Here is a 72089-nt window from a genome sequence, read left to right as displayed (position 1 = left end):
AAACAATATAAAAATGCATAACACAATACAATACAGACACCATCCATGTCAAAGTTAAATAGGTTTACAGACAGTTGCAATTGTTATTTGGCTGTATTGTTGTACTATGTGTATTACACAATATATATTCATTAGGTATAACGGAGTCTAGGTCCTTAGTGACATGGGGAATTCAGTGTATTCTGTCTTGAGTCTGTATATCTACTACAATGAGAAATCTCTGTAACCATCTTGTATAGATCCCTCTGCAGCTGTAACGGTCTAGCTGCCTGACTTAGTGCCATAATTTGCCATAATTAGGGTAATATTTATGAAGATTGGTGTACTTGCCGATAGTGAAATAAATTTCACTGGAAGTTTTTGGAGTAACTACTACTTCTTGGACATAAGAAGCTTAGAATGAAATGTTACAATGATATTCTAGCCCTATAATTGTAGAAAGTGAAGCATGACGGCTAGGTGCCTACCAGTCTAAAGTGAAGTAAATACATAAATTAAGACCTATGCAGGCTAGGGATTTGGCAAATCATTGGTGTATTGATTGTGAAGAGGCTCACCTGATGAGGTGAATTTTCTAAGCCATACATCAGGGTGAGCAGCATGAACCAAAGGCGATGGAGTAACAAAGCTTGTCTTGACTGGGCGGCATGTGGAGCAGCGAGGACCAAGACAGTGGAGTTTGTAGGATGACAGATAGACATAAGAAGCAGGAAGTAAAAAATGAAGCTGAGCCAAATATGGGGATCTACATGGGTGCAGTAGATGTACAGACAATCTGGAACAAGCAGCAGGCAAATGGTTAATAGCAGGATAACAGTAATTTAATTGCAACTGATATGCACAACCAGAGGAGTGGTTACTCACAGGAGTAATAGGCAAATTGATAATCTGGTATCTTTCTTACAGAATTATGGTTTAGTAAAGAATAAAGCTGAACTAGATTTGAGAATACACAGTAGATGTATAAACAATCTGGAACAAGCAGCAGGCAAATGGCTAATAGCAGGATAGTAGTAATTAGTGTTGAGCATTCCGATACCGCAATTATCGGGTATCGGCCGATACTTGCTGTATCGGAATTCCGATACCGACTTCCGATATTTTTTCAATATCGGAATTCGGCATCGGAATCGGAAGTTCAAAGTTGATTGACAGCCTGACGTCATCATGATGCGCGGTGTGTGCGCATCATGATGCGCCGTCATTTCGGGCCTTCCGGGGGTCTCTGCTGGCCTGCCGGGGGCTGTGTGGACTGCCCGGGGTCTGTACCGGCCTGCCGGGGGGCTGTGCCGGCCTGCCAGTGGTCTGTGCACCCTGTGGGGGTCTGTACCGGCCTGCCGGGGGGCTGTGCCGGCCTGCCGGTGGTCTGTGCACCCTGTGGGGGTCTGTACCGGCCTGCCGGGGGGCTGTGCCGGCCTGCCGGGGGGCTGTGCTGATGTCCGGGGGTCTGTGCAAGCATCGTCCGATGGGACTACAAGTCCCATCTGGCGATGCCTGCTACCATGACAGTGATTGACACATTAGCCAATGATGGGACAGTAGTAGTCCCATCATCCGGCTAATGTGTTAAATGTTAAAAAAAAAAAAAAAAAAAAAAAAAAATACTACATACATACTACATACATACTACATGCATGCTACATACATACTACATGCTACATACATACTACATATATACTACATGCATGCTACATACATACTACATGCTACATACATACTACATATATACTACATGCATGCTACATACATACTACATGCTACATACATACTACATGCTACATACATACTACATGCTACATACATACTACATATATACTACATACATACTACATACATACTACATACATGCTACATACATGCTACATACTGCATGCTACATACATACTACATACATACTACATGCATACTACATACATACTACATGCATGCTACATGCATGCTACATGCTACATACATAACACATATATACTACATGCATGCTACATACATACTACATGCTACATACATACCACATACATACTACATGCATGCTACATACATACTACATGCATGCTACATACATACTACATGCTACATACTACATATATACTACATGCATGCTACATACATACTACATGCTACATACATACTACATATATACTACATGCATGCTACATACATACTACATGCTACATACATACTACATATATACTACATGCATGCTACATACATACTACATGCTACATACATACTACATATATACTACATGCATGCTACATACATACTACATGCTACATACATACTACATATATACTACATGCATGCTACATACATACTACATGCTACATACATACTACATATATACTACATGCATGCTACATACATACTACATGCTACATACATACTACATATATACTACATGCATGCTACATACTACATGCTACATACATACTACATATATACTACATGCATGCTACATACATACTACATACATACTACATGCATGCTACATACATACTACATGCTACATACATACCACATACATACTACATATATACTACATGCATGCTACATACATACTGCATGCTACATGCATGCTACATACATACTACATACATACTACATGCTACATACATACCACATATATACTACATACATACAATACATTCATACAATACATACATAGACATACAGTACATATAACATAGAGTAACATACTTACCAATACTTGTCATATTGTTCCCCGAAGCCATTGTCTTTTCCGGAATAAATATTAACATAACAAACCACAAAAATACTCACCCACGATCCGAAGCAGTCCACGAGTGTGTCCCACGACGATCTTGGGTAGAGAACTGCAGCATCAGCTGATGCTGCCTTCTCTACGGGCTGTAGGAATCCAATGACGGAAGGTAGGTATCCTTCCGCACTGTATTCCTCCGCCACTTAAAAAAAAAAAAAGTCCCTAGTCTCACTTTATGCCATTGCTGTGTGGGAATTTCCCACGCAGCAATGGCATAAAGTGAGACTAGGGACTTTTTTTTTTTTAAGTGGCGGAGGAATACAGTGCGGAAGGATACCTACCTTCCGTCATTGGATTCCTGCAGCCCGTAGAGAACGGCAGCATCATCTGATGCTGCAGTTCTCTACCCAAGATCGTCGTGGGACACACTCGTGGACTGCTTCGGATCGTGGGTGAGTATTTTTGTGGTTTGTTATGTTAATATTTATTCCGGAAAAGACAATGGCTTCGGGGAACAATGTGACAAGTATTGGTAAGTATGTTACTCTATGTTATATGTACTGTATGTCTATGTATGTATTGTATGAATGTATTGTATGTATGTAGTATATATGTGGTATGTATGTAGCATGTAGTATGTATGTAGTATGTATGTAGCATGCATGTAGCATGCAGTATGTATGTAGCATGCATGTAGTATATATGTAGTATGTATGTGGTATGTATGTAGCATGTAGTATGTATGTAGCATGCATGTAGTATGTATGTAGTATGTATGTAGCATGCATGTAGTATATATGTAGTATGTATGTAGCATGTAGTATGTAGCATGCATGTAGTATATATGTAGTATGTATGTAGCATGTAGTATGTATGTAGCATGCATGTAGTATATATGTAGTATGTATGTAGCATGTAGTATGTATGTAGCATGCATGTAGTATATATGTAGTATGTATGTAGCATGTAGTATGTATGTAGCATGCATGTAGTATATATGTAGTATGTATGTAGCATGTAGTATGTATGTAGCATGCATGTAGTATATATGTAGTATGTATGTAGCATGTAGTATGTATGTAGCATGCATGTAGTATATATGTAGTATGTATGTAGCATGTAGTATGTATGTAGCATGCATGTAGTATATATGTAGTATGTAGCATGTAGTATGTATGTAGCATGCATGTAGTATGTATGTAGCATGCATGTAGTATGTATGTGGTATGTATGTAGCATGTAGTATGTATGTAGCATGCATGTAGTATATATGTGTTATGTATGTAGCATGTAGCATGCATGTAGCATGCATGTAGTATGTATGTAGTATGTATGTAGTATGTATGTGGTATGTATGTAGCATGCATGTAGTATGTATGTAGTATATATGTAGTATGTATGTTGCATATAGTATTTATGTAGTATGAATGTAGCATGTATGTAGTATGTAGTATGAATGTAGCATGTATGTAGTATGCATGTTGTATGTATGTAGCATGTAATTTTTTTTTTTTTTTTTTACATTCAACACATTAGCCGGATGATGGGACTACTACTGTCCCATCATTGGCTAATGTGTCAATCACTGTCATGGTAGCAGGCATCGCCCGATGGGACTTGTAGTCCCATCGGACGATGCCTGCACAGACCCCCGAAGCCTGCACAGACCACCGGCAGGCCGGCACAGCCCCCCGGCAGGCCGGCACAGCCACCCGGAGCCTGCACAGACCACCGGCAGGCCGGCACAGCCCCCCGGCAGGCCGGCACAGCCCCCCGGAGCCTGCACAGCCCCCCGGCAGGCCGGCACAGCCCCCCGGCAGGCCGGCACAGCCCACCGGAGCCTGCACAGACCACCGGCAGGCCGGCACAGCCCCCCGGCAGGCCGGCACAGACCACCGGAGCCTGCACAGACCCCCTGGCAGGCCGGCACAGCCCCCCGAAAGGCCCGTACAGACCCCAGAGAGGCTGTACAAGGCAAAAACAGGGTTTTTCTTATTCCGATACCGGAAGTCCCATAGACTTGAATGGGACTTCCGGTATCGGAATCGGCGATACCGATACTTTTTTTAAAGATCGGCCGATCCATTCCGATCCGATACTTTGAAGTATCGGACGGTATCGCTCAACTCTAGTGGTAATGTAATGGCAACTGATTTCTGCATCTAGAGTAGTGGTTACACACAGATGTAATAGACCCTCTTGTACCTTGGTTGCAGAGTTATGATTTGGAAAAGAGAAAAGCAAGAGCAAATACAGTGATCAAGAAAAGGGTTACAATATTTTAAACTTTTGACTTTCAGGCTCCATATCTCACCATCCACTACTGCTTCAAATGTGAGACTATCATCATTTTATAGACAATCATCTTGACTATCTCTTGCATAAATTTGGCTTGCAACTATTTAGCATGTAATTAGTTATGCGGTTCATGTCATGTCACTGCATGGTTACCGTTTTGCTCCTGATGGTGGCAAATATTTTTCTTTCTGTAAAGGTCACTAGTTCAAATTGAGGAGCAGCCAAGAAGAGAGAAACAGCATCATCCAGCTCATCGATAACTTTCTCTTGGCCAAGAAAATTATTAAGCTGCATTATGTGAGTGTCATGACAGTTGGAAGAATACAAAATTAAGTCAGTCCATCCATTCAAAAGCCAAAAGGTGGAAGTCCAGGCAGAAAATCGGAGTCAGCAAGTTGGATCATTACAAAATCTATCAATTTTGGTGAGCCAAACACGGCAGTGAAAGTGGCTTGTATGCTTTGTAATAGTGAGATCACAGATGTCCATGCAAGCACCGTGCGACACACTTTACACAAGTATGGAATGATGGCTCAAAAAATAAGAAACATTGGCTTGAGTTTGTAAAAATGTACAAAAATTGGACAGTTGAAGATTAGAAACAGGTTGCTTGGAGCGATGAGAAAAGTCAATAGGCTAGGCTCTGATGGGTGTAAATGGGTTTTAAAGAAACAGGGGAAAAAGGGGCTAATGGGTTGAGAAATTGAAGGGACTGTCAAGTTTGGTGGAGGAAGCTGTATATTAGATACATGTGGTTTTTCCTGAAGAAGACATTATATACTTCGAAATGCATTGAAATAAACCACCACCTTACTGTGATATATGTCTCCATTCTGTCGGCAGCGTGGAAAATTGTCCACTAACTCCCGTTAGAGTCTGATGGTCACTAACTGATCTGTGGATCTGCTGCGGCTGATTTTCAACATTATATGTGTCTTTAACAGACTGAACACGTGAGTTTAATCTGAGTGCTAAAATAACTGTATTTCTCGGATAAGACCCTATTTTCTCTGTTCTTTCCTACAGTTACTTGGCTATAGTCACTTTTATAAAAGACTCCTGTCCACAGACTCAATTAATCAGTCAGACTCTAACCTCTACAACATGGCCAAGACCAAAGAGGATGTCAGGCACAAGATCATTGTTAGGAACGGCGGAACACACTAAATAAAAATATAAATAAAGTGCGTTCGCCGCTCGGGGTCCACCGTGCAGTAGGTGAAATAACCGCTGCTAAGTGGTGGCAGGAGCAATATGGCGGAATTGCACACAGGGTTAAACTCCACCCAGGTGCGCAGAGCAATCTCAGTTAAACTCACGGAGATGCCAAAAGTACAAACACAAGTAACTGAGCCTGTTGTAGTCACAGCACTCAGTAAGAAACACACACACGGTATATGGTCACAGGAGTAGCTCAAGACGGTGGCACTACGTCCGTCTAGACCTACCGTGTGCGCGGCGTTGCAACTGCGAATGCAAAGGAGGCTGCTACTGCAGCGCGGCTTGGACACTGCAGCCAAACGACAAAGGCAAGGCGCAAGCGCAATGTCGGACGCTAGCTGCTGTGCAAGTTGAAGCAGAGGAGTGCTGGCGCTGAAACTAACTCAGTCCCTATTCACATGCGTAATATCAGAGGGAAGGGGTTTCAAATGAGTCAGTCACCAGCATCATACATCCGTCCTCATACACACAGCAGCAAGTATGACTATACTAGCGCATGGTGGAACAGCCATGCGTGCCTTTTATAGCAGCCGGGACCTTTTGCACGCTTCCAGATCTCTGAGATGGACCAATGAGAACTGGAGCGGGACCTGAGCACATGACTCCCGAACTCCAATGGGAGATCGTCCCATGAGCATGCCCAGTAAGAGGACAGAAGGACTTAGCCTCAGGAGAGATTTGCTGCAAGGCAATCTCCTCTGCAGTGGAAAAATAGGAGGAGAGTGCAGAATGTTAGGATCTGGATCCCTGCTGAGTAAACGCAGGAATACGACTCCTAACATTACACCCCTCCTAGGGCCCCCCTCCCTTAGCCTTATGATCCACCAACTTGTGCCCATAAGAGGTATAAGCCTCAGACTCGTCCACAGGCAAGTCTGATGTCCCGGTAGATGACAGAGAGACCCGAGAAACGTGGAAGGCCTCAGGGGTGGCAAGATCACCAGGTCTGAGAAGGGACCCGTGGGAGACAGCGGGAGCAGAAGTTAAAGTAGAACGCCACCATGTGTCGGCGGGCGTCTCCGCTCTTCGCTTAAGGAGGCTATTCCGAGCACAAAAGGCGCAGGCCCAAATATATTTTTTAACATCCCGAGTCCTGTGCGGCCACCAATAAGACCCTGCCAGGAGTTTGTGGTCTGCATATAGCCGCAGTGACCACCCCTCCTGGACGTGTGTGCCCAGGCAAGAAAGGTGGGAAGGAACAAGGGTCTTACCCGGCGGTACAGAATTTGGCCGTTGCGGGGCACTGTTGCTCTGAGACCCCGCGTGTTGACAAATAAGGCCGCGACTGGAGTCTTGTGCGGGACATGCCTGGAGAACGGCGCGAGACACCTCCATGGGCTCTGGGGGTGAAACCTCTGGCTCGGGTAGTTCCAGAGGCTCAAACAAATTGGGAGCCGGAGTAACCTTTCGTTTGGATTGAGCACGCTTCATACTGCGCTCTGAAAAACGGAGGTCAATGCGGGTGGAAATGGCAATCAGCTCTTTCAAACTAGCAGGAACCTCTCTGGTGGAGAGAGCATCTTTGACGTGCTCCACCAAACCCCTCCAAAACACAGGGATGAGGGCTTTATCGGACCACTCCAACTCGGAAGCCAGTGTCCGAAAACGGACGGCATACTGACTAACCGAGAGAGCACCCTGAGTCAAAGCTAGAAGCTGAAGAGAGGTATCGTGCGTGACCAGTGGACCGAGGAAGACCTGCTTAATAGCTGTTAGAAAGTGAGCATCGGTCCGGACCTCTGGGTCACCACGCTCCCATAGTGGCATAGCCCACTCCAACGCTTTGCCCGACAGCAGGGAAACAATAAACCCCACCTTGGCCCGTTCTGTAGGGAATCATTCAACCAGTAATTCCAGCTGAATGGAGCACTGGCTGATGAAACCCCTACAGGAGGCGCCATCGCCAGAAAATTTATCGGGCAACGGGAGGCGGGTAACTGTCGGCGCGGTGGAAGACGTGGACATACGGGAAACCACGTCTGAGATTGCCTTTACAGCAGCTTCGGTGGATTGTGCAGCTGAGAGAGCCCACTCAAGAGTGGCCAGCCGGCCCTCAAGCTGCCGAAAACACTGTAAGAGTTGCTGCTTTTCTGCCATCACTAGCCACACCCTGGCGCTAGTATAATGTTAGGAACGGCTGAACACACTAAATAAAAATATAAATAAAGTGCGTTCGCCGCTCGGGGTCCACCGTGCAGTAGGTGAAATAACTGCTGCTAAGTGGTGGCAGGAGCAATATGGCGGAATTGCACACAGGGTTAAACTCCACCCAGGTGCGCAGAGCAATCTCAGTTAAACTCACGGAGATGCCAAAAGTACAAACACAAGTAACCGAGCCTGTTGTAGTCACAGCACTCAGTAAGAAATGCACACACGGTATGTGGTCACAGGAGTAGCCCAAGACGGCGGCACTACGTCTGTCTAGACCTACCGTGTGCGCGGCGTTGCAACTGCGAACGCAAAGGAGGCTGTTACTGTGAGTCAATGTCGGACGCTAGCAGCTGTGCAAGTTGAAGCAGAGGAGCGCTGGCGCTGAAACTAACTCAGTCCCTATTCACATGCGAAATATCATGCATCCATCCTCATACACACAGCAGCAAGTATGACTATACTAGCGCATGGCGGAACAGCAGCCCGGACCTTCTGCACGCTTCCAGATCTCTGAGATGGACCAATGAGATCTGGAGCGGGACCTGAGCACATGACTCCCGATCTCCAATGGGAGATCGTCCTATGAGCATGCCTAGTAAGAGGACAGAAGGACTTAGCCTCAGGAGAGATTTGCTGCAAGGCAATCTCCTCTGCAATCTCCTCTGCAGTGGAAAAATAGGAGGAGAGTGCAGAATGTGAGGATCTGGATCCCTGCTGAGTAAACGCAGGAATCCGACTCCTAACAATCATAAACCTGCTCAAAGCAAGAATGGGCTACAAAACCATAAGTAAGATGATGAGTGAGAAGGAGACAACTGTTGTTACAATAGTAAGAAAATAAGTAGTGAAAAGGGTATAGTGTATGGTCTCCAATAAATTTTACTTAGCATAGAAAAAAAACCTAAAAATTACTATTTATTCAATATACATTAAAAGGATGATTCACATCCAAAAGCAGACATACATACAAATAAAAATTAATATGAACAGAGTTACTACCCACACCTTAACCTATTCCCTCTCCTGTTGCCTGCCTACCAGTGAAGGTTGGCACCCTAGGGGGATACGATAGTGGTGCCCCCGCTCCTTGGTGGCTGTCCCTATTCGCCCTAGATGACCGTAGGTATATAAAGGGACATATAACATGTAGACCCAGGCAAAAATAACCAACACTAAGACATTCCCTGGACAGAAACTTTAGTAGTTTGCTAATAATGTGTCCAAGGACATAAAAGAAGGTAAAAAAATGTATATCTCTCTGGGACCAATCGAAAGAGTTGCAAGGAATAGCTGATAATGATGACAGGTGTTTTACTCAATGATGTCAGAACCCTATAATGTGTTAAGAGCTATTTCTGCCCTGCATGAATCCTTCTCTGTTGCCTGCCTACCAGTGGTAGGTTACATGGTTGCACATGTCTTTTTTTCTATGCTATGTACAATAGTAAGAAAATGGAGGAAATACAAAATGACTGTCAATCGACATTGATGTGGGGCACCATGCAAAATCTCACCTCGTGGTATATCCTTGATCTTGAGGAAGGTGAGAGATCAGCCTAAAATGACATGGGGGATACTTGTAAATGATCTCAAGGCAGCTGGGACCACATTCACAAAGAAAACCATTGGTAACACATTATGCCGTAAAGTTTAACATCCTGCAGTGCCCGCAAGGTCCCCCTGCTCAAGAAGGCACATGTGCAGGCCCATCTGAAGTTTGCCAATGAACACCTGGATGATTCTGTGAGTGATTGGGAGAAGGTGTTGTGGTCAGATGAGACAAAAATTGAGGTCTTTGGCATTAACTCAACTTGCCATTTTTAGAGGAAGAGAAATGCTGCTTCTAACCCAAAGAACACCATCCCCACTGTCAAGCATGTAGGTGGAAACTTTATATTTTGGGGGTGTTTCTATGCTAAGGGCACAGGACTACTTCACCACATCAATGGGAGAAAGGATGGAGCCATGTACAGTAAAATCCTGAGTGACAACCTCCTTCCCACCGCCAGGACATTAAAAATGGGTCATGGCTGCGTCTTCCAGCAAGACAATGACCCAAAACATACAGCCAAGGCAACAAAGGAGTGGTTCAAAAAGAAGCACATTAAGGTCATGGAGTGGCCTAGCCAGTCTCCAGAAATTAATCCCATAGAAAACTTATGAGAGAGTTGAAGCTCCGAGTTGCCAAACGACAGCCTCAAAATCTTAATGCTTTAGAGATGATCTGCAAAGAGGAGTGGACCAAAATTCCTCCTGACATGTGCACAAACCTCATCATCAACTACAAAAAACATCTGACTGCTGTACTTGCCAACAAGGGTTTTGCCACCAAGTATCTGTCTTGTTTGACAGAGGGATCAAATACTTATTTCTCATTGCAAAATGCAAATGAATTTATATACTGTAATTTATACAATGTGATTTTCTGGACTTTATTTTTGATATTATATCTCTTAATGTTAAAACTAACCTACCCTTAAAATTATAGACTATAGATTATAGATTAGATTCATGTCTTTGTCAGTGGGCAAACTCACAAAATCAGCAAGGGATCAAATACTTACTTCCCCCACTGAATATTGGGGGGTTGTTGTGGAAATCATACCATATGGGCAGCTGTGGTGACCATCACACTGTGTAAGGGGACAGAGTGAGGAGTGGTTATAGTTTGAAGAGGGCAGTGTGGTAGGTAGTATAGGGGGTATAGCGTGAAGAGGGGGCACAGAATGGTTATTTAGAGGGGACAGTGTGAGGAGGCACAATATGGAGAGGGGTTAGCATGGTGTGGGGACAATGTGGAGATATATAAAATTAGAGAGGGGACAGCCATAGTATAGGCCGAGGTTAATAAGGGTGGATGGTATGGCGGTTATAGCTGATAATAATAGACAGTTTGTAGGTCATATACTATAGCAGACTTATTTAGGTTATAATATGAAAATATATTTTTATGCAGAGGGCATTTTAATGACATTTGCTTTTAAAGGCACTGTGTCGGGATGTGCTGCAGAAGACCGAAAAAGAGGGAGATCTGCAGAGAACAGCTGTGGTTGTGAGAAGTCATCATGGCAAAATGAAGATGAATAGAAAGAGACGACTCTAGAGAAGATATCATATATAAAGTATCTGGATGTAAATGTTTATTTGTGATACTGAGTAATTCTCATCATTCCTGTGGTTCCGGTATGGTCCGCAGTCTGAATATGGCTATTAATAACAACTCCCAGTATCGCCTTACCATTCTTAAGGACAAACTGGGATTATAGTCATGTATTCATGTACTTATGGTGGTTCTATTGATGTATTCATGTACTGATGGAGATTCTGGTGACGTATTAATTTACTGATGATGGTTCTGGTGATGTAATCAAGTACTGATGGTGGGTCTGTTGATGTAATCATGTACTGATAATTGATCTAGTGATGCATTCATGTACTCATGGTGGTTCTGGTGACGTATTCATGTACTCATGGTGTCTCTGGTGATGAGTTTATTCACTGATGATGTTTCCAGTGCCATATTCATGTACTATTGATGGCTCTGGTGCTCTACTTATGTACTGATGATGATTTTTGGCTTTGCATTCATGCACTGATGCTTGTTCTAGTGAATATATCACCAGAATCATCATCACTACATGAATACAGCACCAGCACAACCGTCACTACATGAATATATCACCAGAACCACCTTCAGTTGTGTGCAAGTTGTATTTGTCTCATGACGAACGCAAAAAACGTCAGATGTATCCCTTTATTTATATTGAGGGGTCTGTTTATTTTTCCTTTAGGGTATGCTATTTGCCTAATGCTGGACACCTTAATTGAGACCAAACAGCCCCGATTATAGTTACACTTTATTCGTTTCCATGACTGTCCTTGGGTTCTGCATTTAAAATGTAGGCCGTCAGGGCTGAATATCACTATTTTTTTCCCATATATTGTGTAAATGGTCAAAAAAAAGATTGACTCTATATCTAACTTTATAATTGCATTCCTGTTAAGTGGCATCCCTAAAGTACACCACTTTTTATACATTTGATGATTTTCTTTTGTGAAAAAGGTAACAATTCTAGTGGACATGGTCATCAGAGTTTGCTACCTAACCCGTGGCAGGGGAAGGGGGGATGTGCATTAGGGGTCCTGTTACCTTAGTCTCTAAGCCATTCCTTTGCTTTGGGGTGGGGGACACCATTGACTTCGTCTGCCTAGGGCACCACTTTGTCTTGGCCCTGGATTGTAGTGCCAAGATAGACTATCATACTTGGTTTTATTTAGTTTAGAAAAAAAGAGATCTTATGAGTGATCTAATCTCTAGGGTCATTTTCTCTGATTAGCAGAAAGAAGGGATGTTAATCCAGAAATGTACTATGATTGTCATATTTTAGGAAGAATGTTCTGCACCAAAAATGAAAAAAGTGCCAACTACCCGATTTAGGTTTTACCTTTCTCTGCATCAATATTGCAGATTGTACATGATAGACTCCTGCCATTTTTAACCTTACCACCTATATCTTTTTGTGACAATGAATGCAGAGATACAAACAAACTTAAAAAACGATTATCCTGAGTTAATTTGATTTACAAACCTTGTTTTACCTTCTGATGTTGTTGCGATCGCTTATCTTTAGGAACGCTAAAGGGGTTTTACACATAGCGATATACCTAGCAATATCGCTAAAGCATCACCGATTTTGTGACGCAGCAGCGATATTGCTAGCGATATCGCTATGTGTGATACTTACCTCCGACCGGCTTCCCCGCTGTCTATCGCTGGTCGCGCGAGATCGTGCAGCTCCATTTCTCGTTGGGCGCTTCCTGCTGGGCTTCCTGTGGCGCCGACGAGCGACGTGTGGAGGCGGGCGGGAGGACGTCAGGATCACCGCGTCTGACAGGTAAGTATCGTCCGCTGTATCGCTGCTGCATCGCTGTGAGATCTGCCTGTGTGGCAACTCACTAGCGATCATTTAGCGATGCACCAGCGATCCTGACCGGGTCGTATCGTGGTCGGGATCGCTGGTACATCGCTAAATGTAAAAGGGCCATAAGGGTCCCGTCAAACATAGCGATTCACCAGCGATCCCGACAATGATATCAACGTGTCAGCATCGCTGGTGAGTCGCTACATGATCGCTGGTGAGCTGTCAAACAGACAGCTTCACCAGCGATCAGCACAGCGACGCCGAGCGCGCTGCATCGCTGTGTACTTTAGTTACCAGCGCGCTGATGCAGGGCGCTGGTAACTAAGGTACACATTGGGTTTCTAAGGGGCGTGCATCACTTAGAAACCCGATGTGTACCTTGGTTACCAGCTCCCTGCATCAGCACGCTGGTAACTAAGGTACACATCGGGTTTCTAGGCACAGCGCGCCCCCTTAGAAACCCGATGTGTACCTTAGTTACCAGCTCCTGGTCGCTGGTCTCCCGCCTGTCACACGCAGCGATGCGTGCTGGCCAGCGGGAGACCAGCGACCCCAAAAATATCCAGAGGTTTCCACAGCGATCAGCGATACCCTGCAGGGGGGCCGATCGCTGATAGCTCTCACACACAGCGATCTCGCTGGTGAGATCGCTGTTGCATCAGAAAACTAGTGACTCAGCAGCGATCTCGTAAGCGAGATGAGATCGCTGTGTGTGACGGGGGCTTTAGTGTTGACAACCTTGTGATGGCCATATTAGTTGTCAGGTGAATCAGCGAGCTTTCCTGCAGATCAGGACTCAACTCAGAGATTTATATTGAATAATTATTATTGCTTTTTTTAAGCACTTTCTAAGCAAAGTATAGGAATAAATAGAATTATATTATATTTGTGGACATAAACAATCTTTATATTCATATATAATGCAAATAATATATTATTTTATTATTTTTCAAATTTTTTTTAAAATAGCAAATTTATTTTCTATAGAATTGTTCCAGTTTACCTGGTTTCTCTATGACATTCAGGGTATTTAATAGGAAACAGAGCAGGCCTTGTGTCCTGTGCATGTACTGAAAGATTTTAATAGCATCTTCACATCTGAGAGCCGAGCACAAGCTGTTTCTGTGATCAATTAGAAAATTAGATATTTAAAGCAGATAATTACAGAGCATGTTTACACTCCCTTTTAGCCACTGATTCAACAAACCTTGCGGCAGCTCAGTGCTTGGACTGCCACCTACTGGTCACTGGATGCTGCTTTTACTGATGCACACTCTGTGGACACTGAGGTTTCTAACCGCTGAAGTCTGATTCTTTTTCAACTAATTTGATTATCCTTTGCGTTTTATGTTTAGTCGACCTTGAATCCCTTTTGCATATCAAGTATTTACACCAAACATTTTAATTCACGTGCAACCTGTGCATAGGGTAAAACACCAAAAAAATAGCTGGCCAAAAAAAAGATTTAGAAAAAAAGTCTATCATTGTATATGTTAGCTAGTTTTCCTTTATTAGCAACTTTCTGAAAATTACTCTAAAAAAATAATGAAATATACCGGCAGGCACGCATTTCAGTGCACTTACCAAAATGGTTAACTTTGTACTTTTGGACAAGTATGTTTTTAACTTTATGTTAAACAAACTATTGAATATAAAAATACCGTAATTAAGAAAAAGTTTTTATAAAAGCAAAGCCTCCTCTGTATCTATTTAGCACAGTGACAATTTGTTAGTTTAGTAGACAACCCATGTTAGTTAATTTGTCCCTCGTGATCAGACTTGATTTGCAGGGCCAGCTCAAAAATATATTGGCACTTTGCATAAAACAGAAAAGGGGAAACAGTTGAATACTCATAGAGCCACATAAGGACTTGTTCATGAGTCCAATTTTCTCTTGCAAGTGCTATCCGTGGTTTTCACGGATAGCACTTGTACCTATGATATTCTGTGTGTCTGTGCACGTGTCTGCGGAAAATATTGGACACATGTCTGATTTGGATCTGAGCATCAGATCAGAATCGGCAATGCAAGTCTATGGGTCTGTGAAAAAAATGGACTGCACTCGGATGACATTGGACTGTCAGAAAGGAGAAGGTGTAGAAACTTTTTTTCTCTCTCCACGTACGAGAAAAAACAATAACACTCTGATCAACGTCTGATCAGAATAATCGGTCCATTTTTCTTGTACGTAGAAAAATATTAATATGATTAAGAGCTAGTGTAGCCCAAAGCACGTCGACCATTATTATATTTTTAAAATTTTTCCATTTCATGTTTTAATCCACTAATAAATGTGATGTTTCACGACTTTTGCGGTGGATGGATCTTCCCATTTTTTTTCACGAAAAATATTAACGTCTGTATGAGCCCAATTCCCATCTCTGTCAATGTTATTAATCCAATTTTTTTTAATAATATAGTAATCAAGAATGATAAGCGACAATTTACTACTAATATTTGAATGAATTGTTCCACATCAACCGCTGGACTACTTTTTATTGAAATTATCTTAACTGGACAATGCAATGTTTTATGTCAGGAAAAATAGCAAAGAGTCAAAAGTCAAGAAATAAAACATATTCTACTGTTTGCCTCCATTGTCTGCAGTGCCAAATACAATGCTAATCAAATCAAATTTCCAATAACAAAATTGCATTTTACTTTTTTTGTATTTAGTTTTTAGGTGATATATTTATACTTCTTTTGTGTCATCATTACTGATTATGCGTCTTTATGTGGTATGTGTTATTTTTATGGCTTCTTCCTTTGCCTATACTCCATGGGCGGACATGCCATTGGTGCAACCTGTCCAGTTGCAAAGCTGCCCAATAGATTATATTAACCCCTGTGGTCTTAAGAGCAGTTTCTTACTATGAATGTGAATGCATATAAGGGCAGGGGCTAATAAACTTCATAACTCACAATTACTGGTGGTTATTGGAGAGAAATGTCTAAGATAAGAAAATGCGATAAGAAAAAAGACAGAATGGCGTTCTACTAAGGTAGCAAGCTGCTAAAGAGTGATATGTAGAAATAAAGCGCTCAAATAGCGAGGGTCTCATCTTGAATGGTGGTGGTACGACAGGCACAATATTTGCTTTTCAGAAAACAAGATGGAGGAAATTTCCATCGACATAGACCGATGTTTGGAAGCGCCAATCCATAGATGAAAAAGTGTTACTTTTTCCTGCATCGCGTCCACTCTCTTGTCTGTATCCACGACTGCTTAAGGCCTCTTTCACACATCAGGTTTTCGCCGTCAGGCGCGATCCGGCCCTTTTGACAGAAACCGGATCCGGCGAAATGCAATGCCGGATCCGGTTTCCCCCCCATTGACTTGCATTTGCGCCGGATCGCGCCGGATGGCCATGCGTTTCATCCGGTTTTCGCCGGATCCGGCAATGTGTCGCAATGTGTCGCGATCCGGCGTCTGGAAAAAACGTCTACTGTAACGTTTTTTGTCTCCGGCGAAAAAGCCGGACACGCCGGATCCGGTGCGCCCGGCTTTTTCACACAATGAAAGCCTATGAGCGCTGCAATGCGCCGGATCCGGCGAAAGCCGGATCCGGTGGCCGGATCCGTTTTTTTTGGTCTGAGCATGCTCAGTAGCTCTGCCCACAGGAGATATATAAAAGCAAGACAATGGGACCCTCAGCCACACCCAACATGCCACCCAAGACAGCAACCAGGCGCAGGAGAAGGCAGCAGATATCTGCAGCAGCAGCACCATCAGCAACACCCCAAATGGAGCAGCATGCTGAACGGGAGGGGAGTCCAGAAGCAGATGAGAGACGGTAATTATCAAATCCCCCATTCCTCCAAACTAGGGCCATGGAATATCAAGATATTCATTGGCCCTTTGTTTCTCTTTATTCAACAGCCGCCAAAGAGATGCAGCAGCAGCACCATCAGCAACACCCCAAATGGAGCAGCATGCTGAACGGGAGGGGAGTCCAGAAGCAGATGAGAGACGGTAATTATCAAATCCCCCATTCCTCCAAACTAGGGCCATGGAATATCAAGATATTCATTGGCCCTTTGTTTCTCTTTATTCAACAGCCGCCAAAGAGATGCAGCAGCAGCAGCAGAAATGGCATCACTGGCAGCAGCAATACCCACAGCCATGGAGTCTGGCCATCAACAGGACAGCACATCTTCTTCTGGGAGCCCTCCCTCGCATCGTCAGCGTTTGACGGTAAGTTTTTATTTCCAAAATCCATCATCTCTGTAATATATGTCTATTCATTGCCTTTTATTTCAAAACAGGAATCACAAGATGAAGAGGAGCTCCCAGAAGAAGAAGGAAGGGGTGGACAGACGCTTGGAGTGGGCTCACAATTCGTAAGTTTTTTGCATCAAACGCAGAAACACAACATCACACTACACACAACACATAGAAAACAATGTTCTGCAGACCACACACAGCAAACAAATGCCTACATCCAAACTCATAACATTTTTTGTTTTCTTCTCTAGTCTTCCCAATCTGGTGCTCGGCCAAGAGGTCCTCGCAGTGCCTCCCAGGGTCGTCGGCGACAGCAACGCGGCGGTCACCAGCGTGTAAGTATAAATATTTTTGCTTTGTTTTTTGGCACTTTTTATTTCATTTCTTTTGTGGAGGCTAATTATGTTATTTTTGTCTTTTTCTTTAACAGCCTTCACAGCGTGCTCCCGACTCTGACGGTGAGGATGGAGGGATTGATGTCGACCGCCTCATCGATCTCGTCAGAGAAAGGGAGCCGCTCTGGAATATGGCTGACCGCCGCCACGCTGACCTGATCATTACCCGACGACTCTGGGAGGAAATCTGTTCTCTCCTTGTGGGCCGCTGGGAGGACCTCGAAGCTCGGGACCAGATTAAAGAGCGTAAGTATATACAGTAACGGTTGCTTGATGTAAACCAGTGTTTCCCGAACTCCAGTCCTCGTGGTCCCCACGGATCATGTGTTCAGGATTTCTATTTACTATTGAAATCCTGAAAACATGACCCCTGGGGACCATGAGGACTGGAGTTTGTGAAACACTGATGTTGTATACTAACCACTCCTTTCTCGTTTCAGGGAACAGAATTGTGAATCGGTGGCGGTCTGTGAGGGATCGTTTCAAGAAGGAGTTCAATAAAGAGATGCGGGCCCCGAGTGGATCTGGAGGACGCAGGAGCAAGTACAAGTACGCACAAGCCCTGTCGTTCCTCCGGGAAACAATGCTCACCAGAAGGTAAATATTACACACCGCATGTGAAAAAGATGTAACTTTTTTTTTTCAGCCAGGGCCATACCATGTCAGTATTTTAATTGTTTTTTTTTCTCTTTATTCCACAGCACGGTGAGCAGCACTCGGGAGCCTGCACGATTGGACCCTTCTGAGGCGATCCCTGAGGAGACCGGCACCGAGGGACACTTCGACCGCCCCGGTACATCTGCACCTTCCCAGCCTTCCCACCTTCCCACATTCGACCCATCTGTCCCATCCACCAGCACAGGAGCATCGTGGCCGCCTACATTACATGAAGCTGCTGGTGAGGAGATCGCTTTCCCTTTACCCCACCCTTCTGCCCCTGCCGCCTCTAGTACACCTGCGGGTACTGGGCGGCAGCGGCAGAGGGGTCAGGAAAAGAGTTATGCGCAAGAGTTATTGCATCTGAATGCATCTTTCCAGAACTGTCTCAAAGTCTTGTCAGAGCAAATCTCCGCAGGCTTTCAGCAGATCAACTCCAGCATTCTGGAGGTGAAGACACTTCTGCAAACCATGCATTCAGAAGCAAGATCTTCGCCAAACCACACCTTTTTCAGGTCTGTTGTGGAGCGCATGGAAACGCTCTCTCCTGCCCAGCAGATGCATGTAATGCATTCGTGCCACGGTGCTCTACAGCAGGTTACCTCCCAACCTCCACCTCCCACCACTGTAGTTCCTCCACCTGCACCCCCTCCAGCCACTTTCCATCCTCCCCCTCCTATTACATCTGCACCCCCTCCAGCCACTTTTCATCCTCCCCCTCCTACTACATACCAGCAACCTGCCCAGTACCAGCAACCTCCCCAGTACCAGCAACCTCCCCAGTACCAGTCATCTCCCCACTTCCAGCAACCTGCCCTGTACCAAACTCCTTCCCCGTACCAAACTCCTTCCCCGTACCAAACTCCTTCCCCGTACCAAACTCCTTCCCCATACAACTTTCCATCAACATCATCTGCTCCTACAGTCCCTGCCCAACCCTCCACTCCACCACCCACCACCTCTTCTACTTCCCACATGTCCACCCATTCTGTAGTTTTTTCCACACCGTCACCTCTAACTGTTCCTTCCCCACCACGATCCCAGTCCTCTCTCCACACACCCAGTGTCGAAGTGTCCCGCAGCCCCTCCAGCAGTATTTCCACCCCACAATACACAGATTTGTAATGTGTGTTTTTTAATAAAAATGCCCATTGGGTTTAAAACCTTTATTAAAAAAGTTTTTTGCACTTTAAAAACATTTTACAAAAAAAAAAAAATTTTAAATAAAAGTTAAATTATCGTTTCACAATGGTTGTCTGTCTTTTCTTTCTGCGGCGAACTATGTTTAAAAAAAAGGTTAAATACAGGGTATTTCAAAGGTAAAAAGGTATTCAAAACCAGGTATATAACTGTGTGTAAATTTTAGCTTTTTGCCACAGTTGTGTTCCTGGTTGTGTTTGAAGCAAAGTATTTCACCTAAAAAGTTGTGTTTATTGTTGGTGATTTCCTAACAATGTACACAACTTTTGTTAAAAGGTGAAATACTTTGCATAAAACACAACCAGGTACACACCTGTGGCCTAAAGCTAAAAATAGTAGACCATGACAAGATAGCCAACTTTGGTTGGCAAAGGTATATACTGTTGGTCCAGAAGGTACACAAGTTTGGTTAGGGCACAAATCTTTCACACTCTGTCATCCTGCCAGTGTACTCTGCCTTGAGGGGCCACAAGGGTCAATTTTAAAAACCGGATCCGGCGTAATCCGTCGAAAAAACGGATAGAAAAACGGATGAACCAGATGAGACGGATCCGGTTTTGTCTGTCAAGAACAAGACGGATCCGGCAGAAAACCGGATCCGGCACATCAGGTTTTACAAAACATTTGCCGGATCCGGCATTCCGGCACGACGCCGGATCGCGCCTGACGCCGAAAACCTGATGTGTGAAAGTAGCCTTACTAACATATCAACTGCAAAACTGAAGATAAATATGAAAGAAAAAAAAACAATTTTATGACCTTAGGGGTTGAATTCCTTGATCATAAAACAAAAGTAAAAAAAGTAAACCTGTCATCTTAGGTTTCCCTCCAGTTGACTCGTATGTCACTGTTGCTTTTTCCTTACTCTTTTACTTACAGATCAAACCCTTGAAATTTCTATTCTTTTTACAGTGGTTTCTTGTAAAGTGTGGGTGTATTCGATAATGCATCAACATTTAGTTAACCTCATCCTTATGGGCCGCGACCCTGGTTTATTTGGATATTCATTCATCCCAACTATACACAGGAGAGAACTTTTTTTTCTTGTTTCAATCTTTTTATTGAAATTGGTGTACAGTTCTTTACACGATTACCAATAATTAGTATCAAACAGGAGTTTCATGACTAGTTCCAAACTAAATACAAAAATTCAATGTATATTTTCAGGTTCAAATCGCTTTTGACATTCTATTGAAAATGTGTTAAAAAAAACCCAGTTGATTTAAAGTTTAACTTTAACATCCACTGTGAAAACTGGAGGGATATGTTCTTAAAGTGACCGTCCACTTTTTTTAACAGTAAGTTAAGGCAGATAGTTCATTTTTCTTATATATAGAGCTTCATATCCCTTGTCAAAGTTGTCATCCCACCACGTTGACAATGGACAAGAGTCTAATGTTAATAAAGTCAAAAGACTAATTTTTTTTACCAATTTTCCCCTAAGTAATTCACACATTTCCTACTATATTGCACTTATTGTCTTTTTGGGTGGGCAACAGCACCGCGCCACGTGACCTTCCAGATGAGCCTGGCTCAGACTAAGGACCGTATTCATCAAAAACACGTTGCCTGGGCAGGTTTGGGTTCTTTCTCTGCTATTACATTCATTTTTTGTATGTTGTTCTCAGCCACCTATGTGTTTAACATGAACTAATAATTAATTTTTTTTATGGAAGACAAGAAGTGGTTGCTCTTACGTGGATCCTTTATACTATTGAAGAATATTTCTGTGCACTGGATTGGTGAGCTGGTTTTGCTTCCGTCTCACTACTCAACATGTGATCACTGACCGGTCCCAACTTCTCCATACACATGAACTCTCCTCTCGGCTGAGTATTGGTATTTTCAATGGCGAGAGAGAAGAAAACTGCTTCTCTACAGCTTTGGCAATGGCTTATATCCCGGAGAACAAAAGGGTCTTCGTATTCACACTACCAAACTCTTACCCCAATACACAATAGATTGGTTATTCTTGCCGATGGAAGGTTGGGCTGAATTTAATCTAAATCCTGTTCTGTTTCAGGATCTCCCTTTCTTGTCAAAGTAGCAAAATCTAAGTACACATTCACCTCTTCTTCTTTGACAAGTAGAGAAAAAAGGATAGGTCATAAAATTTGTCTGGCATCACCAGGGCATATCAACATGATTGAGAAGAAAGCAGGGAAGCAGCTGTGAATGCCGGGCACAGCGCTGGGGTGAAGGACATTCACATGGGGCACAGCAGAAAAACAAGGGGGTGTCATCATTGTCACAAGTCATTTGCATTGCTAAAGTATCTTTATTATTAAATGCTCTTTAGGTTTGTATGCATTATATTTTATGGGTTAACACTTTTAGCTAATACATATCTGACAGCTTGTAGCCACCACTAGAAGGAGATTTCAGGGAACTCAATGCTAATAATCTAGTGTAGAGTAAGCTTTCCCTTCTAGTGTATCCAGGGCAATAGTGATTTTGTATATACAAAAGATGATAGAATAAAATAGTAAAAGTTTATTAATAAATTAATCAGCACAGAATTAAGTATCTATTTCCCTGGTTTCAGTATACCACCCTACTCGCGCCCTCCATTCTGCTGATGACCTGAGGTTAGCATCCTCAATAATCAAAACCTCCCACTCCTGTCTCCAAGACTATACACGTGCTGCGCCAATTCTTTGGAATGCACTTCCCATGTCAATACGATTAGTCCCCAATCCCCACAATTTTAAGCGTGCCCTGAAAATGCATTTATTCAGACTGGCCTACCGCCTCAACACATTAACCTAATCTATCCCTGTGTGGCACAGCCAAAAGTTTTACCATAACCAGGTTCCCCGCATCATGTTCCCACATGCTTTATGCATCCATTAGCCCTCTGTGTCTGTACTGTTACACACTTAACATTATGACTGATACAAACAATCAGGGCAATTGTTACCACCCACCTTTCGTGTCTACCTTTTTCCTCATAGATTGTAAGCTTGCGAGCAGGGCCCTCATTCCTCTTGGTATCTGTTATGAGCTATGTGATTATTGTTATGCTGTAATGTATATTGTCTGTACAAATCCCCTCTGAAATGTAAAGTGCTGTGGAATATGTCGTCACTATAGAAATAAAATTTATTATTATTATTATTATTATTAATAATTATCAAAGCTGTCCAGTTTACACTTAATATATACTTAGCATATTAATACACCTAGCCCTTACATTTGTACAGTATTTTCATGATCTGATTGTAAATTCAAATTCTAAATCAAGAATCTAAATGTCATGTCTATAGTAACATTAAAGGGGATGTCCAGTGAAAATAAGTTAGCACCCAGTTAGGAGTCCAACTGCTAGGACCCGCACCGATTGGCTGAATAGGGAATTTTATTTACTGATGTTGTACTTTTATCCCCATTATAAAATGGAGTGGCAGTTCAGACACCTGACCGCTGCTTCATTAATTCTCTATAGGGCTGCCAGAAAAAGTCGACTGCTACACTTGGCAGCTCCATAGGGAATGATTAGAGCGGCGGTTAAGCATGCCCACTGCCGCTCTATACTAAGGAGGATAGTATTTCCCCAATATATCAATTGGGTTGACCCCCACTGTTTAGCAAATTATCACTTATCCTATTGATAGGTGATAATTTGTTTTCACTGGACAAGCAATTTAAAGGGAATTTGTCACCAGGTATTGCTACCTTAACGGAGAGCAGGAAAATACAAAAAAAGAGACCTTGAGTCCAATGAAGTGTCACTTTGTTCTCTGGGTGCAGCAGTTGTGACACAATCAGAGTTTTTAGATGTAGAATGCAGCAGAGCTGAGAAAGCAAACCCCGCCCATACTAGGCTTTCAATGTACATAGTCTACTGAGAGTGAGCTGCTTATCACAGGAGGGGGTGTGTCCAGTCTAGCAGTCATGTGCTCTGTAATCCAAGCAGTGATAGTGTCATAGTGACATTCAAAGTAAGTAAACAACAGCACAAAGCCTAATAAGTGACACAACACTGAAATATCTGTTTCAGTTTTTATCTCCTGCTGTCTTCAGATTACATAGCAAAAACCTGATGATAGATTTCCTTTAAGGATTATACCTTCATCTACAGTGCAGTAATAATTATGACTAATCTTTCACAATAGATCTTTCTGTGGAAGCTTTTCCCTTGTACAACAACAACAACAACAGGAATTTCATTAAATTTACTATATTCAATTTACTGTGTTGTGTAATATATTATGCTAACTCCATATTTTCTTTTTTTTAAGTGGTTGTCCAGAATTTGCTGAATGATACCCTTTCAAGAATAAATTATCAATATGAGATCAGTGAAGGTCAAGCATCCAGCACCCCCGCAGGTAAGCTTCAACGCTCCCTAGTTGGAGTTGCACAGCTCTGTAAACTGTGTAGTGGTAATTGTGTGGGGAGGAGGACCCCCATATAGTGATTGGGCCGGAACCAAGGGGACCGCCATCAGGGTTCCTGAAGGAATCACACCAGGGGGATGACAAAGGGAGAGACACGACTAAAGGTGTCAGGGCAACAGGGGGCGGGGCTAGGATAAAAGGAGCAGGGGGCGCGCTCAGGTGTCAGTTGACAGAGAGCCAGACAACAGGCAGGAAGCTGTGTGAGACAGAGGGGACCGAGGGAGCAGATGGTGTGTTCTGGAGAGACCGACAGGGGTCTGTGAAAGGAAAGCTGCGCACTCACCGACAAGTGACACGTGAGAGATTTTCACCCGCGGCCGCTCCCCTCATACGGTCGCAGACAGCCGCCCCCGCTGTTTCCCTCCCTTCTGTGACAAGTCCGCGACCTCCAGTGCCCGCTGCGACTAAGGACCGTTCCGCTACAGCGGTCAGGACACTGCCCCCCTGCCTTCTCCCACAGTTGCGGCCATGTCATCACCGGGACCTGGGGACGCGATCTCGCTACAGGCGGCCATAGAGGCCCTGTCCGGTTTGCTGAGGGACCCTGAGCAGAGGTGGGTGAACGGTTATATTTAGAGACTGCATCATAACTCGGTGGTGAGATGAGAAGCCGCAAGGAGACGCCTGTTGCACCCATCGGCATAATTTCTTCAGGGCCTGTTGCGCCACACCGTCACCGTTTCTTCAGGGCCTGTTGCGCCCCACCGTCACCGTTTCTTCAGGGCCTGTTGCGCCCCACCGTCATCGTTTCTTCAGGGCCTGTTGCACCCCACCGTCACCGTTTCTTCAGGGCCTATTGCGCCCCACCGTCATTGTTTCTTCAGGGCCTGTTGTGCCCCACCGGCATCGTTTCTTCAGGGCCTGTTGCACCCCACCGTCACCGTTTCTTCAGGGCCTATTGCGCCCCACCGTCATTGTTTCTTCAGGGCCTGTTGTGCCCCACCGGCATCGTTTCTTCAGGGCCTGTTGCGCCCCACCGGCATAATTTCTTCAGGGCCTGTTGCGCCCCACTGGCACCGTTTCTTCAAGAGACTGTCAAGCCCAGCTCCATCCCGGAATATTGAGGCGTCAGGGCAGCCCCATCAGCGACCTCTACGCGGCCACGCCTGTGATCCTGACAGACCCCTGGAAGGATAAGTTGTCCATAGGAAATAAGGACCCTTAGTTCGGCCATACGTGGCCTGCAATACCCGGACTAGCCGGATTAGTCACATTTAACATAAGGAAAAGTGTTGTAAATGTTATTGAGTCCCTGTGAGGACAGTTTGTTGTTGCCTATTTCGTTTGTTCATCACAGCCCCAGCGGCACCAACTTATAAACGTTTATTTTACAAATTACACCCAGTCTCGTGTCTCGTCACTGCATCCTGAGAACCTGTCTGAACCCTACAATTGTCAAGTACTGCAGCTCAGTTCCCATTCGCTTCACTAGGAAGTGATCGCACTTCTATTGATCTGATATTGGAGATGTTTATATATACATATATATATATCCTAGACACCACTTTAATGCTCTGTACACTTTTGCAAGTAATCCTTTTTTTTTTTCTTATTGCCGCAATGTATCTAAAAATTTGCAGTCTTCTTCTTTATTCCAAAAATTCTTACATTGTTATGCATATGACTACTACGCAGCCACGTGTTACCTGTACTCCGATCATGCTGTCATGTTACCTGAGTTACCCTGGAGACATATGGGTCTGCGCATAGGCTCTACACTCAAATTTGGATATTTTTAAGATTTGCGATTTGTTTGATTTTAGACATGTTGAAAAAAATATAAAACATGGTTACAAATTTGGAGGCAAACTATAAAATGTTTTAAGAAGCAGCTAGAGAAGAAATATAATAGATTTTGAGTTACTAAAGATTGATCCTATCAGCATAGTCAGTATTAATGTGACCCAGTTCTTGTACCTTCCTGAAATGTGCATCAGTCGACTTTTAAAGAGAACATGAGTGTGTAGCCCTGTAAAAGATAAGCTGGTTGATCCCTTTATGACCTCAAAGCATTGCTCCAGTATTGAGAAATCATGTTTTGAAGTTCTATCTGGAAGTGCATTGGAACGTTTGGATGCACTTACAGTTTCTCAGCCTCAGACTGTATTTCCTCCCTACTAGCACCCTCTCATTGCTGACTGACATGTCATTTATTATGGTACACGGCAAATACCTGTCAATCAGCCAGGGGAGAGTGCTGCTAGGAAGGAAATACAGCGTGAGGCTGAGGAGCTGTAAGTGCACCTCCACGCCACAATGCACTTCCAGGCACAACTTCTCAATATTATTTCTCGCTGCTATAGCAGTGCTTTCGGGTCATAAAGGGATTGATTGACTTTTAAAGTGCTACACATTTAAATAAATTATTAGATTTTTTTGGGGGGGTGGTTAAAGTTTCTGACACATTCCCTTCAACCTACAGTGGGTATGGAAAGTATTCAGACCCATTTAAATGTTTCACTCTTTGTTTCATTGCAGCTATTTGGCAAATTCAAAAAAGTTCATTTTTTTCTTATTAACGTACTCTCTGCACCCCATCTTGACTGAAAAAAAGACAAATGTAGAAATTTTTGCATATTTATTAAAAAAGAAAAACTGAAATATCACATGGTCATAAGTATTCAAACCCTTTTCTCACTATTGAGTAGAAGCACCTTTTGAGCTAGTACAGCCAAGAGTCTTCTTGGCAATGATGCAACAAGTTTTTTACCCTTGGATCGGGGGATCCTCTGCCATTCTTCCTTGCAGATCCTCTCCAGTTCTGTCAGGTTGGATGGTGAACGTTGGTGGGCAGCCATTTTCAGGTCTCTCCAGAGATATTCAATTGGGTTTAGGTCAGGGCTCTGGCTTGGCCAGTCAAGAATAGTCACAGAGTTGTTCTGAAGTCACTCCTTTGCTATTTTAGCTCTGTGCTTAGGGTCATTGTCTTGTTGGAAGGTGAACCTTTGGCCAAGTCTGAGGACCAGAGCACTCTGGAAGAGGCTTTCATTCAGGATATCTCTGTACTTGGCTGCATTCATGTTTTCCTCAATTGCAACCAGTCGTCCTGTCCCTGCAGCAGAAAATCATCCCCAATAGCATGATGCCGCCACCACCATGTTTCACTATTGGGATTGTATTGGGCAGCTGATGAGCAGTGCCTGGTTTTCTCCACACACACATGCTTAGAATTATCACCAAAAAGTTCTATCTTCATCTCATCAGACCCAAGAATCTTATTTCTCATAGTCTGGGAGTCCTTCATGTGTTTTTTAGCAAACTCTATGCGGGCTTTCATATGTCTGGCACTGAGGAGAGGCTTCCGTTGGGTCACTCTGCCATAAAGGCTCGACTGGTGGAGGGCTGCAGTGATAGTTGACTTTGTGGAACTTTCTCCCATCTCCCTACTGCATCTGTGGAGCTCAGCCACAGTGATCTTGGAGTTCTTCTTTACCTCTCTCACCAAGGCTCTTCTCCCATGATTGCGCAGTTTGGCTGGATGGCCAGGTCTAGGAAGACTTCTGGTGATCCCAAACTTCTTCCATTTAAGGATTATTTTGTATCCTTGGCCAGATCTGTGCCTTGCCACAATTCTGTCTCTGAGCTCCTTGGCCAATTCCTTTGACCTCATGATTCTCATTTGGTCTGACATGCACTGTGAGCTGTGAGGTCTTGTATAGACAGGTGTGTGCCTTTACAAATCAAGTCCTATGAGTTTAATTAAGCACAGCTGGACTCCAATAAAGGAGTAGAACCATCTCAAGGAGGATCACAAGGAAATGGACAGCATGTGACTTAAATATGAGTGTCTGAGCAAAGGGTCTGAATACTTATGACCATGTGCAATTCTGTTTTTTTTCACTCAAAATGGGGTGCAGAGTGTATATTAAGAGAAAAAAAGAACTTTTTTGAATTTACCAAATGGCTGCAATGAAACAAAGAGTGAAAAATTTAAAGGAGTCTGAATACTTTCCGTACCCACTGTAATCATATTTTTTTAGGTAATACAATATTTCAACTTTCATATTTTTTTAACTTTGAGGGTCGTTCATTGGATCACATTGTGAATATGATCAGTTTACTTCTGCCAAAAGCTGTAATATGTAAAAGATGGAATGCATATTAAAAAGACTGATGAGTAACTGATGTACGTAAAAAATAGAGTAGAAAACAATCTAAAAAAACCTAAACTGTACATCTCTCCTGCCAAGGGACTCATAAAAACAACATTACTACATCTATATGAATGCCTTTGATGGTGGGTCGCCCTCCCAGGGCCGTGGGGTACTCGGTACCGGGCCAGTGTCAGTGGGATGTGTCACAGCAGAGGTGACCCAGACCATGGCCCTGGGCGCCCAAGTAATGGGGGAATGTAATGGTTTAAATGAACAGTTTGTGACGCCACCTGTGGTGTTCGGCAAGTAGGATGTTAGGCCGATGCTGCATGCAGATCCTCCAGGGCTGGTGGTGTATTGCAGCCTAGATTGTGTAGCTCCCCACAGCTGAAGCTGTAGCCCCAGGGCAGCGTGGATGCAATGCAAGAGGAGAGGTGCAGGCAGTGTGGAGGATGGTACCCAGCTGTAGCAGTGCTGAATGTGTTAGCGCACAAATGAATGGAGGACACCGGGGCTTTGAGTTCCAAAGCTTTACTCACAGTCCGTTGTACACACACAGGTGCCTGCCTCCGGGCCGTGTCCTCCAGGTCAGAGACTCAATCAACCTCCGGGCAAGTTAGGATTCTCCCCTCCAACACTCCGCCAACATGTACCTTTCTGAACGCCTCCTCTATAGCGCCTTAAAGTGTGAAGATCTCCTAGTACTGAGTTACACTGGAGTTCCTCCTGACTGATGTTCCCAAGAACGCTACTTGTACGGCAGACAGCTGTAGCCTGCTTCGGGTACTCCCTTCTCCTGAGTCCCGGCTCTCTGTCCAATTGCTGTTGTGCCCCAAGTCTTAGATGGGAGTAGTGCATTTACAGTCAACTACTCCACCGGTGTCTGCTGCAGAACCATAAGTGTCCATACAACCTCGGGGACCGGGCCTCAGCCTTGCGCTGAGAAGCGATAGGCTGGGTTCCTCTTCTAACCCACGTCCTCTCTGTTCTCTCTACTCCTTCATTCCGTACTTGTCTTTCTTCCTTATGGAAGCTTAGGTTTCAGTTCTACGTCTTTCTCCTTCTTTTCTTTTCCCGTGCCAGCTGGCTCAGATCACTGAGGCAGCTGCAGCACTCCTTCCTCCATCCCTTCTTCCAGGGATCCTCACTCCTCTCTGAGTGACTTCCTACCAGACTGACCTTCTGTCAGACTGACTCTGTCATCCTACACTTTCCCACTCTTTTATGTATCTTAACTCCACCCATCTCCCAGCACGTCCAGTGTTCCAAGCAGGGAACCACCAAAGGTGCTCTGCTACCCTCCGAGCAAGGAGCCACAATGTGGTTATGCAGAACTACCCTGTTGTGTGGGGTGCGAGTGTTGGAGTGTGGAAAGGAGTTCCCACCTTACCCGGATGGTGGGGCACTACACCTTAGGAGAAGGTGCAGTACCTCTGTGGCGACTGAGCCTCAGGGGCGCCATAATGGCTAAATGCAATGTTTATTTTTTTGCTGCGTACCAACTATGTGAGCACAATTATATTTTCTATGCATTATTGCAATAGTAGTGTGCTTCTCTAATAATTGCTATGTGCAGCAAATGTCCTGTAGGGTTACAGACATGAGTAGGTGACGCTCCCTGCGATGTACATACACTACAGTAATCCCCTTTATATTAACCTTATTGACCGCAGATTCCTATGAACATAAATAGCCCTTATCCTGTATGGAATACACTTCCTAAAATATTTCCTGACATCTATATCTCTCCGGCAGCTAAATAAAAAAAAGAATTCCAAATATGAAATATTAATTTTTCAACAGCTTCCAAATAAAAAAAACACAAACCAAAAACAAAATAAATGTTTCAAAAGGATATAATGTAATGATAGAACACACCATCATGGAGGATAAAATTAAAATGACCTTTTAAAAACATTTCCATTTATTGATTTCCGACGACTTTTTATCTTCCACAGAATGTTCAGATAGCTTGTGAAAATACCACCTTGTACTGGAACGCGAGTCCAAACAGTTTCTATTTGCCGGCGTGTCAACACAGAAAGATTGAATAAGCTTCACCTAAGTGAAAAAAAAAAGAGGTAGAATAAAAAAAATAAATAAAACCTCTTACCTGGTTTCCAAACACAGAGAAAGAAACAAGAGCTTCTTATTAAAGTGCATTTTAGGTACTTGACATGACGCATCTAGTCAGACGTAAATAATGACAGACGGAAACTATCATGAGAGCTCTGAAGCGTCAACGTGCTGCCATCATTTTGCTTCTAAGCTTGCATAGCTAGCAGGTTTCAGCCCCGTGGGCCGAGAGATCATTTAAAAAGCAAATTCTAATGATTCTACCCACTGTAACAGTCAGCTGAATTGGCATCGAGCTTGCAAGCATTGGGCGAGAAAGACAAAACAGTGGTTGCCTTCAGACATCGTAGATTTGCATGATACTTTTATGACTGTGTCTACATAGTATGCTTCATTGGGGAATAGCTAACATTTTTTTTTTATTTTGTTTTCAACATTTTATCTTAAAACATCAGTATGGCATTGATGGTGATGGGGTGATGGTATGACCCAGAGACACAAAAACTGGATTGGTTTCAAATAATCAGATTTACATTCCGGATCTAATGAATGTGGAATGACAGCACAATTTTGCCATTGCAGCTTGCAAATAACAAAAAAAAAAAAGAGGTTTTTTTTGCTGTTAAATAGATTCTGTTAGCCAGGCCCTGGATAAAAGCACTTACACGTTTATTTGTTAAGGCAGTGACTTTCTCGTATACTGCTGGGAACTGATGTGCAATAACATAATAGCATTATCACTTAGCAAATAAACCAGTAGCTTTTCTTGAGCTCAATTAAGGTACAAGGGCTCTCAGAAAGAAAGAGAACACAAAGAGAGGGCACTTGATCAAAAAGCTAAGTGTTCCATTTGTTAAAGGTCCATCCTATTGAACTGCCTGTTATTCATTGTGTTTCGCTTTGTTCTCTCTCCCTTACTCCATTTATCCTGATTTTTCCAATTGCTATCTAGGAAAAAAAAAAGTGCTTATGCAGGGGTATTTACCTGCCAACTACAAATATGCACAAACTCCGTCAACAAATCAATTACCTTTGATCGGTCATTTGGTGTTTGCCAATGAAACTGAACGTCTTAAAGGTCATTGAGATTTCTGTTATTTACCAGCACCATGAAGCACATCATCAGAATCCTAATACAGGAGGTATTTGCATGTCATCACTCTACAAGCAATTTCCAGAACTAAAAATTTTGGGATAACAAATATTTATGAAGCGGTTTGTGGCACAGGTTACAGCTTTAAAAAAGTACAGAAGTGACAGCCCTATCTGGGCATGAGAGCAGCCAAAAGTTTCTTTACAACATAAAAAAATATTATTTATGGCACCCCCTGATTAAGCTTATGAGCGAAATGCACGTCGGGGTACTGGGCAGTGTGGTTCTTCAAATGTTACTTTAATTGTGGTACTTTATTGATGGTGAGTCCTGGTGAGTCCTGGTACTAGTGCACTTTGCACTTTACTTTGAAACTCTGGGGTCTCTTTTGTGTATAAATTTCTTTATATCCTATTACATTAGTTTGGTCAGAGTTTCACTAGAGGGTCTTTGCATGACTTAATAGTTTTTTTACAGTAACTATAATGCAAATATGTTCATGGCTCCCTGATTAGAGCTGTGTCTGATTTGGTGCAAGTACTTTAAAACACTTCCTTATTTTTGTATCTGTTTATCATTGATATAATTATTTATTATTCTTGTTGCCATGTTATGAAAAGAACCATATGGACTTTTTTCTTTTTTTAACTTATTCTCATTCAAAGTAATAGAGTCATACACAGGAAGTTTAAAGGGGTTTTCCACTTTTTCTTTAATTTAAATACATGTATTTGTTATCTAATAATAATTTTTGCAAATGGGTTTCACTAAAAATATTGCACCATTTGCTGTCTATAGCCTTTGTATTGCATTGTCTATATCTGACTGCAGAATGGGTTAACTGAGAATCTATCAGTGAGCTCATTATGACTGCCTGATGCGAGAGTTTCTATCTCTTTTTAACTGTCTTTTTTCTCCTTGGGATTTATAACAATAGACCACATCAAAGCTGAATATGTAGGTGAAAAAAAGGCCTTGTAAAAGCCAAATGGTACATTTTTTTTAATGAAGCCCAGTTGTAAACATGATAGTTTTCCAAAAAAACACGTTTAATCCCAAAAGTGCATAACCTGTTTAATGATGATACGTGCAGACCTTGTAGATCTAGAGATTGGAGCCATAGGAGCTCCAGATGCATCCATCCGATACCGTCTCATAGCGGTATCTACATATATCTCTGTCCAATAGAGATATAGGGAAAAAAGATCCATAACATGGCACAAGATAGAAGATACCATATTTTTTCTGTGTTTGATTTAAAGGAATGCAATAGAAAAACTCTTTATGCAACTGACTAATGAAAGACATATGGTGTAGTGTAGGGGTTCCTTGTTGCAAACTTCTTAGGGGCACAAAGTTTTAAAAGAAAAAAAGAAAGTAGCAGTGGGGCCACTAGCATCAAAGATCCAATGTTGGTTCCTGTGGAAAAGCAGAGAGCCTCACCACTCTCCAACCTGTAGGCTGATGTCAGCTTACGATCCATAAGACATGAGCATCTTGGCACAGCTAATGCAATGATATCACTGCATTGCATCGCCTGTACCCACCCTCTCTGCTCTGTGTCCAGGGGAGAAGAATACTTGGTCACTCGGATTAAAGAAGCATTCCCATCAAAGTTTTTATCCTTTTAATATATTGCAGTTATGATATTATATGACACTGTGTACTTACAATTCAATTGCTTATTTTACCTTTCTACCCAGTTAATTCTCCTACATGTGTCATCATTAGAACTACAATTTAACATCACTGCAAAGTCCCTGGCAGCCCAACTCCACCACTTTTTCAACTTTGCAGTGATGTAAAATTGTAGTTATAATGATGACTCATGCAGAGAAAAATAGACTTCCTGTTTCTACATGGATCTTAGAAGGATTCAGCTAGTCTGCTTTCAATCATGTGATGTCATAGTCCTAATGGAAAAGAGAAGAATTAACAGGGTAGAAAGGCAAAATGAACTAATTAGCAAAGCCACTAAAGAATACTCAAAGTCTCCAAAAATTAAATTTAAGCAGCAGACAAAAAGGCAGCAACACTTACCTGCCCAGATTAGTAGTAGTAGTGCATTTGTTCCATGATCTGGACAGGTAAGTGTTGCTGCCTTTTTGTCTGCTGTTTAAAGTGAATTTTTGGAGACTTTGAGTCTTGTTTAGTGTCTTTGCTAATTAGTTTAGTGTAGGGTCTCATAAGCGTGGGGATCCTTGGCGCGGATTACGAGCTTATGTATTTTGGCCAAAATATCAGCTAATACCTCACTATTTTTGTATTTTTTGCACTATATTTTTCAGGGTGCAGCCAAGCCCAAACATGTCTGGTCTCGCATGAGGGGCGTTCACACTGTTATGCATTGAGACTGTGCAGGCCAGCCCGCTTATTCGAAAAGTAGGGGCGTGATTAATAGACTGTGAACCAGACACTATGCAGTACCCTTGTGTGAACAACGCCATATACAGGCCTTTATTGTGTGATAGTATACTGGGCAGTCACACCGTCCAGGAATGGGTAGGTGGAGAGTGGCTGTTGATCTGGTATTTTGCACCTGTGTTGCTAACATCTTGCTTTATGGGCTGGCTGCACCCTGCAGTGCATTTGTTCCTTGATCTGGGCAGGTAAGTGTTGCTGCCTTTTTGTCTGCTGTTTAAATAGAAAGGCAAAATGAGCAATTGTAAATACACAGTTCTATATAATATGATGACTGCAATATATTAAGAAGATAAAAACTTTGATGGGCGTGCTTCTTTAAGTGAACATACTTTTTTTTGGGAGTGATGACACAAACGTTACAATGTTATCTTTGGAGGGGGTAATCAGGGCTTATCCTTACTTTTTAACCCCTTCATGACCCAGCCTATTTTGACCTTAATGACCTGGCCATTTTTGGCAATATTGACCAGTGTCCCTTTATGAGGTAATAACTCAGGAACGCTTCAACGGATCCTAGCGATTCTGAGATTGTTTTTTCGTGACATATTGGGCTTCATGTCAGTGGTAAACTTAGGTCGATAATGTTTGCATTTATTTGTGAAAAAAAACGGAAATTTGGCAAAAATTTTGAAAATTTCGCAATTTTCACATTTTGAATTTTTATTCCGTTAAACCGGAGAGTTATGTGACACAAAATACTTAATAAATAACATTTCCCACATGTCTACTTTACATCAGCACAATTTTGGAAACAACATTTTTTTTTGTTGGGAAGTTATAAGGGTTAAAAGTTGACTAGCGATTTGTCATTTTTACAACAAAATTTACAAAACCATTTTTTTTAGGGACCACCTCACATTTGAAGTCACTTTGAGGGGTCTATATGGCAGAAAATACCCAAAAGTGACACCATTCTAAAAACTGCACCCCTCAAGCTACTCAAAACTACATTCAAGAAGATTATTAACCCTTCAGGTGCTTCACAGCAACTAAAGCAATGTGGAAGGAAAAAATGAACATTTTAATTTTTCCAACAAAAATTTTAGCATCAATTTTTTCATTTTCACATGGGCAACAGGATAAAGTGGATCCTAAAATTTGTTGGGCAATTTCTCCTGAGTACACCGATACCTCATATGTGGTCATAAACCACTGTTTGGGCGCACGGCAGGACTCAGAAGGGAAGGAGCGCCATTTGACTTTTTGAATGGAAAATATGCTGGAATATTTAGCGGTTGCCATGTCGCGTTTGGAGAGTCCCTGTGCGCCTAAACATTGGAGCTTCTTCACAAGTGACCCCATTTTGGAAACTAGACCCTCCAAGGAACTTACCTAGATGCATAGTGAGCACTTTGAACTGCCAGGTGCTTCACAAATTGATCCGTAAAAAAAAAAGAACTTTTTTTCACAAAAATGTTCTTTTAGCCTCAGTGTATTCATTTTCACATGGGCAATGGGATAAAATGGATCCTAAAATTTGTTGGGCAATTTCTCCTGAGTGCACCGATACCTCATATGTGGTCATAAACCACTGTTTGGGCACACGGCAGGGTCCCGAAGGGAAGGAGCACCATTTGACTTTTTGAATGGAAAATTAGCTCCAATCGTTCGTGGACACCATGTCGTGTTTGGAGAGACCCTGTGTACCTAAACATTTGAGCTCCCCCACAAATGACCCCATTTAGGAAACTAGACCACCCAAGGAACTTATCTAGATGTGTGGTGAGCACTTTGAACCCCTAAGTGCTTCACAGAAGTTTATGATGCAGAGCAGTGAAAATAAAAAGATAATTTTTTTCCCTCAAAAATGATTTTTTAGCCCACTATTTTTTATTTTCACAAGGCTAACAGGAGAAATTGGACCACAAAAGTTGTTGTGTAATTTGTCCTGAGTACACTGATACCCAATATGTCAGGGGAAACCACTGTTTGGGCGTATGGGAGAGCTCAGAAGGGAAGGAGCGCGATTTTGGAATGCAGACTGATGGGATGTTCTGCGGGCATTATGTTGCATTTGCAGAGCCCCTGATGTGCCTAAACAGTAGAAACCCCCCACAAGTGACCCCATTTTGGAAACTAGACCCCCCCAGGAGCTTATCTAGATGTGTAGTGAGCACTTTGAACCCCCAAGTGCTTCACAGAAGTTTATAAACGCAGAGCCATGAAAATAAAAAATCATTTTTTTTCCTCAAAAATGATTTTTTAGCCCGTTATTTTTTATTTTCACAAGGGTAACAGGATAAATTGGACCCCTAAAGTTGCTGTTCAGTTTGTCCTGAGTACGCTGGCACTCCATATGTGGGGGGAACCACTGTTTGGGCGCACGGCAGGGCTCAGAAGGGAAGGAGCGCTATTTGACATTTTGAATGGAAAATTAGCTCCAATCGTTAGCGGACACCATGTCGTGTTTGGAGAGCCCATGTGCCTACACTTTGGAGCTCCCCCACAAATCACCCCATTTTGGAAACTAGACCCCCTAAGGAAGTTATCTAGATGCATAGTGAGCACTTTGAACCCCCAGGTGCTTAACAGAAGTATATAACGCAGAGCTGTGAAAATAAAAATATTTGTTTTTCCTCAAAAAATGATTTTTTAGCCGGCTATTTTTTATTTTCACAATAGTAACAGGAGAAATTGGACCCCAAAAGTTGTTGTCCAGTTTGTCCTGAGTACGCTAGTACCCAATATGTGGGGAGGGACCACTGTTTGGGCACACGTCGGGGCTCGGAAGGGAAGTAGTGACGTTTTGAAATACCGACTTGATGGAATGGTCTGCGGGCGTCATGTTATGTTTGCAGAACCTCTGATATGCCTAAACAGTGGAAACCCCCCACAAGTGACCCCATTTTGGAAACTAGACCCCCAAGGAACTTATCTAGATGTGTGATGAGCACTTTGAACCCCCAAGTGCTTCACCGAAGTTTATAACTCAGAGCTGTGAAAATAAAAAAATCATTTTTTTCACAAAAATCATTATTTTAGCCCCCAATTTTTTATTTTCCCAAGGGTAACAGGAGAAATTAGACCCCCAAAGTCGTGTAATTTTTCCTGAGTACGCTGATACTCCATATGTGGGGGTAAACCACTGTTTAGGCACACGTCAGGGCTCGGAAAGCAGAGAGTGCTGTTTGACATTTTGAACGCAAAATTGGCTGGAATAAATCGTGGCGCCATGTCGCGTTCGGAGACCCCGTGGCGTGCCTAAACAGTGGAAACCCCTCAATTCTAACTCCAACTCTAACCCCAACACACCCCTAACCCAACCCTAATAATAACCCTAACCACAACCCTAACGCCAACACACCCCTAACCCTAATCCCAACTCTAACCCTAACTACAAGCCTAACCCTAATCCCAACCCAGCCCTAACCCTAATTCCAGCCCTAGCCCTAATTCCAACCCTAACCCTAATTCCACCCCTAACCCTAATTCCACCCCTAACCCTAATTTTAACCCTAACCCTAATTCCAACCCTAACCCTAATTCCAACCCTAACCCTAATTCTAGCCCTAACCCTATTTCTAACCCTAACCCTATCTATAACCCTAATTCCAACCCTAACCCTAGTTCGAACCCTAAATGGAAAAAAAATATTTTTTTTATTTTATTATTTGTGCCTGGCTATGGGGGTGATAAAAGGGGGGTGTATTTACTTTTTTTTCATTTTGATCACTGTAAGAGTGTATCACAGTGATCAAAATGAAAAATGAACGGGCAGCTGGCAAATTCATGGGCGCCGCCATCTTGGACAATGGCAGGCGCACTGCGCATGTGCCCGCCTTTTTCCAAGATGGCGGCGCCCATGATCCGGACGGCGGAATGCCGGGAGCCCCGTCCATCGGTGGCGGGGGCCGATCGGCCCCGCCAGTCGGTGTGGGAGGGTTGGGTGTCGGTGTCCAGCCATGTCCGATGCTATTGCAGCATCGGCCATGGCTGGATTGTAATATTTCACCAAATTTCATTGGTGAAATATTACAAATCGCTCTGATTGGCTGTTTCACTTTTAACAGCCAATCAGAGCGATCGTAGGCACGTGGGGGCTAAGCCACGCCCCCTGGGATTAACCTAGAGTGTCCTTTGTGTGCGGGTCAGGTGACCTTTCAGTGACCCCGGTCACCTGACCCGCAGGGGGGCTATTTATAGCATGACGCCTATGTAGGCGTCATAGGTCGTTTGGGCACGACTTTTCATGACGCCTACGTAGGCGTCATGGGTCGTGAAGGGGTTAAGGGGGTGAGTAGAGGGCATTAATACTTTTTTAAAGGGAATCTGTCACCCCATTTTTCGACTATCAGCTGCAGGCACCGCCATCAGGGGCTTATCTACAGCATTCTGTAATGCTGTAGATAAGCCCCCGATGTAACCAGTGAGAGAAGGAAAATGAGTTATACAGTTGTGGCCAAATGTACTGACACTCCTGCAATTTTGTCAGATAATACTCAGTTTCTTCCTGAAAATGATTGCAAACACAAATTCTTTGGTATTATTATCTTCATTTAATTTGTCTTAAATGAAAAAGCACAAAAGAGAATGAAGCAAAAAGCAAAACATTGATCATTTCACACAAAACTCCAAAACTGGGCCAGAGAAAAGTATTGGCACCCTCAGCCTAATACTTGGTTGCACAACCTTTAGCCAAAATAACTGCGACCAACCGCTTCCGGTAACCATCAATGAGTTTCTTACAATGCTCTGCTGGAATTTTAGACCATTCTTCTTTAGCAAACTGCTCCAGGGTGCCTTCTCCAAACTGCCATTTTTATATCTCTCCACAGGTGTTCTATGGGATTCAGGTCTGGACTCATTGCTGGCCACCTTAGAAGTCTCCAGTGCTTTCTCTCAAACCATTTTCTAGTGCTTTTTGAAGTGTGTTTTGGGTCATTGTCCTGCTGGAAGACCCATGACCTCTGAGGGAGACACAGCTTTCTCACACTGGGCCCTACATTATGCTGCAAAATTTGTTGGTAGTCGTCTGACTTCATAATGCCATGCACACGATCAAGCAGTCCAGTGCCAGAGGCAGCAAAGCAACCCCAAAACATCAGGGAACCTCTGCCATGTTTGACTGTAGGGACCGTGTTCTTTTCTTTGAATGCCTCTTTTTTTCTCCTGTAAACTCTATGTTGATGCCTTTGCCCAAAAAGCTCTACTTTTGTCTCATCTGACCAGAGAACATTCTTCCAAAACGTTTTAGGCTATTTCAGGTAAGTTTTGGCAAACTCCAGCCTGGCTTTTTTATGTCTCGGAGTAAGAAGTGGGGTCTTCCTGGGTCTCCTACCATACAGTCCTTTTTCATTCAGATGCCGACGGATAGTACGGGTTGACACTGTTGTACCCTCGGACTGCAGGGCAGCTTGAACTTGTTTGGATGTTAGTCGAGGTTCTTTATCCAACAGCCGCACAATCTTGCGTTGAAATCTCTTGTCAATTTTTCTTTTCCGTCCACATCTAGGGAGGTTAGCCACAGTGCCATGGGCTTTAAAATTCTTGATGACACTGCGCACGGTAGACACAGGAACATTCAGGTCTTTGGAGATGGACTTGTAGCCTTGAGATTGCTCATGCTTCCTCACAATTTGGTTTCTCAAGTCCTCAGACAGTTCTTTGGTCTTCTTTCTTTTCTCCATGCTCAATGTGGTACACACAAGGACACAGGACAGAGGTTAAGTCAACTTTAATCCATGTCAACTGGCTGCAAGTGTGATTTAGTTATTGCCAACACCTGTTAGGTGCCACAGGTAAGTTACAGGTGCTGTTAATTACACAAATTAGAGAAGCATCACATGATTTTTCGAACAGTGCAAATACTTTTATCCACCCTCTTTTTTATGTTTGGTGTGGAATTATATCCAATTTGGCTTTAGGACAATTCTTTTTGTGTTTTTTCACTTAAGACAAATTAAATGAAGATAATAATACCAAAGAATTTGTGTTTGCAATCATTTTCAGGAAGAAACTGAGTATTATCTGACAAAATTGCAGGGGTGTCAATACTTTTGGCCACAACTGTATTATACTCACCCAGGGGCGGTCCAGGTCCGGTTTGAGTCTGGAGGGTGTCGCGGTCCGGTCCGGCGCCTCCCATCTTGTAGCGGTGACGTCCTTTTCTTTGCTTCTCATCGCGGCGCAGGCGCACTGCTCTGTCCTGTTGAGGGCAGAGTACTGCAGTGCACAGGCGCCGGACCAAGTCAGAGAGGAGCCGTGACAGCAAACAAAGAAGAGGACGTCACTGCTACAAGATGGGAGGCACCGGACCGTGACACCCATCGGACCAAGACCGGACCGCCCCCCTGTGAGTATAATATAGCTCATTTTTCTTATCTTTCAGGTTACATCAGGGGCTTATCTACAGCATTACAGAATGCTGTAGATAAGACCCTGATGGCTGTGCTGGTAGCTGATAGTCCAAAAATGAGGTGACAGATTCCCTTTAAAGGGAACATTGAGATGGTCTATTATAAAGGTTAGGGAGTGCAACGTTTGCCTCGCTTTGGGCTCTGGCAATCCATGCTGCAAAACTGTACAATAAACGCCTATTGTGAACTTACCCTTAGGCTTCATAAACTTATTTGGGTAAGCTCTGTAAAACTCGGAGGTTGCACAAAGCTGTAATAAAGTATAGTCATGCGGATGAGGTCATGGATGTGCCGTAAACCACAGCAACTCACCAGTAACCACTATTGATTCCCATACGGCCCCATGAATGGCGAAACAAGCCAATATCTGATCTATGACTGTAGCAAGTTTTAAATACTTTCACCCTTCGATAGGAACCATAGACTTTGTTTCTCTGTTACTTTGTAAATTAATATTATTTTAGATTAGAAAATTCCTTATTAGATCAAAACCTTTAATTCAGGTACTGTAAGGTTGAGTTCCCCTCGGCATTAGTGAAAAATGTTCTATTTGATTTTAAATTTAAACTTAACAAATAGCTAATTTAAAATTGTGTTCTATATGCAAAGAAATAATCTCACGACATTCGCTTTAAAAGGTTCCATTTATTCTCGCGCGCTTAATTATTGCGGGGAAAACTGTGAGCAATTTGTTTTTTAACACTGTCTGATTTCTGAGAATGGTTATTAAATATTAAATGGATGCATAATTCAGGCAATTAAGAAAGTAATCACACAAAGTAATGTAATGGAAGTTAATTATTACTGCATAAGCAAATAGTTCATTAATGCTAGTAGTTGCTATGGCTGCATTCTTAATACATGCAGAGTTGAAACATAAATCCTTGGTGTATTGCAAGAGGTAGTGAAAGTATTGGAAAGCTTAGCAATGTAGCAAGACTGGAAAGCCTGATGTGAAAAAAAAAAGGCGATGCTGACCTCTGACTTGTGGAAATAAAGTGGGATCATTGTTACATGAGAATGAATTATAGCTGCTACATGAGGATCCTAGATGCCTATAATCTTTTCTGTTTGTAGTGCAAACCATGGCTTAATTCAAGCTAGGAGTAAGGGAATTGAGCTTGATAAATCAAAAATCAGCAATCCATCTTCTGCTTTATAAAGTCCAACAAGGCCGACTGTTTCTTTTAAAGGAGTGGCTGTAAAATGAGGTTCCTCATATAGCAACGTGTACAACACATATAGATGAATGCATAAATGCCTTCACATCAATTCTGTTAAATAACTGATTTCTGATGGGACTTGGCAAACCTCTTTACAAACTATGGCCATGGATGGCATGCCAGCTTTTACTCACCATTCATGTATCTACTTTGCTTTGGACTTCGCTGAATAATCGAGATGAGCTAATCAGGCAAAAATTGGAATTCGCCAGTTCGTGTAGATTTCACTGGGGAATTGGATTGCCGAGAAGAAATTCTCCTCAAATTTAATGTCCTGTCGTGGGTGTGTCAGAGGCTGCAGACAGTCATTCTGCATCTGGTTGCAGAAGGTCGCAGCGGGTTGGCCTTACAGATTAGTGACCACCTCCCCCGGCCTTAATGGTGTCACCTGGATCTAGGTGATTATAACTCCCAACTTCCTGTTGGGAGCTGAGGGTGTTATTTCCTATTTTCTAGAGCTCCAAGCTTCAACAGAAATGTGCAGTCTGCTAGTGTGCTCTTGGAGGGTGTTGACGTTTCTCTGCGTCTACTCAAGCTAAGTGTCCTCTTGATTTCCTTTATCCTTACTGTTTTTAGTGTTAGTGGGAATGACTAGCATTCATCCTGTCTTCCCCTGTGCAGGGCTTATCACCAGGTCACACAGGGATTAGGTATCCTGCCTGGTGATAGGTGCCGAACCTATATAGGGACGTTATGACAGACAGGGTGACCCTAGATCAGTCTATGGGTCTACACTTCCCCCTTCCCTAGTGTTTGGTTCTCCTCCCTAATCCCTTTGTGTTGCACTTAGTCTGTCCTATACTGTGCATGACATGTCCCTTATCATGCTCTGGAGTCTTTCTAAACCCAAGAACACAATAAACATAAGCTGAAATAACAATAATAACAAAAAGCTTAAACTCACCCTCTGCTTATCCTTTTGGCCACTCCCACTGCTCCCTGCTTGCATATGGTCCTCTGTTCCTTTGTTGAGCTGGATCTCCAGCCCAGCGTTCAATCTAGGCCTTGAGCAGGCCTCAGTTTACTACTTATGCAATGGGCCTGTGGGCAGAAGTTGAGGCCCGTTGTTCACTCTAGTCAAGGTCTTCTAGCCGCAAACAGGCCCTGAAAAATGCGTAGTAAACTCCAGGGCTTGCCAGTGGCTAGAAACCCCAGCTTAGAATGATCAGAGGACTAGCCTAAGATGTGACACAGGTGAGGAGAGTTGGACAGCGGGACGGCAGCAGCAGGGGCAACTGGAGAGGTGACTGGTGAGATGAGTATATACGAGGGATCAGCTTTGGAAGGACATTTTGTAAGGGTAAAACAGAATAGTTACATAAGTGAGGTAATGCAATATGCTAGTCTAGTGAAATACAGTTTTAGAGCACGCGTAAAACTATGGGTATTACAAATTAACCGAATTGTTCTGGGTAGTGCATTAAATAGAATTGTTGCAGCTCATGACAAATCTTGATGATGTTGATCTCCATGAGTTCATTCATCCTCATTTTTCACAGTCTTCTACTAGGCATTGCTCCTACTGGCCAGTTTCCTACTCCACACTGATGAGGGGCAATACCCCGAAACAGCTGTCTATGGATGGATACCATGTTTTGGCATAGGTGGTTGTTCCCTCCTGGGGAAAGACCTGGCTAGTCATTGCTTGCGTTGAGAAACATGTGATGGTGTCTCCGCAGCTTGTGTTTTGCATATATTTACATATTTCCCCTAAGGGTGCCCTAGAATCACTGCGTTGAGAAACATGTGATGGTGTCTCTGCAGTGTTGGATGTTGATCTCCATGAGTTCATTCATCCTCATTTTTCACATAACAAATCTTAGACATGGGATTTGGAGCTTCGGATTATTTAGAATCTTAGTCTTAGGTCATTAGCGAAATGGAGAATTGTGGACCCGCAAGTATATACAGTATATAAAGATAGATATGCTAAGCAATAAAGCAAAAAAATATTCAAACATATCAATATAATATTATAAGCCACTTGTTTGCATAGATTGCCTATTGTCATGCTATAAATGTCACAACAACCTGCTCTTTCTCATCATATTCCTATGCGTGTTTCGCTGCGAGCTTCTTCAGAGAGTGATGATATGGAAAGGGGTGGTTGCAATAATTAGCTCATAGTAGATGACTGTACCAATGTTTGTATTGATAAATTTAACTGCAGTTTTCCTTAAAGAATTAGTTTTTATATGTCATATACCACCTGGTCCACCATTCTCATGGGTTTTGATTGGCTCTGGATATTGATTCTATATCCACTAAGAAACAACTGAAATTGCTAAAAAGACATAAAATAATGCGACAATTTGCTATACAGAATACTAGAACCGGTTCATAATGATAAGTGGACAGAATTACACTCTACTTATTATAAATAAGGGTCCCTGCCCCGTACAGAAAACCCCAATGCATAAAGTAAATTGCAATCATATCATTTAACAAAATACAATAATATAATACAGAATATTTTGAGATCTGACATCAAGTAATAAAGTGTAATAGGGTAAGTAAGTAAGAAATATCATATAAGACCAGAACAACCCTAGTGGTTCTGTTGATTCTACACACATTGCAACATGCAACAGGTGGCTCAGGCCTCATTCAGAGGTCTGTTATTCAAGTATGAGTGCTATCCGGGATTTTCACAGATAGCCCTCATACCTCCAATTTTGATCAGAGTCAGATCAAAATTGTCAATACAAGTCTATTGGTCCATGAAAAAAATCAGTCTGTACTCTAATGTCATTAGAGATTTCCATGGACTGTCAGACAGGAGAAGGTGGAGAACCATTTTTTTTACTCCACGTACTTGTAAAACTGATGACGCTCAGAACACACTCTGATCAAACTCTGATCAAACGTCTGACCAAAATAATCTGTTAATTTTTCTCATGCATGAGAAAAACAGATGTCTCAATGAGCCAGAAATTACTTGAGTGTACTTCTCATGTCTTAAATAGCCGCAATGATTAAAAAGCATAACACCTGAATCAGGAGCGGATACAGACATCGGGGGTCCCTGTGCAAGAACAATACATGGGCCTTTTGAACATGAGCTCAATGCACAACTCCATCTTACCACTTGGCCCCTGTGAGGCTGTCCGGTCGCAACAATGGTATGAACGCCCCTAACCTGAATGAACATGGAGTATAAACTAACAGATCATTACCAAAATTGTCTAAAAAATACATTCCTAAAATTTTCAGGCTCCATGGCAGCTCATACCAGCTCTTTGGCTGCTGCCAAAATCCTACAGGGTGAACATGTCTGTCATAGATGTTACTGCTCAATATATAGTATGGATGCACAAAAATGTTACACGCAAAGGCAGTGCCTTCATCACAACACCTCATTAACCCGTAAGTATATATTGGAGCTTACTAAACTTTGTAGTTCCATCAAGAAACACCCTGTATGTGCTGAATACCATGTATACAGGATACTGCACTGCGAATAGTTAGGGTATGCGCGCACATTAAGTTTTTACTGCAGATATTTCTGCACCAAAAACGTGTCTCTTGACAAGAAAAACGCTGCATAAAATATGAGCATTTTTCAGTTTTTTTTTTCTAGGCACTAGAATGGCTGTAAAAGCTGCATAAACATTAAAAGAATTGACCTGCTGCAGATTACACCTGCTTCAAATCCGGAAGGCAGAAATATACATGGGATTTCAGGAATTTCATTCATTTTGCTGGTATAGTAAAATACTGCATTTTTCACAGTAAAGATGAATGGGGAAAAAATGCGGGAGAAACGAGGCAAAAATGCAACAGGTGCACATACCATTAGAGCGCTACTCTACTGTAAAGGCTAAGGTTATGTGCACACGCTGCGGATCCGCAGCGGATTTGGCCCTGCGGATCCGCAGCAGTTCCGCAGACAGTGTACAGTACCATGTAAGTCTATGGGATTTAAAATCCGAAGTGCACATGCTGCAGTTTTTTCACTGTGGAAAAGCTGCGGTTTTAAATTCGCAGAATGCTCCGATCCGAGTGCCGGCGGCAGTGCCGGGTATTGACGTGCGAGACTCGTCCGAGTTTCTCGCATGTGAGTATGAAACTTTACAATCAAAAATATCAAAGCTAAATATTAACAGCAGGAGAAAACTGGCAGATAACTACTTGATATCATTGGCCACTGAATCTACAGTATACCACACTGTTCATGTAAAGGACAAATTGTGCTATAATATGTATCTGTCTTATACTAAAGAGAAAATGGATATGAGAGACGTTGTTACAACATACTGTTCAGGTGTCAAACATTAGTGGATACACAGATCAAACTAATATGTTGAGCTAATCATGCCTCCATATTAATCCGATGGCGATACATCATTTAACTGTTACGATACTGATGTAGCACTGCTGGAATCCAGTGATCGGAAGTGCATGAGCAAGGTACAGCAAGCCGTACTAGAAGTCCTTGGAGATAGCCAAGGAGATGCAGGAGATAATCCAGAGATAAGTGAGAACAGTCTAGGTAAGATAGTTCAGGAGCTGGAGACTGCTACTTGACTAACAACTAGTCACAATACTCAAGCAATGAGTGAGAGCTCTATGTGTCTTTGACCCCTTCACCCCTCCAATTCTGTTTTCACCTTCCTGGCCAGGCCAAATTTTACAATTCTGACCAGTGTCACTTTATATGGTAATAACTCTGGAATGCTTCAACGGATCCCATATATTTTATTTCATGATATATTGTACTTCATGATAGTGGTAAAATTTGTTCGATATGGCTTGCGTTTATTTCTGACAACATCAGTCATTTGGCAAAAATGTAGAAAATGTAGCAATTTTCAAATTTTAATTCTTATTTCCTTAAACCAGAGAGTTATGTCACACAAAATTATTAATAAATAACATTTCCCACATGTCTACTTTATATCAGCACAATTTTTGAAACATACATTTTTTGTTAGGAAGCTTGAAGGGTTAAAAGTTGACCAGCAATATCTATTTTTTTTTCAAAAAAATTTAAATTAACAAAACCATTTTTTGTAGGGACAGCACATCAAATTTGAAGGGACTTTGAATTACCTATATGACAGAATATACTCAAAATTTACACCGTTCTAAAAACTGCACACCCCAAAGTACTCAAAACCACATTCAAGAAGTTTATTAACCTTCAGGTGCTTCACAGGAATTAATGGAATGTGGAAGTAAAAAAATTATCATTTCATAAAAATGTTACTTTAGACCCAATTTTTTAATTTTTTTCAAGGGGAAAAAGAGAAAATGGATCCCAAAATTTGTTGTGCAATTTCTCCCGAGTACGCCGATACCCCGTATGTGGAGGTAAAACTACTGTTTGGGAGCATGGCAGGGCTCAGAAGGGAGGGATCGCCATTGAACTTTTGGAGAGCAAAATTGGTTTGAATCATTAGTGGACACCATATCGTGTTTGAAGAGCCCTCAAAGTGCCTAAAGAGTGGAAACCCCCCACAAATGACCCCATTTTGGAAATTAGACCCCTCAAGGAATGTATCTAGATGTGTATTGAGCACTTTGAACCCTCTGATTCTTCACAGAAGTTTATAACAGAGCCGTGAAAATAAATATCAAATTTTTCCCCACAAAAATGTTTTTAGCCCCAATTTTTTATTTTCTCAAGGGTAACAGAAGAAAATAGATCCCATGAATTGTTGTGCAATTTCTCCTGAATACGCTGATATCCCATATGTGGGGGAAAACTACTGTTTGGCCGCACAACAGGGCTTGGAAAAAAGGAGCGTCATTGGACTTTTGGAGCACAAAATTGGCTGGAATCATTAGTGGACACCATGTTGTGTTTGGAGAGCCCCAAATGTGCCTAAATATTGGAAAAAACCCACAACTTCACCTATTTTGGAAACTAGACCCCCTAAAGGAATGTATCTAGATGTGTAGTGAACACCTTGAAACCCCAGATTCTTCACAGATGTTTCTAATGTAGAGCCGTGAAAATAAAAAAAATCACATTTTTACCTCAAAAGTGTTCTTTTAGCCCCAAATCTTTTAATTTTCACAAGGGTAGCAGGAGAACTTGGACCCCCAAAATTTGTTGTGCAATTTCTCCAAAGTACTATGATACCTCATATGTGTGGGAAAACTAATGTTTTGGTGCATGGCAGGACTTGAAAAGGAAGGAAATTGGCTGAAATCATTAGCAGACACCATGCCACATTTGGAGAGCCCTCAACAGTGGAAATCCCAAATGAATTCATCTAGAGGCTCAGGGATCATATTAAGACCACACTTGCCTCACAGAATTTTATACCATTGACATGTGAAGAAAGAATAATTAGATTTTTACCACTAGAATGTTATTGTAATTCAAAAGTTCCTAATTTTTCTAAGGGCTAATAGGAAAAAATGGACAGTTTGTTGTAAAAATTTATCCTGATGGTGCCAATACCCTACATATAATTAGGAAATACTTTTCAGGCACAGTGCAAAGCTCAGAAAGGAAGTAGCTCCATATAATGGTGCAGATTTACCTGTTATGGTTTGCGTGTGCCATGACCCACTGGGAGAGCTCTTGAGGTGCCAGAACAGCAGAACTCACCATAAGTGACCCATACTACATACAAACTACATATCTCAATTAATTAATCTAGGGAAGCAATGATCATATTGGCACCACAGGTGTGTCACAACATTTTATACCATTGAGCTTTGAATAAAAAATTACATTTTTTACCATCAAAATGTTGTTTGAGCCCCAGATTTAACATTTTGACAAGGGGAAATGGGTACAAATAATAACAAAATTTGTCCCACAATTTCTGATGAAAATAAAAATACTCCATATGTGGTTGTACAGTACTGCTTAGCCATATGGCGAGACTCGGGAGGGAAGGAGTGCTATTTGCGTCATGGAGCATAGATTTCCTAGAATAGTTTGCAGACTATTATACAGTAGAGCACAATACCCCCCTCAAGTGACCCCATTTTGGAAATATACCTCTCTGGGAATTTATCTACAGGTGTAGTGACAATTTTGACTCCATGGGTGTTTACCAGAAACAAGCATCAATGGTTGTTGCAGAGTGAAAATTGCAAACTGCCATTGTAGTGCCTAGCATGTTGTAGTGATCAATACATTGTAGTGTCCATCTTGTGCTTCTGGAGACATGCACCTGTAAATTAGGCTGGCTCTCATCGATTTTCTAATTTTTTTTCCTGATGTTTATTGAAGGGGTTAACTAGAGTGACAGTTTTATGGAGCAGGCCATTCCGGACGAGGTGATACCAAACGTGTTTTTATTTTGTTTATTTATTTTTACATAAAAATACAAATTTATCAGTATAATATATATATAGGTGCTTCTCACACAATTAGAATATCATCAAAAAGTTAATTTATTTCGGTTCTTCAATACAAAAAGTGAAAGTCATATATTATATATAGTCATTACAAACAGAGTGATCTATTTCAAGTGTTTATTTCTGTTGATGTTAATGATTATGGCTTGAAGAGGCCATATGAAAGCCTGCATACAGTTTGCTAAAAAACACATGAAGGACTCCCAGACTATGAGAAATAAGATTCTCGGGTCTGATGAGATGAAGATAGAACTTTTTGGTGATAATTCTAAGCAGTATGTGTGGAGAAAACCAGGCACTGCTCATCACCTGCCTGTCATGATCCATGCTGGATCATGTCAGATAAGAGCACTGGTAACCTTTTTATTTCTCTCTCTAAGCATTGTGCTTAGCGATAGTTTTGCCCCCGGTGGCCAGTATGGTCATTGCACTGGTGTGGTTAGAGATAGTTTTGCCCCCGGTGGCCAGTATAGTCATTGCACTGGTGTGCTTAGAGATAGTTTTGCCCCCAGTGGCCAGTATGGTCATTGCACTGGTGTTTTTAGAGATAGTTTTGCCCCCGGTGGTGGTTAGTGTAATTGCACGGGAATCACTAACAGGTGTGTTTACTCAATAAAGGTGTGTCAGTTGTGCTCACTGATGTTGGTGATACTATTGTTCGTCTTTTCCAACCAGCCTGGGTGAAGGATGGAGCTGGAGGAGAGTCCAGGACAGCTCAGTCAGAGTCCTGGAGTGGCAGCTATGGTATCAGCGAGGAGTTCGTGTAAAGCATGGTGGAGTGGCAGCTATGGTGTCAGTGAAGAATTCTTGCAAAGCTTGGTGGAGTGGCAGCTATGGTGTAGAGCTGCACTCAGTTTGCTGGACTCTGTTACTGGAAAGCTGCACTCAGGTGCTGGACTCGGTTGCTGGACAGCTGCACTCAGGTGCTGGACTCTGTTGCTCCAAGGTGGCACTCAGGTGCTGGACGCTGTTGCTGTAAAGCTGCACAAAGGTGTTGGACATGGTGGGAGGAAGATGCACTCAGGTGTTGGACTCTGTTGCCAGGAGCAAGTGCATCAGAGCAAAGCTAAGTGTTTCCCTGTTTGTCACTTTTCCTCATGGTGGTGTTAGTACAGCGGTGGGGCCAGTGCCTGCACCACCTAGCTCCCTAGTAAGGAATAGGTGTAGGGTGTGCTAGGGTGACAGGTATCCTGATCGGCGACAGGTGAGGAGCCTGTATAGGGAACGTTAGGAGTGTTAGGGACACTGACTCAGGGGAGTGCAGGAGTTCTCCACGTCCCCCGTTCCCTATCGCAGGGCCCACCATTGTAAATGTTTCCCTATCCCCCTTTGTCTTGTTGTATTAGTTACCGGCCTGCGGGCCGCGTCACACTGGACAATTACATGTGCCGTGTCCTGTTGTATTAGTTACTGGCCTGCTGGCCGTGTCACACAGGACAGGGCACAAGACACTGCCCAATACAATCCCAACAGTGAAGCATGGTGGTGGCAGCATCATGCTAAGGGGGTGTTTTCAGCTGCAGGAACAGGACGACTGGTTGCAATTGAAGGAAACATGAATGTGGCCAAGTACAGAGATATCCTGGATTAAAAACTTCTTCCAGAGTGCTCTGGACCTCAGACTTGGCCGAAGTTTCACCTTCCAACAAGACAATGACCCTATGCACACAGTTAAAATAACAAAGGAGTGGCTTCAGAACAACTCTGTGACCATTCTTGACCGGCCCAGCCAGAACCCTGACCTAAACCCAATTGAGCATCTCTGGAGAGACCTGAAAATGGCTGTCCACCAACGTTCACCATCCAACCTGATGGAACTGGAGAGGATCTGCAAGGAAGAATGGCAGAGGATCCCCCGATCCAAGGGTAAAAAACTTGTTGCATCATTCCCAAAAAGGCTCATGGCTGTACTAGCTCAAAAGGTGCTTCTACTCAATACTGAGCAAAGGGTCTGAATACTTATGACTATGTGATATTTCAGTTTTTCTTTTTTAATAACTTTGCAAAAAATTCTACATTTGTTTTTTTTCAGTCAAGATGGGGTGCAGAGTGTACATAATGAGGAAAAAAATGAACTTTTTTGAATTTACCAAATGGCTGCAATGAAACAAAGTGTGAAAAATTTAAAGGGGTCTGAATACTTTTCGTACCCACTGTCCACTGTATGTATAATATTTTGTACACATCTATAGGGCAAGATGCCAAATATTCTGCTTTGTACTTTTACTATTAGTAAACTGTAGTGTCTGGAAATGTAATTCTACATGTGACAAGAAACAGCATGGCTTACAAAATTAAAAACTGTTGTATGCTATTCTAAGAATATGGCAGGAAACCAATTCTTCCAATGTTTTGAACTAATTATTCCAGAATGACAGGTTATTACTTTAGTTAGAGGTGCAGCACGATACAGAAAAGTGGGACACAAATGCAATTTTCAGAGTTCGACAGGCAATTATATTAAGATGAGTGAAAGAAAAAGTATCCTATAGGATTGTATCTGTGCCAATTGTAGTGAATGATAAGACAAACATAATTCCAGCATACCTGGGATGGCATGTATGATTATTGGTTACAGAACAATGAAGTGAAGCGTTTCTGTCTGAGATGATACATAGTGTTAAATAAAACGAGATACAAGTGTTCTAACTGAAAATGTTTTAAAGTAACAGCGCACATATCAACGAAACTTCAAAGTAAGGTCTCTTTTTTTAATTCGATCATGAAGATTTTATCATGTGGATGTAATTTTTTTGTCAAGAGACTTGTTAGATGATAAACCCTATATGGGGGCACCCGATCATCACCATTCCAAAATCATGGGTGATAAACACAGAGTTCGACTCCTTTTTTTTTTTTAAGAATTGTGTCTGTGGGAATCTATGTCTATTTAGTCAAAAAGGCATTTTTGTGAGGTCAGGCATTGATGTTGGATGAAAAAGTTTTGCTTGCAATTGGCCTTCCAGTTTATCACTAAGGTGGTTAAAAGGTTTGAAGTCAGGATTCTACAAGCTCTTCAAATTACGTCTTCATAAAAAGAAAGGGCCGTCACCAAACTGTTGCTACAAGTAAACAGTTTTTAGCCAGTTGACTAAGAACCAAGACAAGAGGCAGGCAGATTCATAAGAGATCAGCAGTTTTTCGGAGCATTGAGTAAGTTTGAGTCAAATTTCCTGAAATTCGCTGTTTCATGCGAATTCAAACATTCAAGCTTACCTTATTCCATTTCCCACACTACTGACGCATCAGAAAGCAGGTTAACAACATTTCGCGTGGCCATGCGGGCTTCCCCCTAATGCCCTGTAGCAATGAAATCTTATGGACTATCATACCTTGTAAAGTGGTGGTCAGTACCTGGACCATCGCAGATCAATGGTTCCCAGTGGAGCAGAGTTTGTACGGCAGAGTCATCTTCCATTTGCAGAAACACTGGGTAGACTCTCTCTTCTGTAGAGTGTAAGCTCTTATGGTTAGTGGAACCTTCTCTCTCTTGTACAGTGTAGGCTCTTATGGTCTGCAGGGTCATTTCTTTCTCTCCAGTAAAGTGGAAGCTCTTATGATTAGCAGGGTTATCTCTTGCCTGTAGAGTGTAAGCTCTTATGAGCTCTTACGCTCCTGTAGAGCGTAAACTCTTTTGTAAACTATAAGCTGTTATGGTCAGTGAGGTCCTCTGTTTCTCTCTCCTCTTTGCTCAATGTATTTAATAATCATTACAAGTATTAAAATTCATTCAAATTTATTAGCCGCAAATGGAATTTTGGGGTAAAATTTGACGAAGTTTGCAAATTCAAATTTCAAAGGCTTTGCCTACTAACTTTTCTCAGGTGTAAGGGACTAGATGCAAATATTATTTCTGTACCTCTTTTAGCTGTACCTAGTGTAGATATGTAACAAAAAGAGGCAATCATGAACCTGACTTGCAAGATACTTCTAGGAGATAACATAATAAACACGTCGCCAGTGGAAAAGGATAATGACTGCAGGCTTGGGATGCTTAGTGGTGACTTTGCTTGTCATGCTGACTTATGTTTATGGAAAAATCATTGGGAAATATATATGGTACATATTTAAAAAAATTAAATTTGTATAATAAACACTAAGACTTTTGCAATGAACCCTTATTATAATACAGCGGGTAAAATAAGTATTACATCTGGTGAGAATTTCATGTCAATAGCAGCTTTAGAAATATATTTGCTTAGAAAATTGGTGAGGTGTTAAATATTTATTTCACCCACTGTAATATTTTGATAGAGTAAACTATTTCAAACATCACCCAGCTACTGTCCTACATAAATACATGAATTACCTGATTGATGAGATGACTTAGGCTATGAGCAATAATCAGTACAGGGTGAAGCTCCAAGCCTACTAATGATGATTGCTAAAGCCCTAGCTTATGCTGGCAATGGAGGACATAGTGACTACCAATAATAAGCTATATATTGGATTGTTCACCCAGCACAATGGTCCCTTATGTAACATAGTAACATAGTTTTGAAGGCTGAAGGAAGACCTTATGTCCATCTAGTTCAGTCTATTTTTAGTGCAGCTGTTCTGCATTGTTGATCTTTGGGAAGGCAAAAAACCCACAGAGTAGAAGCCAATTTTCTCCATAGGGAAAAAAATTCCTTCCCCTAAGCTGGGTCAACCATCTACCTATAATATTATGTTATTCGTAACCTTCTATACTGTTAAACTCACAAGAAAAGCTTCCATTCCTTTCTTAAATTCATTCAGTGAGTTGGCCATCACCACTTCCTCAGGAAGAGAATTCCAGAGCCTCACTGCTCTTACCGTGAAGAACCCTCTTCTATGCTGGTGCAGAAATTGTCTTTCCTCCAAACGAAGAGAATGCCCCCTTGTTCTTGTCACAGTCCTTGGTACAAACAGTTCATTGGAGAGATCTCTGTATTGCCCTCTGATATACTTGTACATATATATTAGGTCTCCTGTTATGAATGAGTCACCGTAGGAGGCAAAAGCAGAAATACAAGCTAAGTCCAGAAAATCAGAGAAGTTGGCAACTATCAGATTGCAGACCCCTGAACCTATCAACACAACTAGCAGTAGCCGTGGGGGGTTCCTACGATGCCCTAGACCCCTCGATCACAGCCGGAGAATTACTTAGGCCTAAAGAAAGAAAGGGGAAATCTAAACTGCCCCAGAGCAAACCCCAAAGCAATAGGCAGCCCCCAACATATAATGACGGTGAAGCAAGATGAAAATACTAACAAAGACAGAAAGATAGACTGAGCAAAGACAGGGCCCAAAACTACTTAGATAGGAAAGGACAGGAAGGCTGCTGTCTGCAATCTGCCAAAACCCTATCAAAGACATAAGCCAACAAGCTGATATGAAAAAGGCCCTGAAGCAGCTAGGCTTCAAAAACTAAATCAGCACTCAGGTATTTTCAGAAGATAGAGCTAAATGAATTCAGCACACCCCAGCAGGGAATGGCAGAAATCCAGAAAAACAAAGCAAAACAAAGTCAAAGCACCAAAGCAAAAGGCCGAGCAGCAAACTTAGCTTTAGAGGAGCAGGAATTCAGACTGGTCTCCAAGGATCCCACAGAGAAATCACCCGCAGGGCAGAAGGGCGTCGGCATCCTTATATCCAGTCAGTAACTCCACTCAGCCAGTCATCATCATCATCCTCAGGTGTTTGATAATCAGGCTCACTACCTTTCTTAACCAGAAGAGGGAGTTCCTCGGGCCTCAGTAATGAAGGGGAAAATGAACTCACAACAGTACCTCCCCCTTGAGGAGGGGTCACCGAACCCTCAACTACGCCACCAGGGCGATCAGGGTGAGCCCGATGAAAGGCACGCACCAAACTTTTGGCATGAATATCAGAGGCAGAGACCCAGGAATTATCCTCCTGACCATAACCCTTCCACTTAACCAAATACTGGAGTCTCCGTCTAGGAAGACGGGAATCCAGTACTTTCTCTACCTCATATTCCATGTTACCTTCAACCAATACAGAGTCTGGAGGTGCCACCCCCGGGACAACAGGTTCAACAAACCTCTTCAACAAAGATTTATGGAACACATTATGGATTTTAAATGTGACAGGAAGAGCCAAACGAAAAGAGACCGGATTAATAATCTCCACAATCATGTAAGGTCCAATAAATCTAGGCTTAAACTTAGGAGAAGCCACCTTCATAGCAATATTTTTTGATGATAACCACACCATATCACCAACCTTAAACTGGGGACCAACGGTCCTATGTCGGTTGGAAAACCGCTGGGCCTTTTCCTGGGAGAGAGATAACTTATCCACCACTTGGTCCCAGATCTGGTGCATTCTCTCCACCACAGTGTCAACACCTGGGCAGGCAGAGGGCTCCACCTGCCCTGAAGAAAATCGAGGATGAAAGCCAAAGTTACAAAAAAAAGGTGACATCAAAGTGGCAGAACTAGCTCCAAGGGCAAAAATGAAACCCAATCATTCTGATCAGCAGAAATAAAACATCTCAAATATGACTCCAAGGTCTGGTTTGTTCTCTCTGTCTGCCCATTGGTCTGAGGGTGAAAAGCAGAGGAGAAGGACAACTGAATTCCCAGCCTGGAACAGAAAGTTCTCCAAAATCTAGACACAAACTGGACTCCTCTGTCAGATACAATGTTCTCAGGAATCCCGTGCAAACGAACCACCTGTTGTAAAAACAGGGGCACCAACTCAGAGGAAGACGGCAACTTAGGGAGGAATGGAAGTGAGATATCAGGTTGCCACAAAACCGGGGCGGAGGTGAATCTTTGCTTCAGCTCCTGAAAGGAAGAAACAGCCTCCGGAGACCAATTTAACACATCAGCACCCTTTTTAGTCAAATCAGTCAATGGCTTGGCAATACTAGAAAATTTTGCTGTAAATTTCCGATAAAAATTAGCAAAACCCAAAAACTTCTGGAGGGCCTTCAAAGAAGTGGGCTGAACCCAATCGTGAATGGCCTGTACCTTGGCCGGGTCCATTTCAATAGTTGACGGGGACAAAATAAATCCCAAAAAAGAAATCCTCTGTACTCCAAAAAGGCATTTAGATCCTTTGACATACAGGGAATTCTCCCTCAAGATCCGGAACACAGTCCGAATATGTTCCACATGAGAATCCCAATCCTTGGAGAAGATCAAAATATCATCCAGATAGATAATCAAAAATTTATCGACAAAATCTCGGAAAATATCGTTCATGAAGCACTGGAAGACAGAAGGGGCATTAGTGAGCCCAAAAGGCATCACCAGGTACTCAAAATGTCCCTCCGGAGTATTAAACGCCATCTTCCATTCATCCCCATGCTTAATGCGAATAAGATTATACGCCCCCCTGAGGTCAAGCTTGGTAAACCAGCAAGCACCTTTAACTCTGGAGAATAGATCAGAAATCAGGGGTAACGGATACTGATATTTAACAGTAATTTTGTTGAGGGCACGATAATCAATACAAGGTCTTAATGATCCATCCTTTTTGGCTACAAAAAAAAAAAAACGGCACCTAAGAGTGACGAGGATGGTCTAATATGACCCTTCTCCAACGCCTCCTTAATATAGGATCGCATAGCCTCGTGCTCGGGTACAGATAAATTGAAGAGCCGACCCTTGGGAAATTTACACCCCGGGCTCAGTTCAATTGCACAGTCATAACTCCTATGAGGAGGCAGAGACGCAGACTCATTCTCACTAAATACATCATAAAAGTCCGCCAAATAATCAGGAACATCATGCGACTGAGGAGAGGTGGAAAACACCGGAGCCTCACTAAAGGCACACCGACAACCCCAACTCACCACAGACACAGATTTCCAATCCAAAACTGGATTATGAATCTGTAACCAGGGAAACCCCAGAACAATAGTATCATGCAGATTACGCAACACCAAAAATCTGCAATTTTCTTGATGGTCTGGGGCGACCCGCATTACCACCTGGGTTCAAAACTGGGGTTTATTTTTAGCCAAAGGAGTAGCTTCAATCCCCCTCAAAGGGATAGGCGTCTGCAGAGGTGTCATCGGAAATCCACAACGTTTAGCAAAATCCAAGTCCATTAGGTTTAGGGCTGCTCCCGAATCCACAAAAGCCTTGGCGGCAAAATGTGGACAGGGAGCAGATCAGAGTAATAGCCAGAAGAAACTTAGGTTGAACACCCCCAACAGAAAACGTGTGTGCAAAGCGTTTCTCTCATTTAGGACAGACAGAAATAATATGCGAGGCATCTCCACAGAAAAAACACAACTTATTACGCCTTCTGAACTCCTGACGCTGCTCTCTGGAAAAAACTCTATCACATTGCATAGGTTCAGACATTTGTTCAACAGGTGGCAACACCTCTCGTGCAGCTTTGCGTTCGCGCAAACGCCGATCAACCTGAATGGCTAATGACATAGAATCGTCAAGACCAGAGGGAACAGGAAATCCCACCATAGTATCTTTTACGGCTTCTGACAACCCCTTCCGAAAGAGAGCAGCCAAGGCATTATCATTCCAGGTAGTAAGTACTGCCCACTTTCGGAATTTTTGACAGTACAATTCTGCAGAATCACGACCCTGGCTCAATGCCAGCAGGGTCTTTTCAGCCTGATCAATGGCATTAGATTCGTCATACAACAACCCCAAAGCTTGAAAGAATGCGTTCACATTAGTCAGAATAGGATCATCTGTTTCAAAGAAAACGCCCAATCCTGGGGATCGCCACGCAGCAAAGAGATGACAATTTTAACCTGCTGCGCGGAGCTCCCTGACGAGTTAGGCTTCAAGGCAAAAAATAATTTACAATTATTTTTGAAATTCAAAAATTTAGACCGATCCCCAAAAAATACATCAGGTGTAGGAATCTTTGGTTCAGCAGCATGTGAATGAGCAAGGTAGGCGGAAATTCCCCGCACTTCCGCAGCGAGCTGCTCCACACGATCAGACAATTGCTTTATCTCCATTGAGAGAAAAAAAAAAAAATTCCCCCTACGGCCTCAGAGATATAGAGGAAAAAATATACACACTTTTTTTTTTTTTTTTGTTTACAATTCTTTCCTGCTATTGAGTACCCTAGAATCTGCGGTATGGCGGGTGATTCTGTTATGAATGAGTCACCGTAGGAGGCAAAAGCAGAAATACAAGCTAAGTCCAGAAAATCAGAGAAGTTGGCAACTATCAGATTGCAGACCCCTGAACCTATCAACACAACTAGCAGTAGCCGTGGGGGGTTCCTACGATGCCCTAGACCCCTCGATCACAGCCGGAGAATTACATAGGCCTAAAGAAAGAAAGGGGAAATCTAAACTGTCCCAGAGCAGACCCCAAAGCAATAGGCAGCCCCCAACATATAATGATGGTGAAGCAAGATGAAAATACTAACAAAGACAGAAAGATAGACTGAGCAAAGACGGGGCCCAAAACTACCTAGATAGGAAAGGACAGGAAGGCTGCTGTCTGCAATCTGCCAAAACCCTATCAAAGACATAAGCCAACAAGCTGATATGAAAAAGGCCCTGAAGCAGCTAGGCTTCAAAAACTAAATCAGCACTCAGGTATTTTCAGAAGACAGAGCTAAATGAATTCAGCACACCCCAGCAGGGAATGGCAGAAATCCAGAAAAACAAAGCAAAACAAAGTCAAAGCACCAAAGAAAAAAGGCCGAGCAGCAAACTTAGCTTTAGAGGAGCAGGAATTCAGACTGGTCTCCAAGGATCCCACAGAGAAATCACCCGCAGGACAGAAGGGCGTCGGCAGCCTTATATCCAGTCAGTAACTCCACTCAGCCAGTCATCATCATCAGCCTCAGGTGTTGATAATCAGGCTCACTACCTTTCTTAACCAGAAGAGGATCTGGCTATTTGTTAAAAAACCAGATCCAGCGAAAGCTGCCGCCGGATCCAGTTTTCTTTCATTGATTTGTATTAGCGCCGGATCGTGCCGCATGGCTTTCCGCTTCTTCTGGTTTTCACTGGATCTGGCTAAATGTTTCATTCTGGCATCTGAAAAAAACGTCTCTAGTAACTTTTTTTTGTCTGCGATGAAAAAACGGACAGCGCCGACGCTTCAGTTTTTTTGCTATAACGGAAGCCTATGGGCGCCGGAATGCGCCCGATCTGGAAAAATACGGAGCCGGCCACCGGATCCGGTTTTTTAAGTCTGCGCATGCTCAAATCCAGTTGGCCAGACCCCAGGAAACAGATATAAACCTGCTAGACGGATCCGGCGGAGAAACGGATCCTTTCTTCAGTTCTCCAAAATTTACGCCGGATCTGGTTTTCCTAAAAATAGCCGGATCCTGCCTGTTGGAAAAAACCTGGTGTGTGAAAGTAGCCTAACACATATATGGTAAAATGCCCAGCATACAAAGTAAGGCTGGTTTCACACTTGCGCTTTTTTGCGCAAAAAAGCATGCGTTTTTTCCCCTATTCTTAACATGGGTGCGCATACACATGCGTTTGTACGCGTTTGTATGAGCATGCGTTTTTTTGTAGTGTGCGCTCGGGGGCACAAAATGCACTCTGTTGCATTTTTTGAGCGTCCGACTTGGTAATGCGCACATCAGCTCAAAAAAACGCATGCGTTTTTTAAAAAAAATTAGCAGAAACCCACAAAAAACGCACAAAAACGCATGATGCGTTTTTTTATGTGCGTTTGCACTGCGCACGGTGCGCAGCGCAAATAAACGTAAGTGTGAAAGTAGGCTCACTAAAGCAAGGAGAACATATCTAAATATCAATATAAAATAGAGGATATATTTTCACGTACCACATTATTGATATCTCCGGCAAGAAAGTATTTTCTATAGAATCTTAAAGTTACTTAAAGCCAATTCATTTGTATCTTCTAAACATTCTTCATTTGATCGAAATAAGCAGAATAATGACTTTGCATTACAAGCTTTAAACTGCTGTCTTGGACATTCCTGCACATAGCAGATAGCTTGGCGCCTTTTTTACAGCTATGCCTGTTAAAGATTTAATAGACACAAACTTTCATTAGGGAGCCGTTGGTGCAATTAACATCCAGAAGGTTTCATCATGTACAGTGACTCTGCTAACTAAAAGGATTTTATTACTTTTTCATTGTTGTGTTAAATGCCATTATAGTGATGAACATGGAGAACCAGATTTGTGTGAAAGTGGAGCTCGATGCAATACAGATTGCTGGAGCGAAATGATTCTTTTCTGTTTCCATAAAATGATGAAGCATCTCTGATTTCAAACTTTTTTGGAAATTACTCTGCTAAATGCAAAAAAAATCTAGAACGTTGATAGGGTATTCTAATGTTATTCGATAGCCTAAAATCTTTCTATTTGAAGATATTTACTGTATAACATATCTAAAATGTATGCTTTATAGATTTTTTTTATTTTTTTATTTAACTCTCTATATGTATTAAATTTTGAATAAGGGAATCTGTCAGTAAGATCAACTCCCCCAGCCACATAGATGGGCATTGAAATGTAAATACATTGACTCCTTTATTTCTTCTGGCTGTTGCTGCCTTCTCAACTAATTACCATTTTGATGTGCAAATGAGGCATTAAGTGCTTTGAGCATGACAGAGCTTGATTATCCACTGCCTCTTGAGGGTATTTTCCCTCACAGCACCAGTCTCTTTAATGTAGGGGGTTAGTTAAAAAGGTGTTCCCATCTCCAAGATCCTATCCCATTTTGTGGTGGGTGTAATACCATAATAATAATGATAATAATATTAGAAAATACCTCCAATTAGAAATATAGTATATTTCTTCCGATTAGCTATGTTGCTTACCCCATGTGCAAGGCATTGCAGTAGCTTAGGTATCCATGGTTATGACCACTCAAATATTGACAGTCAGTTGTTAGGGGTCATATCTAAGTTACTGCAATGCCTGCAGATGGGGTAAACGACATAGCGAATCAGAAGAAGTATACAACATTTCTATTTGAAGGTATTTACTAATATTATTGTCACACCTACTGCATATTGGGATAGTATCTTGGAGATGGGAGTACCCCTTTAAGTGCATTGTCATGCTGAGAGTACTTAATGACTCATTTAATTACCAATGAAAATGTTAATAACTCATCTAACAGCAGCAGATAGAAGATATAAAGGTGTTGATGGATTTAGATTTAAAATACCTGCTTGCCCATATATTCATTTTGAGGGTTTATTGATCTTTCTAACAGTTTCCCTTAAAAATCATCAATTAACAAAAGAATGGGACTGGTAAAATGCATGTAAATCTCTCACCCCATCCCTACAGAAAGGAAAACAATTTTATCACAAAAATGGGTTCCTAAAAATAGGCAACACTCAAGGGATATTAATAAAAATAATTTTATTGAAATAGATTAAAAAACAAGAAAAAAGAAATGGTACTGAAAATACAAAAACCAGGGACATGTCCTATCACATCGCATTTCTTATGTATTTATACCTGACATGCCCCCTGCCCTGACACGCCTCCCGAAGAAGGATAGCGAAATGTGCATCGGGGCAGCAGGGAAACCAGGATTTCCACGTGCATCACACCGGTAATGGATTTTAGCCTCTTTAATATGCTATAAGAATATTTATACCGCTATGCACCTTACATAGGGACTAGTTCATCCCTTTTGCACATTATTTCGATAAGCTTCATAGCTATATTTTATTTTATCTTTAAGGGTTACAAAATGAGCACTTAAGTACTTTTTCCATTATATGGGCATTTGTTTATATCACCCCACATACGCATACATTTTTCATGCATTATATTTGAATTGTGCCAATGTTGCAGCGGATCTCATCAGTCTTCCAGCTGGTGAACTTGGTTGTCCAGTATAGGCTTTTTGTGCACTGTTGGTACTCTATGGCATCATGTCCCTGGTTTTTGTATTTTCAGTACCATTTCTTTTTACTTGTTTTTTAATCTATTTCAGTAAAATTATTTTTATTAATATCCCTTGAGTGTTGCCTATTTTTAGGAACCCATTTTTGTGATAAAATTGCTTGTTTAGGGGATATACCACATTTAATTAGGGGTTTAATTATATTTAGGACTTTTTTTGTGATTAGAAAGGAAAGCAAAGAGTAAAGGAGGATTTTTTTTATCGAAATGCATGTATTTTGAGCTAAAAAAAAAAGGTATTTTGCACTTGGAATTCATTAAAAACTTTGCACTGTTTGGTTTTTACAGACTCTTAGTTTCCCTGTATATTCAATTTTAATGTGGTCTGTGGTTTAAAAGCTGACAAGAGCTCAGAAAAAGTTAGATAAAGGAGTTGCAGACTGCCCATCAGACCATAATGGTGTGTGCACACGGTGCGGATTCTGCTGCGTTGTACAGTACCTTTATTTCCTATGGAAATTTAAAAACGCTGTGCACATGCTGCGGATTTTTCCGCGCGGTTTTGCTGCGGTTTACAATCCGCAGTATGTCAATTGTTTGGTGCAGAAACGTTGCAGTTTTACACCTCGTCCATTATGAGGTGTAAAACCGCAGGGCAAAACCGCAGGCAAAACCGCAGATAAGCCGCAGGACTTTTGTCCTGCAGATTTACCTGCCGTTTTCTCTCCAAAATCCGCACACCAAAAATACTACGTGTGCACATAGCCTAAAGTGGGCAGACTGCCAGATTCTTAGTTAACTCTTTGTACAGCCAGCAATAGACAGCGCAACACAGAGGCTTTTGAAGGCAAGCATTCCCTTTTTTATTTTTTCCCTCCCATTCCAAGAGCCTTATTTTTTTTTGTTTTTTTCTGTCCACATAGCCGTATGAGGGCTTATTTTTTTGCTGGAGAAAATTGTATTTTTGAATGATACTATTGCTTTTACCAAGTGAAGCACTGAAATGTGGGAAAAAAAAATCCAAGTGCATTGAAATTGCAATAAAAGTGCAATTCCGCAATTACTTTTTTATATACCATGTTCACTAAAAGATAAAACTGACCTGACAACGATTCTCCTGGTCAGTATAAGTATGCAGATACAAAACATGCATAGTTTTTTTTTTTTAAGGTGGTGAAAAAAAATATTTTTGTTTTTGTTGCCATTCTCCGAGACCCGCAACTTTTAAATTTTCAGGATAAGGGGCTGGGTGAGGGCGCATTGTTTGTGCCCTGAGCTGACATTTTTATTGGTACCATCTTGGGAAGGATACTATGTTTTAATGGCCTATTATTCCATTTTTTTGCAATGTTGCGGCTACCAAAAAAAAGGTAATTCTGGTGATTTCATTTTTTTTCTTGTCACGCCTTTTACCTATCAAATTTATTTTGATAGATAAGACATTTCGGATTGCAACAATACAATTTATTTTAATTGCTTTATTTTTAATGGGAGGTGCTTTGAACTTTTATATTATTTTTTACTGTATTTGTTAGTCTCCTTAAGGGATGTGAACCTGCAATCGTTCAATTGCTTGTGCTATAAATTGCGGTGAGTCAGCAATGCTGTGTATGGATTGGAGACACATCATTGTATCTTAATTAACCAGATAACTATTTTTAGCAAGTCAGAAAGAATAGACTGTTATCTGTTATCTACTGTTGTGCTTAAAAGTTTACATACCCCGGCAGAAGTTTTGCTTTCTTGGCCTTTTTTTCAGAGAATATGAATGATAACACCAAAACTATATCTTCTGAAGAAAAAGTGGAAAACGCGCGTCGAGGCTGAGAGACACCCAGAATATTCACGTGCACACCACAGGTATTATGTGCCCTATTGCTGTTACACTTTACTTATTTGATTTTCCAGCAGTGCGGTTTATGTGTACACCATTAGCAACTCCATAGTAAATTGCAGTACCTAAGATATTGCACCTTCTATTGTCTATATGTGGCATATATTTATTACAGGCCTGAGCAACACAGGTTCATTTTGGTGTGACTGCTGTTTGTTTCCTGTCTATTTCCCACAATCTGCTACTTCATCTGGTCATATCTACTGGTTATCATTATATTGAGTATATTTATCATTTATATACCTGCCTTTTTTCAGTCCTGGATTTGTTTCAGGATTTATTATATATTGCTTAGCATTGGGTTGCTATTTTTGAATAGCTTGTGTTACTTGGTACCCATGACATTTCTGTCCCTTTTTTAATGACTTAGCACCTTTCTTTTAATACTTTTTTAATATTGTTACATCAATAAAAATTATTTTTTAATTATAAAGTACCTTGTGTTACTAGTTCATTAACTTCTCTATGGTAACATATTTTGTGAATAATTTAAGTATTTAAGGGTACATTAACCTAAACATGGTATGAGTTTAATACTGTTGGGCATTATTGTGTGATTATACAGTAATTATATAGTTACTTAATTTTAGTATCTTACTGGGACCAAATATTACTTAACGTATTTTGCAAATTATAAGACGCACCGGATTATAAGATGCACACCAAATTTTGAAAAGACAAACAGGAAAAAAAGCTTTTTAATAAAATGGTGGTGCCTCTTATAATCCATGCGTCTTATTGCTTACCAGGGATGGTAGCTGCGGTGGAGCAGGGTCCCAGGGTCACTGTTGGAGGAGGCCAGAGTGGGGCATTGCTGCAGGCCGCAGGCTGGGATGAGGGAGTGTTCTGCTGCAGGTGAAAATGGCTGCAGTGTTCTGTGGTGCGGCGGGCTCCACCGGTATTTTGTGAAAGCCCGGAGCCCCCCCGCACATCCATTACTGCAATGCAGTGGCCTCCAGGAAAATGGCCGCTGGGGAAGTGCATGCTTAGATTGAGATCTTGGCAACGTGATCTCGGGTGCTATTGCCGAGATCTCAATCTGAGCATGCGCCGCTCCCGGAAGCCATTTTCACGGAGGCCACTGCATCGTAGTAATGGATGTGCGAGGGGTTTTGGGAAAATGGGCGGCGCATGCTCAGATTGAGATCTCGGCAAAAAGATCTCGAGTGCTGAGATCTCGTCTCCCGAGATCTAGGGACAAGATCTTGTTGCCGAGATCTCAATCTGACCATGCGCCTCCCCCGGCGGCGATTTTCCTGGAGGCCACCGAATCGCAGTAATGGATATGGGGGGGACCTCCGGGCTTTCACAAAATTCTGGCTGTGCCCCCAGGCACCACAGAGCACCGCAACCATTTTCACCCGCAGCGGTGCACATCGGAACACCCCCTCATCCCAGCCTGTGGCCTGCAGCAACACGTCACTCTTGCCTCCTTCAGCAGTGACCCTGGAACTCTGATCCACTGCGGCCAATAAGGTATATCCACATTATAAGATGCACCCCGATTTTCCCCCAAAATTTGGGGGGGAAAAGTGCATATTATAATCCGAAAAATGCAGTGGATGAATATTACCTACAGGTTGCTGAATTAATTATCCTATATGAAGAGCAATAGTATCAATGACAGCAATATGAAAGGCCTAAATACAACCATCACACCGTGATCAGTACTATCACTACCGTATAATGCAGAATGCATAATTGAATAGAGTACAGTTACATCCAAAAACTCACAGGTGATATATACTCATTTCAAGCTCTTTAATACAAACACAGCTTTACTAATGTAAAAGTGATCTCACCATAAAATCATATGGTAACCAGTAATAACCAACAACCCATTTAATAACAGCGCACTGAGAGACTTTTCATGTTTTTAAAAACAGTCCAAATATTATTCCTCATAGTCATTTGTTATCTGACGGACCGTTTTTTGCAAATCACTGACTAAAACTGATATTGTCACTATCAGAGATAACATCATCCTGCATTGAGAGATGTGCCGTGTATTCGAAAATGCTCTGCATTTTCAAAAGGGCCTAATAAGAAATGCTAGGTCGGAAAACTACAGTATAAGTGTGACGTGTATAGTTATCAAATTGGGATGGTAAAAAAGGTGTGCAAAAGCAGATATGTGCAGTTATATGTTTACATTTTTACACTTTTTTTTTACATTTTTAACAAAATTCAACCTCTTCCCAAAATTAATGTGAGAATACCACAACAATAAAGTGCCCTGTTGTAGTTGCCATGTAGTAATGTCAAATCTGAATGGTAAAAAAAGATGGCATGACTGGATTTTGGGAATTTTTCTAAAGTCTGGAACTGCTGTTGCAGGGTCACTATTATCGCTCTCTCCCAATCAATAGAATCGCTGCATTTGGTCTCCTTCACATGTACGTGTCTCTGGCTTGTGTGGCATCCATTTCTACACGTACTATAGACCTATATCCACATGTATCCATTATAACCTATGGGGCTGCACATATGTCTGTATTGTATTTTCACATGGACCATGTGTCCGTGTGATCCACATGTAGACATGTCCATGTTTTCTGGCAGCGCGGATAACAAAGGCCAATAAACATCAATGGGTCCATTTAAATAGGTACATGGATGACAAGTACCGGAATAGACTGCAGAATAGAAATTACTTTTTTTTATGTGTTAAAGATGTGCAAAGATATAGACTATAGATAGATGGATAGATAATAGAAAGATAGATATCTAATTTGTGCCTTGCATGTGTATCTCACTGTACATTATTATTATTACTATTATTTATTATTATTATAGCGCCATTTATTCCATGGCGCTTTACATGTGAGGAGGGGTGTACATAACACATACAAGTACAGTAATCTTAAACAATGCAAGTCACGGCTAGTACAGGATAAAGAGAAGGCTGGTAGTGCAATAAGAGACGGCGCTGCGGTGGTAGAATTCAAGATATCTTTATTGCCAACGCGTTTCCTGAGCCAGTCTCAGCTCACTTCATCAGGGCATGTTACAGAAGACCATTGCAGGGGTATATGTATATAAAAAAAAAAAAAGGGGAGGCGCCAAGAATAGTGGGGTGACACATCAGCATGGATACATATACATGAATCATACAAAACAATAAAACTTTATTACAACCATATTAAAAACAATGTTTAAAATGCCATTAAAAGAGTGTTGGTATGAGGGGCGGAGCCGGACGTCGATGGAGTAGGACGTGAGGCAGAGAGCTCCCCGCAGCCACAGCTACAAAACGGCCATAACAGCTCACAAACTTACCGAAGGCGCCCAAGATATGGTGAAAAGACACCAGCAGAAGCCGCCAGACCGATCGGTGCCTTCCCCACAGCAAACCTCCCAGCTGGGACCTCTGGACGCGTTCCTCCATTCTTCTACAGGGAGGGCGCGCTCAGGTAAAATGGCGGCGGCGGCAAAGCGGGAGGCACAGGGAGGAAATGCTGTGGCGCTGCAGTTAGAGGATCTCAGGACCCGGCCAAGCCTCATGCCTCCACATAAAGAGCAGAGACCGCAGAGTGGAGAGGAAAGAGAGGGAGAAATGGGGAAGTGCAGCTACCAGCACCGGGCAGGGGAACAGAGAGGGGAGGCTGAGCTCATGGAGGGAAGGAACGTGGAAATTACAGCAGGCGTGCAGACACCACAGCAACTAGTACAACAGGGGACTATGCAATCTATAGAGCCCCAAAATGCTGCAGCCAAGGGAGGGAGTAATGACCCCTTCCAAACACCGAGCCCTGCAGAAGATTTCTGTCTATCTGCCACCCCCTCCATGTCTAGATATACACGCCCGACCGCCTTTCTAACCAACACCCCAGATACCCCTCTTCTTCCAGATGAAGATTCGCAGAATATATCCTTGAGGGACTGGAGGTTATATATGGTACATCTGTCCACAAAAGAAGACTTACATTCCATGGTACAGGAAATCAAAGAAGTTTGCAGAGCAGAAATTTCAGCTGTCAGAGCAGACATCCAACATATGACTCACAGAGTGGAAACTCTGGAAAATGACCACGATGAGACAAGGAACTATGTGGCTAATTTGCAAGCTACCATGACAGCACAACACGACACCCTTCGTGAGTACCAACGTCATCTTGAAGATCTGGACAATAGGGGACGGCGTCATAATATAAGAATTAGAGGCCTACCTGAACATAATGGAGAGGAAAATCTATTTGTAATTTTGCAGAATATATTTAACAAAATCCTGAAAGCCCCGCCATCTCACAAAATAAACTTAGATAGAGCTCATAGAGCCCTCCGACCAAAAAACTCCTCCCAAACACCCAGAGACATTATCTGTTGTGTCACGGATTATAAGCTTAAGGAGGAAATCATGCAGCAAGCACGGAAACTACGTAATATAGAATATGAAGGTCACTCTCTCCAATTGCTAACCGATCTCTCCTGGATGACTTTACAAAAGAGAAAGATGCTTAAGCCACTCCTGGACACTCTAAGGGAACACCAGATTCTATATAGATGGGGATTTCCCTTTAGCCTCTCGGCCAGGAAAAATGGTCGTACAGCCATGCTCAGAGAAACATCGGACCTTCCCCAATTCTGTGAAATTTTGGAGATCCCTGTGCCGAAGTTGCCCAACTGGGGACTGGTTCCTCCACCGCCGCCCCCTCCAGAGGTCTGACACAGGGTGTCTTCTAAAAGACGACGCTCTCCCGTGTCCCCGGATCCCGACGGAGCGGGGGGAAGCCGAACATCCCATAAGAAGTGAGACATGAGGTGCAACCACACCGTAACTGCAGAGCAATCTTTGTAGGCCATACTGTTCATTACTTGCTAAAAATGACTGCGGGGAGCAGACATGCATAGAGCTAGTTGTGTACCCCTTTTCCTTTCTACATACAACTTGGTTTAAAGATTCCGATCTAGAGGCGGAGGCTCTGTTATACAGCCGAATCCGCAGACCCCGGAGAGTGAATCTGACTCCTAGAGCGCCCACGGCTCTAGAGGAACTTACTCTATTGTTATTCAAGCGTTGATTATAGACACTCGAGCACAGTTCTTCTTAACTTTTCGAAGACTGGAAAGACTGATTTCGATATTTCATTGTCCATTGTTGTCACAATCATCTGTGATGGTTCTGAATGTTGTTTGTTGTCTCCCCCCTTCCCTAATGTGTTTTCCTAATGTGATTTGTCTTTGCTTGATTTACATGATATATGCTGAAGAGGCGGCAGTGATGGGGAGCAGTCTGGCGGAAGTCCATCATGTGAGGTTAAGAAAGATGCACCTGAGGAAGCGGGGTAGGATCAAAGTACATCCTCTACTAAACACTTACAAATGCAACCATGATTCGTATAACGTCTATAAATGTTAAAGAGCTTAACTCAAATGTTAAGCGGCGATTAGCCCTACAAGAGTTGAAGGCCTCAAAGGCAGATGTGGCGTTTATACAGGAAACACACCATGACGATGCAGGCTCATTTCACTTTGCACGGGGTAAATTTCCCACAGCTTACATGGCCCCGTGTGACAAAAAAAGAGCAGGAGTGGCTATCCTCATAGCCAATGATTGCCCAATTCAAATCACTAAGACTATCAAAGATCCCAAGGGTCGATACATTATCCTGACCGGACAACTGAGAGGAGCCCCAATTGTTCTGTGCAATATATACGCCCCTAACGTAGGCCAAATATCCTTCCTTGAGCGGGTCCTGGGTAGGATTAATCAAGAGCTCCCTTCCACACTGTTTATCGGTGGTGATTTTAATATCCTGTTCTCAGAGGTCAGGGATAGACACTCACTGAGTGGTAGACAGGCGGGAGTGCACATGGTCAGGCAAGCAAAAGCCTTTCGTGCTCTGATTCGCAAGCATGCCCTTTTTGACTTATGGCGAGTGACAAACCCCACCTCCCGACAATATCCATTCTATTCACACCCACATTCCACCCATACACGCATTGACACTTTCCTAGGGAACCTTCCGGCGTTGCGCATCACTGAGAGCTCCGAGATTGGTCGGATTACATGGTCCGACCATGCCCCTGTGTTGTTAGATATCTGTGACTCCACCCCAACCAGGAGGGTATGTCATTGGAGACTCAATGATTATCTCCTAAAGGTCCCCATGTACAAATCCAAATTGCAAGGTCAATTAGAGGACTACTTTCAGCTAAACAAGGGATCTGTCTCCTCCCAATCGGTTTTATGGGAGGCACACAAGTCTGTCATGAGGGGCAATTGTATCTCATTGGCATCCCATCTGAAAAGAGACACAGAGGGTCAGCACCGGGAACTCACTAGTCGCTTGGCGGCACTAGAGCGCGACATACTCACTAAACCCTCCATTGCTAAACTAAAATCTATCGTAACAGTTAGAGGTAAACTGAAGGATCTGGCGATCGGGAAGGTGGAGAAAATGATGATGTATAGTAAACAACGATACTACGAGAGGGGTAACAAAGCCCACTCTCTTCTCGCAGCACAACTTAGAGACCGAAAGGCGCAATCCACACCCCTGGCTATCAGAGACGCACGGGGGCATCTGACATACGACCCTCAGGGCCATGCAGATGCCTTCAGAGATTATTATGCTGGGTTATACTCGCTTCCTTCACCTCTTTCAACACATCCAGACACAAGAACCCATTTAATTAATGAATATCTTGCCGCTAGATCACTCCCTACACTAGATGCGGAAGCCCTTAACATACTAAATACCCCTATTACCACGGAGGAGTTGAGTTCTGCAATTAAAGAACTCCCAGGTGGAAAGGCCCCAGGACCGGATGGTTTTTCATATTTATATTATAGGGTATTTCAAGATACCCTTATCCCTCACATGCAGACTCTGTTTAATTCATTCCTCAGTGGTAACCCGATCCCTTCCTTAATGCTGAAATCCCATATAACAGTGATTCCAAAACCTGGAAAAGACCCCTAGAACTGTGCGAGTTACCGCCCAATATCACTGCTAAACGCCGACTTAAAAATATTTGCAAAAATTTTGGCCACCAGACTTTCAGTATTTCTTCCTCGGCTGATTCACGGAGATCAAGTGGGATTTGTTCTGAACAGACAAGCGGGGGATAACACTAGGCGAACGATAGACCTTATAGATACATTAAATCGCCGGGGATATGAAGGCTTGCTCCTTAGTCTCGATGCGGAAAAAGCCTTCGATAGGCTGGGTTGGCCCTTCCTATTTGCTACGCTTAAAAGATTTGGCATCGAGGGTCCGTTTCTGCAAGCTGTTAGGGGCTTATACACGAATCCTGGGGCCTTGGTGAAGCTTCCTCACGCGTCATCATCTGTTTTTCCCATATATAATGGCTCCAGACAGGGATGCCCCCTTTCCCCCCTATTATTTGTACTTTGTATCGAACCCTTGGCCGCACAGATTAGGGAGAATCCGAACATTCAAGGAATTCAAGTGGGAAGGCATGAGTATAAGCTGTCACTCTTTGCTGATGATGTCCTTTTAACAATACGGAACCCTCTGATCTCTCTACCTAACTTACACTTAATTCTAAATGAATATGGTAGCTTATCAGGTTTCAAGATTAACGATACAAAAACGGAGGCTCTGCCACTCAACTTAAAACCATCGACCATCGCAACACTACAATCGGCATTTACATACACTTGGAAAAAGAATCGTTTGAAATACCTGGGGATACACTTAACAGATACATATAAATCGCTTTACTCCCATAATTTCCCCTCTTTTTTGGAAGACCTAAAAAGGACATTGACCAAGTGGGATAAGCTCTATCTATCATTTTTTGGGAGAATGGCCTCCGTTAAAATGACGATACTTCCAAAATTACTATATCTATTTGAGACATTACCTATACCGATCCCGAGATTGGTGATCCGGCGAATTCAAAAACTGTTAAATAATTATGTCTGGGCTCACAAACGACATAGAATTGCCCAAAAGGTGTTGGTATCTCCCAGAAAACTAGGTGGTTTAGCTTTCCCTGATATATGGAAGTATTACATAGCCACACATCTGAGACGTGTCCCTGCTTGGACCAATTTGGCCTCGGTGGAGAGATGGCAAGAGGTGGAGCGGGGATGGCTGATTCCCAATCACCCGGCTACCTTATTATATGGGGATTCTTCAAATGTTACGGATGCGAGTCTCTTGGGTCCTATGGCACTCACGAGACGAGTGTGGCGAATGGCCAGGAAAGCCTTCTCATTGGCGCCAACCGAATCTCCACTGACGCCATTCTTATACACAACAGCCTTACAGAATAGTTCAGACAGCCATGTGACATCCCCATGGATTCAAGTAGGGCTTTTTCGTTTTGTAGATATTATAGATCCTTGCACCAACGCAATACTTCCCTTTGCGACCCTACGATAAAAATTTAGACTCCCTAAAGAAGCTTTCTACACTTATGCCCAGATACGTCATTTAGCTATATCAATGATTAAATCTACTAAGTTTCCCAAACTCACCCCATTTGAAGCCCTTTGTAGGCAGGGCCCATCAACTAAGGGATTAATCTCACGACTATATGACATGCTCTCCTCACATCTAGAAGTTCAACACTCATACATGACGAAATGGGAAACATATCTGGGAAAAGTGATACCGAGACAAATGTGGCAGGCTATCTGGGAGAGGACAG

Source organism: Dendrobates tinctorius, unplaced genomic scaffold, assembly GCF_039654945.1.
Source record: "Dendrobates tinctorius isolate UK_male_01 unplaced genomic scaffold, ASM3965494v1 ptg000056l, whole genome shotgun sequence".
NCBI classification, from domain to species: Eukaryota; Metazoa; Chordata; class Amphibia; order Anura; family Dendrobatidae; genus Dendrobates; species Dendrobates tinctorius.
The sequence above is the reverse complement of the archived record's forward strand: the minus strand, read 5'-3'. Positions refer to the sequence as shown.